Below are 72,089 nucleotides of genomic sequence, written 5' to 3' on the forward strand. Positions count from 1 at the left end.
ATTAATATGCTTGAGGTCAAATGGATGCAAAAAAAAAAAAAAAAGATAAATAGATAGATAGATAGATAGATGATAAAACATTTAGATATTGTTTAATATTGCATAAAACAGTACAATTGCATTTAATTATAATAATTCAGCAAATTGAATTAGTTTTATTTATATTTTTAAATTAAAATATTTCTAGATTATGAATATGCTTTATATTTAAAAAAACACATAGCTATAGGTTGCTCTTATTATCAAATTGAGCATTATCAAATAACTAAGGGTGGGGGAATTCAAGGACGAATTAATGGGAACCACTGCTCTGTAACAGTAATTTACACAAGAAAAATGACACTGGTTTAATGCCCGTTGGAGAATGTTTTTTTTTTTAGATCCTGCTTACCAGACCAATTAATGAAAACATCCGGACCTCTAAACAACGCCCATTTTGTAACATTTTATTCTGCTTATTATAATATTATCGCCCTTGTAAATTGTTGATAGCAAGGGCTGATAATAAAGACTTGGTACCAAGCATTTTGTTGCAGAACATTAATCCGTATAAAAAATTTTCCTCTCTGAACGTGGCTTCGTGGAACGCTAGTAGTTCCGGGTTCGTCACAATGACGTATGCGCCTGCGTCAGACGCAGCGTCCAGATTCAAACTGTTCGGCGGTTTCCACAAAACGGCAGCAAGCGAGGAGAGCGCAAGACATAACGTTACAGAAACTAACCAAAATTAAACTAAATACAAGATGTCTAAGACACTGAAAGGAATCACGCTGAAGGGGAGCGCAGAGCTCGTTGCTGAGTTTTTCTGTAAGTAACGTTAACGTTAATGGTTTTTGGGCAGATGAATGAGTTTCGTGGCGTCGTTGTTTAACGTTGGATAACGTTAGTCATCTATTTTTTTTTCTTTGTTCAAGACTGGTCAAAACCTTTTAAAATTCAGTTTTGAAAAGGTAGATTGGTCTTACTTGTATTGGAAAAGTAAGACTGAATAACGTTACCCCTTGGCAAAGCTAGTTTTTGAGACAGACTGAACACATGGTGGCCCCGGGTTACAATACAAATGCTGTTGGAATCGACAGGAGTCGTAAAATGTCTGAAGTTTCGCTTAAAAGACTCGGACCTTTTGTTAAAGTTTATTTATTATAACAACGCTTTGCTATTTTAATCTCAAATGCAAATGCTTTTTTTCTGATTATGATCTCTAGCCATGTAACGTAAAGCCAAATATATGGGTCAGGAGAAAAAAAAAATCAATCTATATATATATATATATATAACACACACACACACACGTTGCCATTAACAAAAATTATATATATATACACATATACACACAGTAGGATTCTGTAGCTCATGCTAAACCTTTTTGATGCAGACAAACTCAATGTCAGTAGAATTTTAAGATGAGCACTTACTGCAAGTGTTCATCTTGAAATATTGCTAACGATATAAGTTGTTCTTACGTTTACTTTATAAAAATCAGTAAAGATTTCACAGAAAAAGGGTACATCAATCATATGACAGAAGACATGTAATAGTGAACAACAGGTTTTTCATCAAAGTTATGATCATGTTAATAAGTATAGGCCTTTATGTGGAGAATATAATACAGAAGTACAATTTTTGGTTACAATTAGCCTATTAGCATCATCAATTGTTAGCTCCTCCAATCGTTCTTACAGAGCAGTTCATTTGGAAAATGAAATACATTTTGGTATGCAGTGGTGTGCTGTGCCTTTTTGTTTCAGAAAACAAAAATGAAACGGGTCTTTTGTTTGTTGTCTGTAGCGTTCGGTATCAACAGTATCTTGTACCAGCGAGGAATCTACCCAGCAGAAACCTTCACCAGAGTTACACAATATGACATGAGCCTTCAACTGACCACAGATGCAAAGCTGAAGAACTACCTCACCAATGTCATCTCACAACTCAAAGGTGGTTTTTCAATAAAAGTACCAAACCTCATGGAACAGTTAGTTTGTTTCATTAACATTGGTGATGCAGTGTAGTAATAGCAGGTGCATTCAGAATGAACTTAAATGTATAGAAATGGCAAACTAATGCTAAATATGTTGCTCAATTGCCATTTTGATCAAGGTGCCACAAGACTTAATGTGCCTGTAGCATTAATGATAGTCCCACCTTACAGTTAAAAGAGCCAATTTTCATTTATTCAGTTGCCTTGTTAAAGAGAGAGTTCACCCAGAAATTACAATTTGCTGAAAATGCCATAAGATGTAGATTAATTTTTTTAATCAGAACAGATTTGGAGAAATGTAGCATTGCATCACTTGCTTACCGATGGATACTCTGCAATGAATGGGTGCCGTCAAAATGAGAATTCAAATGGCTGGTAAAACATTACAATAATCTACAAGGAATCTGCATGACTCCAAGTCCATCAATTAAAATCTGTTCTGCGAGTAAATTTTCAGCCAATCTCAGCAAAAAACTATTACTTTAACAGTAGAGCACTCATGCATGTTAGCTGGACCAGCCCAAAAAAATATTGTTTTTGTGAGCTTTGAGCTGAAGAAGCACAATTGAATGGGCTGAGATTCCAGTTTGTCTCTATTTAAGTGGAAAAGAGCTATATAGTCATGCCTAGAAATGGAAACCTGTTTAGTTCTTTAGCATTGTTTATCCTCTTTGTTGCAGAATGGTTGTTTGATTGCACAGTTCAGAAGCTGGTGGTGGTCATCACGTGCCTGGAGACTAATGAGGTGCTGGAGCGATGGCAGTTTGATATTGATTGTGACAAGATGGCAAAGGAGAGCAGGTACGTAATCAAACTCAATCTGTGAGGAAGGATTAATATTTTCATATTCGATCACATCCGGTGATAAAATGATGAGAAGCTAAAAAGTGATTTAATTTTTACCTGACCAATGCAAATATGACTGCATAAAGAACTGTATACCTTGGCTCTTCCAGCGCACCCAGGGAGAAGTCCATAAAAGCTATCCAAGAGGAAATCCGTTCTGTTATCAGACAGATCACTGCCACGGTCACCTTCTTGCCTTTGTTAGAAACTGCCTGTAAGTAAACTACACTTGAGATCATTAGATCCATGTACAGTCACGCCGCACGGTCATCCTGTGCTATATATTTTGTATGAAATAATTTTGTAGTTGCTATAACATTAGATTTCAGACAAACAAGCTTTCAAGAATTTTTTTCCCACAGAAATATTGCATATGCCGTTGATTAAATAGGATTACAAATCTATATTAGCCTTTAGCCACTTAGGTCTCTTGGAGAGCATCACAATTAAACCTAAAAATAAAAATAGTATTTAATATGACAAAATCTTCTACAGAACTGCATACACCGTTCTAGTGTGACTGCCCGTCCCGCGTCTTGCAAATCACAGTAGTGTCCTGAATTAATTTTGTCTGTATTTTATTTTTACTTAATTACACAATACCACAAAAACATTAATGATTTGCAGCCTGGGATTATTGGGGTTTAAAAATGGCAAAATTGCATTTCAATTTTTTCAATCTTTGTATAGTCTAGTCAAGTAGCATAACTTAGTCACTGCTTTAGGACCTTTAAATTCAGTTGATTATATTTAGTATTATTAAACTATGTCTACTAAGTTATTGTGCTCCCATGTGTTCCACAAAATCAGATTAACAGCTATAACTACTTGGTCACCCTACTCAGTACTCATGTAAAGCTGAATTCTAGCAAACTAAACAACTTTATAAAGCTGGTATGTTGCAGGGTACATATTTTTATTGCCTTTTTTTTTTTTCGTTTACATGTGACTTGACTATTTTGTCTCTATAACGCAGGTGCTTTCGACCTTCTGATCTACACAGACAAAGATCTTGAGGTACCTGAGCAATGGGAGGAATCTGGGCCTCAACTTATTGACCAATCGGAAGAGGTCCGCTTGCGTTCCTTTACTACTACTATTCATAAAGTGAACAGTATGGTGGCCTACAAGAGGACAAACTCCACGTGATTCTTTTTTTGTGTGTGTTCTATTCTCTTTTGTTCTTTTTTGTGATTTGTGTTGTTCAACTCTTCAGCCTTATGTATATATCTATATAAAGCTCATTTCTTATTTGTTGTAATTTTAAAGAATGTATTTCCTAATACAGAAAATAAATTTCTTGTTTCCAAGATTGTATTGATTTTTTTCTTTGATGTTTTGCAGTAGTTAGACTCTAGATGGCGACAAAATCTAGGTTTACATTTCCTTTCTTATGTGAATTGCACAGGGCCTGTCAAGAACGCATCTGGGTCTCCATTTCAACCCAAGTTCAAAAGACTTTGTTTCCTCTAATATTTTGCATAAATAGTTTTACCACTGCATTATTAGTACCGCATTGATGTTATGGCAATATTGGTTCTACCTTCTTTAAAAAAAAAAAGAAAATGCACTTAAAAAAAACTAACTACATGATGATTCTCATTACTGTATGTGGAATTATTGATAATTACAAATAAAGGCATGCATGCTATGTAATATTTTAAAATAAGCCTTGTATGAGGACTGATTTACTCAAACCACATGCTTAGTGTAGCTCTTGTATTTAGTGAAGATTTATTTATTTTGTAAAGCAGTGTTGCATTAATTACCTACATTGAAAAGAGTGTAGAATTGAGCCACAAATAAAGGGGAGTAGCAGCTCAATTATGAAAATTTGGAGCAGAATAAAGGATGTAAATGTGTTTCATCTGAAGCAGGGTGGCACATTCTGCTTTGAACCGGTCATTCTTTGGACATCAAAGTATTCTATTGCTGATTGCTCTGTTGAAGACACATCAGAGAAATACCTGCTGGGCTCATTAGCGTGAGAAGAGGTGGAAAGACCGTCTTTCCCATTTATAGCAAGAAATGTAGATAGAGAATGGGATAAGTATGTGTTATATGCTATGCTTATATACAAATCTTTTTTTTAAGTTTTTTTCTGATTCTTTCCTAATTGTGCATTCAGTTTTTATGACCATATATTCTACATGGAATATTTGTGTTTATAAGAAATATTATTTGGGCCAAGCACCTAATTGGGTTGTTTAGACCCAGCGGTTGGGTTACTGCCCGGGAAGGTTGGGTTAAACATTTAACCAAACCGTTGGTTGAAAACAACCCAGCATGTGTTCTGTCCAATATTTACCCAGTGCTGGGTTGTATTTAACCCAGCATTTGTTTAGAGTGCAGATAGAGGATGGTCTCAGTATTAACCATAGCATATATGGAGTATCGATCTCAAACTCTCTAGCACCACCAATGCACTCATATTTCTGCTAATAACTTTTGAACCATGAAGTCTAAAGGCAAGATTCCTTGGCTCATATCAAGTCAAATGCATATCAAAAAATGACATTTCTATGGGTCAAGATTTTTTGCAATTTATCTGCTTTTCTCATCTTAGAATGTTTGTCAAACATTGGCGCACATCTTCAGACAATTCTGCCAAAAATGTATCAAAAGATTTCTGATAGACCAAACTGCAAGACCTGAGGGCCCATGAGTAGTTTCGGCACCTACTGGTCAAAAGATATAAAAATAATTTTAAAAATGTATGTTTTTGTTTATAATTTTTGAACAGTTTGACCAAAAATTAAAAGATTGACCAGGTTAGATTCGGGGCGGCATACCAAATTGAAACTATACCTAAATCTCAACCATTTTGAGTTTTGTTGTAAAATGCTACCTTACTGCAGCAGAGTTCAGCTTTAACCCTAATCAAACACAACTGAACCAGCTAATCAATGTGTTCAGGGCTACTTAATTGCAGACAGGTGTGTTGGAGCAAGGGTTGGAACTTAAATCTGCGGGAAGGGTTTGAGATCCCTGGGGTGCTTCTCAATATCCCTCCTCGCTTCCTCACTCCTCCTTCCTCCATCCTATGACCCGGAAACCGATCGAGCTTAGCCATCTTGAAGGACATCTCAATTCTCTAATTGCACCGTGAGGAGGCGAGGAGTGAGGAGTCTTCCAAAGGAGCTATGAGCGAGGATACACAGGTGTATCCTATGCGGAAGTCTTTTTCATCGAAAAACCTGACGCACGTGTAAATTCTCCTCCCCCTTCTCATCTGTTGTAGTAATTTTTAATTTATATTTTACCTTTGCAATTTAAATAAACCATACATGTCATATATTTCAACAGGGCATCTTGCTTTATTAATGTTTATTTTGAAAGTCTTAAAAAACAAACTTTAACAACATAAGGGCAGATCCATTTTGCGCAGCTGATGACGCTCTAAAGTGATGCTAAAGGGAGCGAGGATATATCATTTCACTTGATTCAATTCCTCCATCCTCGCGTCTTTTATGTGCATCCTTCCCTCGTATCCTGAAAGGACGCAAGGAAAGGAAACGAGGATGCACAAATAAGAATTGAGAAGCACCCCAGGTCTTTACTGAGTAATTAAAGGCAGCTCCATAGCTCTTCATTTTTAGCTCCCTGTTGTGCTTGGCCCTTTCATTGCTACTTGCAGCATTTTATTATTGTTAATGTATAATGTTTTATTATTGTACACTCCAGTAGTATTTAAGTGAAATGCAAAAATGAATGAAGGGTAAAAGAATGACCAGCTACAGCACCTAAAAATGTACACTTTTCCATCCAATTTGTTAACTGGTCAACTATAAATTCCTTTTAATAGACAGAAAAAAGGTGCATCCTTGATTGTATATAATTTGTTAAAAAATGATAAAATAACTTTAAAAGATAGTAGATCCATCAACATGTCAGGTGTGGAACAGGTTTCTTTTTGAACATGCCAAATGGGCACACAGTGACAGCATTCTGAAATTTACAGATATTTCTACAGACATCTTATTTCCATTACACTCCAAAACAAATATTTGTGATTGTCAAAGAATTTAACACATTTGTGTAACAGATGACAAATAAGTTCACATATCAAAGGCTATTGATTTCTTTAAATATATGCAATGTACGTGAAAAAAAAGTACAACATGGTATAATGGTGTAATACAAAGTGACGTGGGATGAGGTTAAACAGTGAAAAATGACTGTCTTTGATGCGTTCCTTTTATGTCCGCTTACTTCAGCAGTGCAATATAGCAAAATAAGGTTTTGTATATGTGCGTATTTCAGTAATTCAGTGAGTGAGCTGCACAAAAACTAACAGACAACAGGAATAAATAAGGAATGCTCTGGGCTCAATACATGCTGATATGCTAATGTAACAGTTTTGCAATGTTATAAAAACAAGACAGAATCATGCTTGGAGTAAAACAGGTAGATTGGAATTAGGAAATCTGTGAGGGAAGGCACTGCACCAGGATAAATGTTAAAATTCATGCTTTTCAAAAGTATAGCTACAACAAGATAAACATTACACACGGTACACATTAAACTAAAACGCTAGAACTGCAAGTTAAGCATATCTGTGAAATCTTATATCTAATATTTCAACTCCAGCCATGTTTATGGTTACCAGAAATCAGAAAGAGTTCTAACTACAAAGGATTGTTTACACGGAGCAACTCCACCGACAGGAATTACATTAGTAACGCAGAAATGAATCCGTCTAGAACAGTAGTTCGACTGCTAAAAGGAAGATTTATTATTTAGACAACTCTACAGTTTTACAACTTTTTACAACTTTATAATTACTTACAAAAATACAACCTGCTTCTGCCTTTGGAATGTTTTACTCCTTTGATTGTGAGTTTGTTACTGTAGCCTAAATGCCATTTTTGTTTTTACAAACTAAGAAACGAGTTGAAATGATTTTCTTGCTTAACAGCATGTCACAAATGCTTTGGAAAGAACTTGTATTGAATCTGGAACATTCCTTTAATGAGTCAAGATAATTTAGTCACAGTTTTAAAACATTTCTACCTCAGCTGGGTTACCTGCACGGGTAAATATCCATCAAACCTTCTTTTCTTCATCAAGTCTTTTATAGTACAGCAGTCTCAATTAAAAATTGACTATTCTGAATGAATCTATAACCCTTGCACTTTTAACCTGCTCCAGTGTGCTTTGTGAAATGGCTAGAGCAGTCATGTGAATATCATCAAACCAGGTTCTTGTAGTCCTTATGTCTCTGGGAAAGGGGCAGGGAAAGATGTGAATAGTCCAAGGATGTCTGTATTCCAAGAGAAAAGTTACAGTCCTCCATTTACCAAAGCTTCCTCTCCTTGCTCAGCAAGCAGCTTCCAATTCTGTCTATTCTTACTACAACCTTCCAGCAGTGGGGAGCAGTACTCTGAGAAACCTGTCAGTGCCTGCTCACACAAACACATGGCAAGAGAGCAGAAGGACAATCAATAAAACCTGAAGAATGTTGTGGTCCAAACAAAATTTCATCAGTTATTTTTTTTTTTCAAAATATAAGAGACGAATACAAGTTTAGAATGATATTAAGATGAGTACAGATGATAGAATTTTCAGTTAAAGGGGTCATATGATGCGATTTCAAGTTTTTCTTTCTCTTTGGAGTGTTACAAGCTGTTTGTGCATAGATAAGATCCCTAAAGTTGCAAAGTCTCAAACCCAAAGAGATATTCTTTATAAAAGTTGAGACTCGTCCACACCCTCCTAAAATGGCTCATTTAAACACGCCCCCACATGTCTACATCATGGTGTGGGACGATTTGCATAACACCGCCCAAATGTATACGCAAAGAAAGAGGGCGTGATTTTTATTCTCGCTGCAGTATTGTTGCTGCTGCTGCCATGTCCTGGAGATGCTGTGTTTCGTTGTGAAAGCGAAACTACTTTGTTTGGGCTTCCAATAGAGAGCTAGACATCAGTGGTTAAGTTGCATTTGGACCATTTGGACCATTCCTGAACCTGGGAGATTAGCCTACAATGCCAGCTGTGCACAAAGGCTGTTTCTATAGAGTGGGGCAATTCCAACTGCAAGGACAGTCTGGTGCTTCTGACTCACAGCCTGTAAGTATTTCATATTTAAAGAATTTGCCGATGACTATTCAAACGTGAGCTTTGATCAGTGTTGAGTAGCGCTTGTTGTTTATCATTTCTCCAAACACAAATGCAGACATGGTAATAAAAAGACAGTATAAGTCATTATAATCAGTAATTATGTCCCCACTGGATGCAACAAATGCCTCGTTTATAATGGGTTTTTATTGTTTTTGTCTCATCGCGCTGGGACACAGCATCACAATACAGTGAGGAGCATAACATTTCCGTCACACGCTTGAGGTATTCGGCCAATCACAACGCACTGGATAGCTGGCCAATCAGAGCACACCTCGCTTCTCAGAATGATGAGCTTTGTAAAAATCGACACGTTTCAGAAAGGCGGAGCATAGAGGAGTAACAATAATGCACAGTATGTGGAAAATAATGTGTTTTTTAACCTTAAACCACATAAATACATTGCATTACACCAAATACACAAAATAATGTTATTTTTTGTTTTATCATATGACCCCTTTAATAAGTGAAAGAAATGGTGAGGGCTTGCTTTATCCTAAATCATCAAGTTAACCCTGTAAAGCCTGACATGATACAGTAGGCTTTATAGAGTTCAAACACCCACACAGGTTGAGGTGTTCTAATACGCATCTCCAATCCATGATGATCCACAAAAAAGCAGTTCATGATATAATGATTCTATAAATGTATCAAAACAATAAAACAAAATATCCACTAAAACTCAAAGTTGTGTGATTTGCATTTCACATCAGACACCAAACAGGTGAGGCCGCACTAAACTTGCACCATTAGTTAAGCCAAGCTGTTTTTTAGCTTAAAATTAACAATGATATTAAATATAAAATGACAAAAGAAAATATGATTTACCTCATATAACTGTGTACAAATGGCATCAATGAAAGACACTTGCATGCTGGGAATTTTATCCTGTTTCTCCCTGTTCATCAGATCCTTGGAAAGAATCAAGTCACATGGTTACTTTCATTTTCCCCATCCTCCAGAGAGGTACTGACCTGGTTCTGAACTACTCCAGTCTTATAAAAAATAAAATAAACTTTGTTTCATAGAGTAAGTAAAGAGCTTACAATAGGTTCAATGTTTAGCTCTCTCCGCTCCTTATCACCTTGTTCAAAGAACTCTGTGGCAACCAGTTCTGCAATCTGTTGAAACATGAATAAATGGTAATTACTGAATTGGTACTTTCTTTGGTGAAGAAAATTGTCAATATTGCACATCAAATCCTGATCAACCCTGAAAATATGACAACACTGTTTTCAGTTGGCTGTCTCCACCACACTCTTACAGGTTTGGCATTATTTAGGGTTAGGGATTTGATAGATATGATACTAAGGAGTTATGTGAAACCTGTGTTTAAAATGGAATACTGGGAATTCTCAATATGTTCTGTATGTTTTATCTATAGTATGCAAATCAAAGCATATCAATGATAAACAAGTGGTGTCCATCTATCTTATCTCTGAAAAGATTCATAGTAATAAAGTACTTCATTTTTACCATATCTTCATCTCCATAAAGTAAATAATAAGTCTGTCTATAGGTCACGAGTTTGCATAATTCTCAATGATGATGTGTTCTTGGTTATGTTTTATGAGAGTGTGAAGTTTAAATTATGGTTATTTAGGTTGCACTGAGTAGGACTGCAGCTGCACCTCCACCCTCTGCTAATTAGCAAACAAGCTGGTTAATTACTGAAGAGAGGGAAAATTAATGGAAGAGAGGAGGTGGTGATGATGTCATCAACTATGAAATGAAGAGTAGAGGAATAGGAGTGCATATAATGTGCCTTTAATTTCGAAAACAATTGGATGGAGTGCGTTAAACCGGGCAGTCATGGCCTAATGGATAGAGAGTGGGTCTTGTAACCTGAAGGTCGTGGGTTCAAGTCTCAGGTCCGGCAGGGATTGTAAGTGGGGGAGTGAATAACCAACACTCTCTCCACCCTCAATACCACGACTGAGGTGAGACCCTTGAGCAAGGCACCAAACCCCCAACTGCTCCCTGGGCGCTGCAGCATTGGCTGCCCACTGCTCCGGGTGTATGTTCACTACTGTATGTACACTTGGATGGGTTAAATGCAGAGCACAAATTCCGAGTATGGGTCACCATACTTGACCACACACCACTTCCCTTTCCTTTCCCTTAAACCAATTTAAGGTTCGTAGGACTGTAAATACTTTAAATTCATAAAAGCTATAAAATGTCAAAGTATCTAAACTGCTTTTCACCGATGGAAATAAAGCTTAGCCTTCATTATGGATAAACATTTCACAAGCAATTTTAAGGCCTTATGTTTCTCTGCTGATTTTATATGAGTGAGCTTTGAAAGTGGGCTGTTATTGTAAATGTAATGTATACTTGCATGTTTACCTTCTTCTGTACTGGCCAGGGTTTTGTAATAGCAGAGATATCACATGCTGTCATCAGCATCGACCTACAGAAGACAATAACATCATAAAGAAATATATACGACTGACCCATACATATTCTTCTTTCCTGAATGCTTGACACTCACCTTAGCAGATCTCTGTGGTAATCATCCTCCCATACAAACTGACTGTTTTTAGCCAGCTCAAAGAATTCTGTTCTTTTGCTGCAAAAACAAAGACAGCATTATGAACAAACAGCAAGAAACCGATAGAAATTGGCTACTGTATGCTCAAATACAAGTCAAATGAATAATCATTTTGTATGTTTCTAAAAGCACCTTCGACTCAGCTGTATATGACATCTGGTACCTACTTCATGTAGAGAGCCAGGTCAGTGGCCAAAATAGCCTTCTCAATCATCTTCAATGTCGCCTTGTACTCATCCAGAGAAAGACTGCTCAGAATCTGATTACCCTGAGAGACAGAGACAGTAGGAATGAAAGAAAGCAAGCTTCTGTCTATATTATTATGTCAAGATGTATGGAAGCGGATGAATGCAGTTACATTGTGGCCACATAAAAAACATTATATGGCTATTTATTTGAGGGTATTTATGTAAAATGTGGGGTTTGTTATTTATAAAAAGATTAATCTGGTTGTGTATGCTTTTTAATGTGTTCTTTAAATATACAATATGCACTTAAAAATAAAGGGGGGCTTTGCATTTGGGGTTCCCCAAAGATTCTTAAACAGTTTTTAAAAGAAACATTTTTTATTAGAGTGAAGACATTAATGTGAATCTTCTGTGCAATGGAAAGGTCCCATGAATGTAAAAATTCATAAATGCCAAAAAAGAACCATTATTTTAAACAGTGTGCTGAGATATGGTGGGTAGTTGTTATGTGATTTTCTAGGTGGTTGCTTTAATTGCCAGAAGAGCCTATTATCTTCTCTATAGTATTTGTCTAGAGTACCTCCTTCAAAGAATTTCACACATTTCGTCATTTGACAGTATATAAGTAACAGCACATCTGATCAAAAATATATATAATTTGAGGTATCATATATCTATACCGCAAATGGTGTGGACATGTTGTATGCCAAATTTTATACATTTTTATTTTTTTGAGTAAAAAGATTGTTTAAATCACCAGCCTTAAGTATGGGCTAGAGAAGCTTTATTTCAACAAATGCTACATTGCAGGTCAAGTCAGACAACCATGGTATAATGTCAGCATGTTGCTATAACAACATCAAGCCCCTGGACAATGAGACAAGCATGGTCCTATGCTTTCTTATTGAGTTTGCTGAATGTGAATGAGAGTAATTATTCCCTGTGTGTAAATGCGATCTGAACAGCTAATTGTTTTCTAAGATGCAGATTGTTATTTCCTGTAAAATAAGACATTACTTTTAAAAGCTTCTCTGGATTTACAATGCAGGAGTGAATTACTCTTATCAGCAGATAGGAGGGAAGAGAGGTCAATAAACAGAAACTCAAAACAGTGTTTACACTTAATATGTTTACAGCACACTGGAAATGTTCCAACATGCTGCTAATGCTGTTTAAGTTTTGGGTCACTGGACTTCAGAGTAGCATTTATGTTAGTTTACATGTTTATATTACAGTACACAATTATTATTATTATTATTTTTAAGTTGACCCCTTTTTGTATAGGTGGTAATGAAATTGAAAGACTAACACCTGTATAGTTAGTCTACCTTGCATTTATAAAAAACAATAATAGTTGGTCCTGGTACATTTTCTTTCAGAATTTGACTGCAGAAAGAAATAGAATGTACGTTAAATAAAGTTATTTTTTATACGTTTATACATTTTTAAAGACCTATTAATGGCTATTTAAAACCCATTAATCTCATAGCATTATTTATGCAATTCTAACTGCTATAAATGCAATTATGCCACCTAAACATTTATGGTACTTATGAAAACAATATATTCTTTACAGGGATATTCTTTTATGTAATGTCTATTCAATGCTTTTCTTATCTAACACAATAATGGCATATTATTTATACTCACTGGACTGTTGAGTATCATAAGACACTGGTCAAAATGGTGGTGCTCCATTGTGGAGTGGCAGTACAGCTGGGCCAGTGGATGGTCACTTCTGTGAAAACAGTCAAATATGCTGCATCATTCTCATTTTTACTTATCCATCTTGTTGCTAATAACACAAGCTGATACACCAAATTAAAGTCAGCACAAACCTTTTGATGTAGGAGTTGTTGACACCTCGGTGGTCCAAATCATGGCTCAATGTTGCAATCATCAAAGCTAAAACCTCCAAATCACTCAGATTACTCTGTAAAGTGAAAAAACTGCTTTACAAAAATATCAATTTGCTGTGGGATTGGTTAATGCATTGAAAAGCACTGCAAAATATAGCCATACTATCCAAAAACAAACACTGTAAATCTGAATAACTGTAATTACTTTCCGGTAAACAGGCAAACTAAATCCAAATAGACTTTAGCTGGCATGTCAAAACAAGACTTAACAGTTCTTAATTCATAATTCATAAAATATCAGTAATTTGTGAATGTGAATAATTGTAACAAGTTGACTCAACACACTGTTCCTGGTAGACTTTACTACTATTCAAAGAATGCATGCCTTTTCCATCAGTCTAAAACAAGTATATAAATGCAAATGATTAACTACCACTGTAAACAATAGAAGACATTTATAGTGGAACGCATAATAAAAATGTTCTGCTAGCTTCATTTTTGCTTATAACTATAAACTGGCTACTCCATTTTAAAAGAGCAATTACTACAAAACAAAAAGGATAAATAAAATGGTATACAATAATCTTTTTAATAATTGTTTTTAATCATAACTACTCTATATACTATACTTGTGCTAGCAGTCTTGAATCCAGAAGTGTAAACCATAATATAAAGATCAGCAAGCTTATATCCTAGTTACTGTTTAGTTACAAGACAGACACGCTATGTGTAAATAGGTTTTAGTATGGTTACTGATTTATGCTATGCTAGACTGAACTCAAGTTGTATGCCAGACGTCACAATGCTGATGTGACCCTTGCCTGTGCTGTGTTTGTTATCAGAGTCACTGACCTGAAACCGCCCAGACTTCAGCACAGCAAACATGCACTGGGAGGTGTTGAAGGCATGTCGCCAGTTGTGGTAGACCACATTCTTCCTGTAGTTCTTCTTTACGCTTAAAATCCACTGACACAAACTCTGAAACAAGGATAATAGTTATTTTTATATGTATACAGATTATCCTGAATAAAACAGAGTGCTGCAGGGATTACTTTTTTGTAGGCTAAAACCCAGAAATGAGTTTGAATTTTTGCACTTTCATTTCCGTTGTCAAGGTTTTTGGTTAAATGCCCCAAATAAGGTCTGCGGTTAACACAAGCTCAAGATATTTTCAAGTTGCATTCTCTATAAAATAAATGCATCAGTGATACCACTATTATAATTTTTTTAAAGCCTTGGGATTACAGAGGTTGTTCTGGACATTAAATATCATCACAGCGAACAGGAAAGCTCATCTACTCAATGGTCTGCTTTCACATCCTTTATAAACACACTCATGCAAACTATTCTAATGCCAATTTTCTGGGAAAATATAGACTGAAAGTATTGTCAAAAGCTTAGTGGTGTTGATGTTAAAGTCATAAAAGCAAGGTGTAGTTCGTTCGTTACTTCTGGAGAAGCATGAGCCTATTTCTAATCCAAAAGGCAATGGAAAAGTCCTGCAAGCCAGATCTCACGGCAATTCGTACATATTTTACGAGGTGGCTAATTCGTACGATCTCACTCGTACAAATTCATAAGATTTTTGCTAAATCGTACGTATTTTACGAGTTGCCAATTCGTATGAATTTGTACAAATGACCTACACCTAACCCCACCCCTAAACCTACCCGTCACTGGGGTTTAGACAAATCGTAATAAATCGTACGACTGAGGTCGTACGAATTAGCCACCTCGTAAAATATGTACGAATTGCCGTGAGATAGCGTTGGTCCTGCCAAGGAAACCAGGGTAATGCTAACTTTTGGGCTGGCCAACAAAAAATATCATCACTGCAGCGCTCTATAGATAGAAGCAAGGCAAAATGACAGTGTTGTAGAATTTGTGAAATCTTGTCAAGTCCTTAAACATGCTGATAAGGTAATTACTTCGCTATTATTATTGAATTAAATGAAATCACTCTGAATGAAACAGGATGTTGAGGTGGGATTTGAACTAAAACTCACATTTTTATTTAATGTGGCATCTGAAGTCATGAAGAATTAAGAATTATCCCAATTTACTTTTTAAATACACATATATATCTATAGCTATATCTAAATAGCTATTTATCTCTTTTACCAAACTCACATTTAAGTGTTGCTTCATTCTGGTATGTAACACCAACATTTCACATTTCAAATTAATTACTAAACATTTTACCATTTTTTTCTTGTTGGATATTTAGTCACATTGAAATGTATATATTTTGAATATTAAAGTTGCCATTTCATGTTCATTTGAATCCCAATATTTTAAGCATTTTTTAATATTAATATTAAGTTTTTTTTTTTGTTTGTTTTTTACACTCTGTTATTTCATGTTTGTTTTATTTTGTTGATGTATTTGTTGTTGGGCATCATCATGGAAAAATTATTCTTGCCAGAGTCAATGCTTTTTGATAATTAAGTTATAATTATTTTCATGCAGGCCATCCATTCTCCAAACCGCTTGGCCTCTGTAGGGTCATGGGGATGCTGAAGCCTATCCCAGCATCTCTGGCCACAGAAGAAGGACACCCTAGACAGATGGCTAGCCCATCACAGGGCTTTTATTTATTATTTCTAAAAATATTCTATTCACAAAGGTATTTGAAAACCAAGATTAATTTATCCTGGAACCGAAAGCATCCAAAAATATGAGGGTTACCCTGATAAATTTAGGTGATCATGTGATCTCAAAAAAACAGCTTTTTCTAGGCCACTGATGACTGGTGACTTCATATCATGTGAGTGTACACACAGTGTCACTGACATTCTTGGTCAAAAGTGCCATTTAATTTATTTAGGTTTAAAACTTGTGAAGTGGTTTACGTTTAAAGGCCAATTCACACCGCACAGACAAACGCCAACAAACTCCAGCAAACAAGTTGGCTCAAGTTGGCTGTTGGATTTAGAATCTTATGAAAAATAACTGTCATGTTCACACTGCACCAACAGACCAACTCTATATCAATAAGCATGTTCAGTCGGGTGAAAACAAACTCCAGCCAACTCCAACCAATGCCAACCAACGCCAACAGGGGTAACACACTGATCCAACAAACTCCAACAGACTAGTTTGTTGGCGTTTGTCTGTGCGGTGTGAATTGGCCTTTAAATGTGTAAAGTTTGACTAGACTAGACACTTTTAAGACACTAATTCTTTACACAGTCCTGAAACACTAAGTAAACTTCCCCCCCGTTCTTGTGATTAATTTCTCCAATAAAATGTCAGTCTGGTGGAATGCTATGCTCTGTTGTCAAGTGATATGTATATTATCAGAGCAGCCTGTGATTGATCAGGGCTTTGTACTGTGGTGGACTCTATTAGTTTCATTCACTCAGTCAGGGGTAAGTCACACCCAGAAAACCAATAAAAAAGGGAGACTTCGTGTCCTGCCAGGAAGATACCTTGCTTAACACTGAAGGCCATAAAAGGAGCTTGTTGCAGCCGGTCAAACACACAGTGAAGCCTGATGTTTTGCTTTAATCTTCAGCTGAACCTGATCTGGCAATTATAGTTCAAACTGCAGGAGAAAGAGGACTGCCCTTCATTTTCTTCTTTGTGAGGGTTTATAGAATGGATTCCACAGTTATTTGCAACATTTATTTATAGTTGAGCGAACAGATTACTTTTGCTCAACTTTTGGCTGCAAAGTAGCAAAACACTTCAGATATAGTGTTATCAAACAGTTTTGGTTCCCATTGACTTCCATTGTATTTTTTGTCCATACAATATAAGTCAGTGGCAACCAAAACTATTTGCTTCTTCAAAATGTTGCCTTTTACATTCCACAAAAGAAAGAAAGATTAAAATTAAATGATTTTCATTTCTGGGTGGATTATCCCTTTAAGTACAGAAGAAACCTCAGGTGTTGTAGGTAGTTGCCAGAGTATGGAGGCTATGTATTGTTATTACTTGTTGCTTAGGCATCATGGCTTAATCAGTGGTTTGCAGTGATTTTAGAACAGCTAAGGGGCATTGTTAGGGCACAAGGTGGAGCGGGGTTAAGTGTTCTAAAACACAGTTATTACATACATTTAAAAAACTGATTTTTTTAAAGTTGAAAATAAAGCAAAGATTACAAGAGTACATTTTTACAAGAAATAGAGTTTCAGACTTTACACTTCAAAATCTTATGTTTAATTCATTGTGTTTCTTGCTTAGCTAGCAGTGTGAGTTAAATAAAAAAAAAGTAAATCTGGCAAGGGTGTTTAAAATAAAACACAATGCAACATTAATACTAATGTAATGAGTTCACAGGTGTGTTTTGTTTTTTATTTTCTGTAGAAATGCACCATAACATAATGCTTTTGTCAGTGGTTGCCAAGTTGTAATGGTGTTCAGATGGGCTATTTAGTCCATAATGCAGTTGTAATGCAGAGTGTAATGGGTGCTTGCTAGGTGCTTTCTACTTGACCCAGGTCAAATAAGCTCATCCCCAACGCCCAAGCCTCTTTGATATTTGGGTCCCAACATATGGATGTTCATATTCAGTATGTCTGTTTATCTGTTTTTCATCCATTTTACCATCAGAAGAAATACCTCCCCACATTAAAACATGACTTGAGGTATTATTCAAGACAAACAATTAGGACGAGTTAAGAGCTTTAGTTCAGTAATGAGGCTTATGGGTCTGTACAGATACCTAACCCCAGGAATGAGAAACAATATATAACACTATTACTAATAATAAAATAAAGTCTAAGCAGGTACCTTGTACTTCATCTGAAAATTCTGTACAAGCTTGAGGTCCACAAACATGCGGATGGTTGCTTGGGTCGTCTCTGCATCCGTCAGGTCAAAATCACTGAAGCTGAAGTCCAGCAGTCTGAGAGATTGAGCAGACGGAATCGTAGCCGCCTGTGAATTAGTACAGGCAGATATTTACATTACACCCTGAGCATCAAAAAAAAAATGTTTTCCTCACTAACAATCATTTGCTGTGTTAATCTGTAAACATGCACACACATCTGGACAATCACACTACACTCAACAGACACCCAAACTAAAAGGAAAGAGATCACTGACTGTCAGGTATAAATAATCAATGAGCTGCGATCAGCATAGTTTGCAGTGCACAGGATGCACTTGATTTGTCTTCTCTTGCTGAAAATGGTTCATCGGATAATGCAGAGCACATAAATAATGTCTCTCTCTTCCTTGTTTTTATGTGCTTAAGTAGGGAAACAGAAACCACAACCACCTGCAGAGATAACATCATTTTCATATAGATTCATCTGTTTATTATTAACTACAATTCAGGTATTAGTGGCTAATGTCCTATTCCATCATACACAAAATGAATCATATGTTCAGGTGTTTTTACATGCCTTATGAATTACGCAAACAGTGGTAAATCTGCATGCTGACCTTTGCTTCATAAGAGTAATTGGTGTAATTAACAAACAAATAACTGTCAATTGAAGCAGAAATTCTGCCTCTGTCCAAGTCTTAATTGTCTGATTACTCTCACAGGCCTAATCAGAGCAGGTTTTCCATATCGACAGCTGAAAGTGCTGTATCCAAGCAACCTGTGTGCTCTCTGGGAAATTCCCTGAGGGTATCCGAAGAAAGGAAATTCCTGTTTTTTTTTACAAACGCTATGTAGAATAAGACTCAAACGAAACAATAAGCTATGAAAGACAGCAATTTTAGCATGGATACGAGGTTTTCGTCAACAACACAAAGCGTTTTTTAAAAGTGATATGATACAAGACACAAACATTAAAAAATAAAGCCATTGAGTTTGGGAATTGATAGGCACAGCCATTTCAAACTACTTTGAAAATGCAGCTTGCCAAGCTACAAGATACACATTACTCCGTTAAGTACTCATATGTTATATCTTACATTTACATTAAGTCATTTAGCAGACGCTTTTATCCAAAGCGAATTACAAATGAGGACATTAGAAGCAATCAAAACCAACAAAAGAGCAACAACATGCAAGTGCTATGACAAGTCTTGGTATAGCTTAGTATATTTGTATATCTGAAATTCTGTCAGGACCACTATTGTCAATACAACTTACGATTATCATACATTTTAGGTTGGGGGAATGGTTTTATTCTGGGCAAACACTCCCTGCCCATCCACGCAGCCTAGCATGGATAGGAGTAGGGAAAGCAGAACACCGTACCAACACTGTTGGAACACCGTATTGACCATCCAACACTTGAAGGTGTATTGTTATCTTTTTAGATTAGTAAAACTTTTACTACATAATCAAGATTTTAAGGACACAAGTATTCATTAAAGCATTCGTTTACTCATCAAGAGAATGTTAATATACAACAATTTGCTATGTGTATATCAGCTATTTAACAATGGCTTTAAACATGTCTCATCCATTTAGATTTCAGATTTGAAATATCTTTTTCGTAAATTGATATTTATTACCACATCGTGGTTTGAATGACACATTCAAGTTGATGATGGCACATTTCGATAAGATATGATGAGAAATTGTAATTTACCGCAGTTACCTGGAGCGCCCGCGTCTCTTCCTCTGCAGCCGAGGCATGATAAGAGAGGACCTGCATAATATTCACACACAGCCCACATTATATTAATGGGTTTGCAGAAAGTTTCTGTTCTGAATGGCATACTATGTTTAGCTTGTAGAATGTTTACTGCAAAGAATGCACATTTGAAGTATGCATTTGGGACCACATTTGCCAGAACATACTATATACAACCAGAACATGATTTGATTTGATCAAACTGACACAAAAAAAGGCAAGGACCAAAAATTTCAAAATAACCGTTTTTCCGAGAAAATACTGGATGCAGAATAAAACATACTCAAGTGAGATCAGGTGACAAAGGTGCATACTGTTTAACTGTGTACTGTTTTTCTATTTTGAACACAGCTACCTGTGTCTTTTTTTTATTTTAATAGTGCTGGGTGATGGAGCATGTGAAGTGAGGATTATGACAAAGGAGAACGCCTGATGTGGAGTGCAGCCATTGTGTCAGCTGCAGGAGACAGCATGCCACCAGCGCTTCTGACTGTGACAGCTCCAGAATGGTGGGATGAAAGAAAATAGAGGAGTGGGAGGATTTCAGCCATGAGCACAAGACTATGTGTAGCAGCAGATTAAAGGGGATAAAAAATCTTTTAAAATATTAGTTTAAAATACTATAAAAACTAAAACTCAAAATGTGTTTTCCAGTCCAAAAAGAGCATTTATTAAAAATAAGCTCAAAAACTGCCCTATTTCCAGAGATATTTTAATGTCACAATCTTGAATATATTAATACCACCCACAAAGTAAGGACATCCCTTGATGCCAAACCTGTCATAATGAAATAATAATGAGACTGGATGCAAACAATGTCCCTGATTATTTCAGTCCAATCTGATTTTCTCACAAGGGGAAAAATGAAATAAAACATAGATTTGACAGAGTATGCTGATGTTAGCTGCCATAATTCATTTTACTATAGCATTTTTTTTTTTATTTGGAAATGTATGAAATCTCACTCACCTCAAGTGTGACCTCTTGCTTAGCCATTGCTCTTTCCACTGCTTCGTACATCTGTGTGTTCTGGATTCCCAGCCCGCAAAAGATCGCAAAGGCCTCTAGAAACTGCTCATCGTTCCTATTAAAGGCTTTTACCTCCCCTGAAGCTTCATCCATCTTATTGACCAACTGGCAGACACCTGCATTCAGAGGCCATAAAAAATGATTTAGCACAAGGGTGTTCATATTTTTGTGGACACATTATAAAAATGATTTCACTATGTGAATATTTTGCCCAAAAAATTAAAAATAAAATAATAAAATTACATTCCTGTCACTATTTACTTTTCAGACAATTCTTCATTGACGGATAACAATTTAGTCTAGGGATTAATTCTCACTATTAACTAACTACCCAATTTCTAAACTTAACAACTTCCTTACTATTAATAAGCAGCAAATTAGGAGTTTATTGAGGCAAAAGTTGTAGTCAGTGCTTTGTTAATAGCAAGAATTAGAACTTAAAATAAAGTGTGACTTTATTACATGGAAAAAGGGTCCAGGAGCTTCTTTATAAATTCACTTCTCATGCTCCATGAAAGAAATCAATAAATTCAGATGGGTTTGGGATAAATGAGGGTGAATAGGTTTGAGATCATTACATGGTTTATCAACTTAGTCTATCAACTAAGTCTCAACTTAATTTGTATTCAGTGTAATTTGTATTGACTATTGCTCCTAGCAAGCACCACTAATAATTACTTTTTAAAATGTTAAAAGTTATTCATAAAATACTTTTTGGACAACAATTTTGACTGATAGCTCAGATTGTGGAAAATGAAATATAGAAAACACACATACCTATCACTTTGTCTTTCTTCCCATTCCTTATTGGTGTGCACAGTAGACTTTTGATTTGACAGTTTGAGGATTGTAGATTTTCACTCTTTAAAAAACAAATAAAAGAAAGAAAAAAAAAAACGCAATGAAGAAATGGTCAAATAAATTCAGTTTAAAGCAGCTTTGGGAAAAGGGGCAGTTCATGACGCAAAATGGGGGAGGTGAATATCTGAATGAATAAGAGCTCTGTGAAATCCCAGAAACATTAGGATCCCAGAGCGGGATGACCCTAAGCCAATTGACTTTCCTGTCCATCTTTCCCCTGAGTACTTACTGTCCATGGAAAACGCTGGTCTTTGGTGACATCTGCAATGTTCAGTGGCTCCATAGTGTTCTTGACATACTGGGCATACATATAGTTAATCTTATTGACATCACATTCTCTGTAAAAGACAGGGGAAAAAGTTTAAGCACTCCTGCTGATAACTTTACAACACTAATACTACACAACTTTACTACTAAATAGAAACCATGTTAAAGGAATAGCTCCCCCAAAATAAAATTTCTTTCTTAGTTTACTTATTCTAATGAAAATAATTCTTACCAATACCCAAGAATAATAAGGTTCCCAGCAGGCATTCCAATCTGACTATTCTCAAAATGACTCAAATACTTAAGTTACATGCTTTCTTAAACTTGGCACGCTAGTCAATAACTCATAAAGCAAAATGCACTTAGATTAAATATTTAAAATACCACAATGTCTTTTTAATGACAACAATAAAAGCACTTGACTTAAAAATCCAAAAGAAATATATGGAAATTGGCATGTACGTATAAAGCTAATGTGGTGAGGGAAAAAAATAAAAACACTGGGAAAAAAGTCAAGGCTATGTTCTACAAATGTCCTGTTCTATTTGTCATATTACCACAATCCATTCTCAAGTAGCTGCAGCTATATACATTTATGTTATGTCAATGCGATGCACAGATGAATGTGAGTTTGCATACACAACTGACACCTGAGGCCTGCTGCAAGAAGCCGGTTTCCATTTTTACCCAGGTAAGTTTGGGTTTCAAGGGTTTCATTGCCATGGTAACTTGTATTACACAGCTACCCTGCTCTGGAATTTTTTAGAATTGCGTGGAAAAACAGTATGTCCAGCTAAAGTCGCTAAAGGGGAAGTCGTGGACTTGTAATCCAAAGGTTGTGGGTTCCAGTCTCCGGCCGGCAGGAATTGAAGGTGGGGGGAGTGAATGTCCAGCGCTCTCTCCACCCTCAATACCACGACTGAGGTGCCCTTGAGCAAGGCACCGAACCCCCAACTGCTCCCCGGGCGCTGCAGCATAAAATGGCTGCCCACTGCTCCGGGTGTGTGTTCACGGTGTGTGTGTGTTCACTGCTGTGTGTGTGCACGTTGGATGGGTTAAATGCAGAGCACGAATTCCGAGTATGGGTCACCATACTTGGCTGAATGTCACTTCACTAAAGACAGGCTCTAAAAGCTGCCAGGACTGAATATATCCACAAACTCATAGATAGACCTGTCTGATCACCAGTGGTGGAGGAAGTACTTAAGTTTAGTACTTAAGTAAAAGTACAACTACCCTGCAAAATATATACTTAAGTAAAAGTATAATTACTACATCAACATCTTACTTAAGTAAAAGTCCTAAGTACATACTTTTAAATTTACTTTAAAGTATTTTTTTAAGTAAAAGTACACAATCGGTTGTCTCAATGTCTGGGCTGTTCAATTGTAATAATCACAAACAATTTCTATTGTGTATTGGAAAGGGTAGTTGAGCAAGCTCTCTGCAATACTGACACACTGTAAAAATCTGGTTATTTACTTATTATTACTCATTAAATAATAATTAAGCTAATCCAATTATGACATACAATTTATTTTATTTTTAAAATTGGTTTGATATTCGCATATACTTCGCGCTAAATTGCTAAATATATATATATATATATATATATATATATATATATATAATATATATATATTTGCAAATTCAAAAAAATGTCATGATATTGACGAAAAACAACTGTCATAGTGCAAAATTGTTCACAATCGAATCAAACCTAGATATAGTTTTAACTGCATGCTTACTTGCGAATGTCAACTAAATACCCAATGTTGAATGGTAAAGAAGCTAGGGGCCGTATAAAAAGTTTGAAAAATTTTTAATCGAGTCAAAACAAACAGCTATTTTAGCCAACTACGAATGTACAGATATAGCAGTAGTTTGCTCATCTCCAAAAATGTAACGTACTAGCAAGCTATCGTCCCTGCTGTGCTAATAACCAGCTAATGAAGTTGCCCTGTTAGGGTACCACTAACTTACGTCAAACAAATATTATACTGGTGTGATATTTTTGTTATGTTGACATCCGTTTTTCTATAACAGTCATAGCACCATGTCATAGCAAGTTAGTAACTTAAATATGAATAGCTACCATTGCATGTCTTACCTCTATATGTTTCTTCAAATTTGAAGGGGAGTTTTTAAACGCCAACAGTTCTTTGCGTTGAGGTAGGCACTTGACACATTGAAAACGCCAGGAGTCATTCTTTGAACCTTTAAATTCAAATAACTTGCTTAAATAAGGCCAGGGGTGTCTCTCAGAATCAGAGCTGCAGGGCACAGGCTCAAGCTCAGTCGACGTTGTTGGCTCTTCGTCCATGTTTGATATTTGGTGTCCTTTTCTTCGATTTACATCAGTTCTGCTTGTGTTGTTTCAAAACGTGCGCTCACTATTTTCGGCGTGAGTTCTTTGACCAATCAGATCTCCGATCTGTTTCAACGTGCATTGGGCAGCAACGCCAAAACGTCAGTCGACCAAAAAAATTTTATGCAAGATTTGGAAGGATGTAACGACACGCATTTTAATAATGTAGTGGAGTACAAAGTACAGATAATTGCTGAAAAATCTACTTGAGTAAAAGTATAAGTATGCATTATTTTTTTTACTTAAGTAAAGTATAGATACGTAAAAATTTACTTAAGTACAGTAACGAAGTACAAATACTTCGTTACATTCCACCACTGCTGATCACTACCACTTTGTTTATTTAAATGGGGAGTCATCTCAATTATCACCAGTAAAATATGGAGTGCCACAAGGATCTGTTGTAGGTCCTCTGCTATTTTCAGTATACATGTTGCCCAGGGGTGTAATGATACACATATTCGTATTGAACCGTTCGGCATGGGGCTTTCGGTTCGGTACGCATTACAAACTGAACAATTCGATTCGTTGGACTAATCTTATTACATTTGAAAAATAAAACAGCTTAAATATGAGAAATATAATGTTCTCCGTGCAATTGCGCTCAACAAGGCAGCCCAAACAAAGTAACAGACAACATGCTGTCTGCCCAGTGGCGTAACTTTAGCGGACAGGCACACACTGCAAAAGGCCCTGTGATAATCTCCCCTTGATGGGTTGCATCGAAAGACGATGATCTCGTATCAACGATGGCCAAAGACATTGTCAAAAACATCAATTGTTGGCAATATTAAGATATTTGGGCATTTCCAATTAATATAGGCCTGTTACATTCTTATTTTTATTAGGCCTATTATTATTATTATTATTATTATTATGAAGTTACTTTTATTATTAAATTAAAATTACAATTAATTTCCCCCGCAATAATTACCAAATAACTGACTTGCTGCAAGGATAACAAAAGATTAGGCTAGCCTATATATTTACTCCTCAATTAAAATGTTTTAAAAAAAAAAAGTATTTTAAAACAGGTCTATTATACAATGAATTATAGGCCTATGATTAAAATATTAACACTTCACTCAAGCACCGACTTTCAAAAACAACCTGTTTAACAAAAAATATGTTTCTTTTTTTTTTTTTTTTTTTTTACTGTGTATTATTAGAAATATTAAGGGAATAAATTAAAACAGTTAGCTACACCGTTATCAGCATATGTTTAAGTAGATTTGTCTCTCGTTGTCTCTATGCGGTGCCAGATGCCGAAAGCTCCGTCATTACTCCGTCATTCTGTTTTTACTTTCACTTTCTGCACAGTGAATTGACTGAAATTAAGACGTTCACTGGCATAACTCTTGCGCAAACTTTGCACGTTGCTTGTGTGTGATATCCATTGGCTCGCCTTTGTGGTTTAAAACAGAAATATTTACAACATTCCAACATATTTCCAATATTCCCAACATCAAACCTAATCGTGAATTTTGTGAACCGTTACACCCCTAATGTTGCCCCTTGGTAATATTATTAGAAAATATGGGATTAGTTTCCATTGTTATGCTGATGATACTCCACTAAACTATATATCTCAACAAGACAAGAAGAAACTTCAAAATTATCTAAGCTAACAGAGTGTGTTAAAAATGTAAAATATTGGATGACCAATAATTTTCTCTATTAAATTCGGATAAGAGAGAGATATTACTTATTGGACCAAAAAACAGTAAACAGAATCTCTTGGATTACAATTTTTAACTAGACGGAAGTACTGTTACTTCTACAGTCAAAAATCTGGGTGTTATACTAGACAGCAACTTGTCTTTTGAGAACCATATTTCCAATGTTACAAAAACAGCATTCTTCCATCTTAGAAACATTGCCAAGCTACGAAACATGTTCCCTTTTTCTGATACAGAAAAGCTAGTTCATGCATTCATGACCTCTAGACTGGACTATTGTAATGCACTGCTAGGTGGTTGTCCTGGTCGTCCTGCATCTTATTCACATAATGCATCTTATAATCTTGTACTGCAGTTATATCTGATCAAATGCACATTATTATTCTATTATTTCTGTACCTCAACTTGACATAGTCATCATTGATAAAATACTACAAAATATATTGTAGAAACTTTCATTTGTTATAAAGCTGCTTTGCAACGATTTGTATCGTGAATAGCGCTATACAAATAAACTTGAATTTAATTGAACTGAATCTGGAGCGGGTTTTATTCTAGATTAGGGATCACAAACCCGAATTGGACCAATCAGCTGTGAGCAAACTGACACATATCTGACGCAGTAAAGCCCCTCGCCCTGTAGATCTTGCTTCACTCTAAAGCAGTTTAGAGTGAAAGAAATTCACTATATAAATGATTAAATTCAGTTGATTAATTTGCATCATCCGATATTTTCTTTCTGCTGCCTTCTCAAACTTTTGCTGCAGTGTTTATTACTGCCTTGTAAAAGCATTTCAATTAATTTTATTTTTTATTACAATATCAGAGAAGTGAATTGTGCTAGCTCTCGCAAGAAGTAAATCAAACCTATGCTCTCCATGTTACGTGTGATTGGCTGTTTGCTGCATGTGTCACACTTGCAGGTACACACAAACTCTGAGTTGATACTCAGACACCCGCTGAACCTGATCTAAACCAGGTTGGATTTGTTTGGTTGTGCCACCTACTCTGAAACTCAGAGTTTATTAAGATTATGACTAAAAACATTGCTGAATTCTCAAATACAATTATGTTTAACCTAGTAAAATGCATATTATAATCTACAGTTTTTAAGGTTTTTTGCATACTACATAACCAGTCAATAACCTTATTCAACACAGTACTATTATTCAATTATCAAAAAAAATGTATTAGATGAACATAGTGAAGTGAAGTGACATACGGCCAAGTATAGTGACCCATACTCAGAATTCGTGCTCTGCATTTAACCCATCCATAGTGCACACACACACAGCAGTGAACACACACACACCGTGAACACACACCCGGAGCAGTGGGCAGCCATTTATGCTGCAGCGCCCGGGGAGCAGTTGGGGGTTCGGTGCCTTGCTCAAGGGCACCTCAGTCGTGGTATTGAGGGTGGAGAGAGCACTGGACATTCACTCCCCCCACCTACAATCCCTGCCGGCCCGAGACTCGAACCTGCAACCTTTGGATTACGAGTCCGACTCTCTAACCATTAGGCCACGACTTCCCCCATAACAGAACAGTAAGTGTAAGGTTCCACATTCAATACAACTTAATGTATTAATCCTATCAAACCTATCGCACCTATCAGCAGCAGAATGCCTTTGTAGAATGCCTTCAGTTACCACTGTGAACAATACTGAGCCATCCCTAAGTTTATAGAATTAAACAAAAATCACATTCACAGCAATGAAATTATTATATTAAATTTGGTAGATGCAACTTTCTTAGTGCATGTGTGAATTTCTAAGTAGAATGTGTGTTATTTTAGCTTTATACTTGTCTAAATCTTTCTTTAAGCATTTTTTGCACAGTTATGACAGTTATGTCACATTACTTTATTTTAATGCTATGAAAATGGTAATGACAGAAATCAGAAATGATGAAAATCATAAATTATAACTTTGCACAGACAGTGTTCATTTTTTGTTCTTTTAAAAAGTCTCATGTTAAGACTTGTGGTTTTGAAAGAGTGTATTTTAACATTTATTGTAGTGCAGCACCTTGTCCCATAGACTCCTATTGTAAATTCATTACTATAAACATATTTTTGTTTTTACAAACTAAGGGACTTTGTCTTGCATTATATTATCTTCATTTTTATGATAACCGCACCTGTTTGGGAAGTCCACGGATCCTGCAAGCTCCTCATATTCCATATGAAACACACTGGAGAATGTGTTCTGTAACATAAGCAGAACAGCAATTACTTACTCTGCAGTTTCACTCACAGAGGTAAACTTTGAGAAGGTTTAACACAGAGGTAAGCCAGTATTTCTGAGGCTTTTTAGTGCTATTAGTGTCTGGCTGCCTGTGTAAACCTAACATTGAATATCTGCAGTCACATAGTTTAATGTGCCTGTGTTTGTGCATTTCTGGAAGGGTTAGAATTTCCCACTCATGACAAGTAAATAGTTATGAAGCACGGTTCAGTATGAAAAGTATTCTGAAAGCAGTCAAAACAAAAAAAGTTCATAATGGATCTGTGCAATAGACAAGGAGAAATGCGATAAATTATGAGTTGATTCCAGATTTTATAACAGATGTCAAATATGGGTTTGTCGACAAACTTGTCTTTCCTTTGCAACAGCTGCTCTTTCCAAATTTGAAGACACTAGGAGGACAGTGTCTTAATAAATTAAGGTGCCATTCGAATGCACTTCAAACCTGCCTCGGTTAGGAAGACTAGGTGATCGTAGACCTCAGTCTTTCACAATGTTTAATCTCTTTCCATAACAATCACTATCACTGTGACCTGGAGAATGCATTCATAAAATTAACAAGCTGTCTTTCTACTTTATATCTGGACTATGGTGCAACTTCCAAAGACTATAAAAACTGTGTGTCAAGTTGAGGAAAACCACAGCTTTTTCTATGAACAGAGTAGGCAGAACTAGGTTTCTAGGTCAACAATGACCTCTGAATTATGATACACATCTCAAAAACAGAACTCTCTCTGAAGAGATCAAGACTTTCTTTATAATACCACCTTCACCACAACAGCTCACTTATCTAGACAACCTAAACATCTATATGTAGAATGCAGTTCCTTTGTATTTTAGAAGTATCGAGAACTATGGACATTCTCCATTAACACTAATAACTAGAAACCTTAACTTGGGCCACTGCATGGCCTAAATGTGGCCTATAATTTCAGACCTATTGCAATACGTGACGTAGATAAACTGGACAAGGCAACTGAAGGTAATGTTCCAGTATAAATGTTTAATTCTATGCCTCTGTCTGCTTTGACTGTAAACAAAGGTTTACCACATTCATATTAATGATTCTGCCTCAACATCATTGAAAATGGAATAATTGTAATTAATTCAGACAATTAGGCATGCATGGTGTTTTAAATTCACACATGAAGCGAAATACTTATAAACCAACCTAACAAATTACTTTGTGTTCTAGGTGCACCTTCGTAGTGCAGTTATTTTGGGTTGTTTGCAAAGCCGGAAATAGGGAACACTGCACATACAGTCAGTGCACCTTTCAAAATTGCTCAATGGGAAGGGAGGATTAAAAAAAAAAAATGTAGTACCATGATTCATCTACCCTTCTATGTGACACATTTCCCTTTGATCTTAACAGAAGTGCATATTGCTGGAATACATAATATTTTCCTTATTACAGTTTGTGCAAAGCGGCAATATATATTGAAATTCAGCAAGCACTGGTATTTCCTTTAGAAAATGTCATTTGAAATATCTGGTATTTTGGGTACATGAGGTGCATGTGTATTTGATGCCATATTTCTTTGGCAAATAAGGAGGCAATTTAAGTGAAGTTCTCTGCTAGTGAGTCTGCTATAAAGGAAGCAAGTGTTTCTTAACTCTCTCACTCAGCTATGGAAATAGCCTATACAGCCTCTCTTTTATAATGCCTAAATGCTGCACATTAGCATTGGTGAACTATTAACAAAAAAATCGTAATCGTATTGGGGTAAAATGTAAAAGAAAAGGTTGCTCTTTAGACACTAGTCAGGCCTACAGATATTCACCATTATGTTCTGGAATTAATCAAAATAAATGAATCTAAGAGATTTAATCTAAAATAATCTAAGAGATTTTAATCATGTTAAATAACTCAATATATGTTTTTCTAAATTAAACAAAAATATGTTGCATTATATGCATTATATGCAATATGGTCTTGGAACATTTAGTCTCAACTACAAGCAATTCTTTTTGCTTTACGCTAAAAATACAGATGTCAAAAAGGCATGCTGTTTGAAGCCCAAGCTTATTTTTTTTCAAGCATCCTAAAGGGATATTTTGGATAGCCAGTATCTTGGTGACACCAAAGAAATGCAAAACATGTTGATATTTCCATGTTTTATGATCATAATAACTATTTGAAAGCTTTTAGTGTTTTGGAAATAAATGTGATGTGTTATTTTGGTCTTACAGCTGTTTCCCTGTCAGAAATGAAGACAGTGCATTCTTGAGCCTGCATGAAAGACAAGATGGTAGCCACAGTTTTCCTCAGTAAGACCTCCAAAGACTGCTGCTCTTCAAAGATCAGACTAGCCAGATCCAACAACACCTACAAAACACCCCAAAGAATGATCACTGCTTATAGCCAAGTTACTGTTTAATCACACCTATACTAAATTAATTTGTAATAAATGTGGAAAAATACCTGGTTTCGTCTGTTCTCCAGCTGTGAAGTCTCATAGAGTTGTGCATTGTGTAGCACTATGCCAGAGAAAGCCAGGTACGAAGAAAAGTCCTGTCGAGATGAAAAATTAACAAAAGATTATAATAAAATGACAGAAGCTATAAAATAACTATAAAATTAAATGTGCAAATTGTTCACCCTCTCATCTTGTTCTGTGAAGGCACTGTTCTCTCCACACCTTTTATTGATTGCTTGCGCTACTCCAACAACCTTTAAGCATTAATAAGATGTAGCAGTCAAGTTTTAATAGTAAATGTTGCAAATATTGTATAACAGTTCAGACATTTTTTGTATAAACTCATCTCTCACCTCATCTCTGTGATTTTTGATGGGCAAACACAAAATGCTCTGCGTCTTATATCCTGTAATTTGGTCCACTTCTGCATTAAAACGTGGATCCTGAAGGAGAAAAAAAATCAACCACAATTCCCATTTATCCAGCATTCCTATTAATTATGACTTACAATAATATCACTATTTTAAAAATCAGCTGCCCATTTCATAAGACAATGTAGTTTTTTTAAATAGTTCAATTCAACAGTTTTTTTTTCTTCTTATGCACCCTAGAAATACAACCTAGTCATACATGTTAAAGGAATAGTTTACCCTAATTAAATAAATAATCAATCTATCATATACATTGCATTTGTTTATTCAGTGTTTAGCCACAGGGTAGGGTATGCCTGGTTAGTATGCCTTGGGACTTTGTGTCTGTTGTTGTGATACCACCAGCCTATCAGCACTGTCATGACGTCATTTTATTCTTAATTTCTTGGGGCTCAGAAACAAATGTGTCCCTGAGCACAGTTGGCAGATTTCCAGATTTCACCCGAGCAACTGTTTGGCACCGTTACTGACACAGAAACGACATACTTCAAGTAAACAAATATGTTTTTAAGACAGATGACATTTAATGGCACCATGAGGATCTAGTGTTCTTTCTTAATTTTACCCTGTTGTTATAGGCGAAAACATAATCATGATGTTTTAAATGGTGACTGCTGGATTATTCCTCAAATGTTTATATGAAACAGTGTCTCACAAGACCATTAAATGCTTAAATTTCATGCCAAACATGGTTAAGGGTTTATCTTAATCTTAATTTACCTTAATATTTGTATTTTAAGATACATCCTGTTAAAGATTAAGATCTTCATTTTAATCTATTATTCTTTCTCTTTCTCTTTACCTCTTTTTCCTTTCCCTCTCCCTGAAGAACTCAGGGAAACACAATTAAACTAAATTACAAAGAGCTAAAAATACCCGCCGTCATTATTCAAACTGTTGGCCAGCAACTGAATTGCATAACATTTAAATCGAATCAAAGGCCTTAAGAGATATAGCCTAAATTGCTTTTCTAAGGAAAGATTTTATTAGTGCTAGGAGGGTATTATAAAGCAGTAAATTGTATTTCAGCTTCTGAAACCAAAGTGTTTCCTATGCACATGACAAGGTAATACAGAGGAATCAGATAAGAGGAGAATGCCTGCTGTCAGAAATTCTGTCTAATTATTGAGATAAGCAGGTAAATCCAAACTTTTGTCTATTCAAAGTTTCATTATAAGATGTAAGGGCGATGATACAGTCTGAGGGAAGAAACACAAATTTCTCTTAATTGTTGTCTTATAACAACTAGCCCATCTCATGACCAATAATTTCTACTTATTTTTTTCAATTTGTATTTATTTTAATTTGATGTATTTAAAATGTCACAATTTTTAATTTCCCATGGTGGATGAATTATCAACAAATTTAGGCATTCTCATTTATAGTCTTTTTAAGTAATAAAACACTGAAATGGCAAACAGTAGGTGAAATGACAGAGCCTCACCTCATATGCATTCTTGATGTTCAGAGGCTGTCCAGTGGCTGCCACATATCCCACAATTCCTTTGTTCCATTCTAGGCGAATACCACTGTTGGAAGCCTCCTCAAGAGTGGACCCTTCTGCAACATCAAATAGCCGGCTAACCAGGAACTTCCTGTTTGAACTGTCCTCTCCAACCAAGAACAAGGAATAGCGATCCGCAGCTATCAACTCGTGAGTGTGTAAGAAGATCCTGTGGCAGAGGGCAGTAAGGTCCAAGTGACTTGAAACATCACGTACAAGCTCCAACAGACGAGCATAGCGGTCCCCATTTTCATGAACTCCTGAGTCCATAATACCTCCGCCCTCATCTATCCCATTGCCTGAGCCAGGTCGCTGGGGGGGAGGAAGTGGCATCTGCACCCTTTCTGTATCACTAAGAAAAGTAAGCGAACCCTCAGCGTCTTTCACAACAATGGGGCGAAGTGGCCTATCAAACTCAGATGCAGAGATCTTTCGTGTAGGGGTGGATGGAGCTGGACTTGGAGATGGTGCATCTGTTGGACACAGTGGATGGAGGACCGATAAAGGTTCTGGGGGAGCTTTTGATCCTTCCCTAGATGGCTGAATGGACTGGACACGTTCAGCAAACCAAGCGTTGACCATTTCCCTTAAAAAGAAATGTAACCAAAAACATTAGCTTGGCAGTCTCTTGACCTAAAAAAATTACAAACACAAAAATCTGATTTGATAAATTTGATTATACCTAGTCATAAAGACAGTTCACTTGGTAATGCAACCAGACAGGTATTTCATAGGTAGGTAACACTCATACAAGTTCAGCTTCTAAAATCTGTCCTCCTAAATTTTCCTATACCTTTCAGGCTGGTCACATTAATGTGCATGCATGTTATACAGTAAACAAACTCAATAATTCCATTCAAGAGCTGCCATATGGCTTCCTCTTATACCGTCTCTGCTACTCAGCTGGAAAATCTGTTTCAACTCATCTACGGACAGTTGACCCAGCAAGATAAAACAGCAATGTAGAGAATTTTCACAGTTCACCTCAGCTATTTTAAGGTTTTATGGGCAGTTTGCTGGACTGGACCGATCTATAAAATGAACTGTTACAAAGGTTCTACTTTACATTCTCAAAGTTTTCATTAAAAGTTGAATGGGACATTGAGTTTAGCAGCTCAAATGGAAAACATTGGAATATATAACAACCCACAATCATAACAGTTGCTGATAGATTATTTCCAAATCTGTCAAAATAACACTAATATAGTGGCTTTTCTTAAACTAACACTACAATGAAAGCATTAAAATAGACAGTAACAAATGTTTTCAATGAAATGTTTAGCCTATTATTCGGGTAGGATATTCAAACTTCACCATAGTCTAAGTGGACCCGACCTAAATTGTCCTTGGCTAGAATAGTTTAAATAAATAACATTCCCTTTGAAGAGACACCATCCAACCATTTGCTAAAATTAGTAACTTCTAAAGTTACTCATGTTAAGAAGTCTTAATTTATCCCGGCCAATCGAATAGTTAGGATTTACATGTTTTTTTTTTTGTTGTTGTTTTTTTTTTCAGTGGTAATGAACGAATAAATAAATAAATAAATTAAACAAGCAAACAAACAGCTGGCCAGATGTTAGAGTAAAATATAATTGATTAAAGACAAATAAAACCAAAAAATAAAATAAATTAATTAGTTTTGGGGATTCCCAAAGGGCATGTAGGTGCTACACACAGCCAGGAACATCATTTGGTAGAATTTGTAAAATTTTTCAACCGTCTGTCTAATTCTTAACTACTTTAGTGGTTTGGCAATATGGGTGGCAAAATTGTATGAATTCCTACGATCCATACGTTTTTGTATGATCTGCTTACACCCCACATTTGTTTTCTAAAACTCTTACACTTTTGTATAAATCAAATCACACATTCATATTTGCAGAATTGCAAAATAGTTATGTTTTCTTATGAAAGCGGGTTGCCTTTTTTTTTTATTATTTGTTATGTCTGTTCTTCTTCCTCATTATTTCACAAGTAGGCTACTGGACAATAGGCTAGTTGCCTGGACATGTATGCACTCAGAGCCGGCGCCAGGTCACTTCCGTCGGGGGGCATTTAAATTTCTCGGGGGGCAGAAATCACGCTGTCGCAATGTCTCTCCCGAAGTGTGTGTGTGTGTGTGGGGGGGGGGGGGGGGGGGGGGGGGGGGGGTCTATCTTCTGTGCGCTGTTTTATCGGTACTTTCGCTTTCAAAATCGATCGCGTTCAGAAAGGAGGAGGAAGGATGGAAAGTGGGGGGGCACATTAACTCGTTGAGGGGGGCCGCGGACCCCCCCCCCCCCTTGGCGCCGGCCCTGTATGCACTGCAGGTGTTTTAATTAATCTAATATCATAGTTAAGGCAACTTATTTGTTTAAGCTCTGCATTAAAGTGCATAAAGTACATCAAATCAATCTATATATCAATCATTTCAATATGTAAAAGTTCACATCTTTGTTTCTAGGTTGTTATTGATTAAACAGTGTAAATAAAATCACCCATACAATGTGAAATTGCAACACACAACCTCAGATTTGATTAATTTCTCTAATAAACGAGTTCCAAATTACGTTTACATCGGAGTTCACAAGAAAAAAAAATGCAGTAAATACTGACACTTTCCTTTACAATCAACAAAAAAATGTAAAACAGCTAAAGTTAAAATGAAGGCAAATATTTGGCGATGATGAGAACATGGAGCGCTGAGTTGCGTAGCTGCGGCAAGCGTGTATACATCTTCATTACAGGACTACATGTCTTTAAACTGAACTAGCAATCTGCGCCTTTGAACTTACCGAGAAGCCTTTCGCACAAAATAAGAATGTGCGAACTCTAGGTTATCGTCAAGCCAAGCCTCCATCATCCTCTCACTTTCGGGAGGATAAACCTCCATTCCGCCTGCACTGATCAGCCGGTGGATATCATCCGCCTGCTTTCTCCTGATGTTCAGTCACAAACACACTTCCACCACAACCAGCCACCGGCGTCTACACTGGCTGCACTATTACTCCCCCGCCCCCCCCGCCACACACACACACACACACACACACACACACACACACATGTTGGTTTTTGTGGTTTATGGGGACTCTTAATGTTTTTTTATACTGAACAAACTGTGTGTGCTATTGCCCTACACCTAAACTTAGCCCTCACAGGAGACTTTGTGCATTTTTAGATTTTCAAAAAAACACCATTTAATATGTTTTTTAAACCTTTTGAATTACGGGGACATAGGCAGTGTCCTCATAAACCACCTTCATATTGTAATACCTCTGTCATACCCATGTCATTATACAAATTTGTGTCCTCATAAACCACATAAACATGCACACACACACACACACACACACACACACTTAACGCTGTTTTACTTACGTTAAAAGAAAGTCTATCACAAGGCAATGTTAAACACAACTCTTAAAGCTTGTTACCCTTTTGGAAGGAAACCTTCATATTAAACCTCAATTTAGGTGATTATGCTAAGTAACAATTGCAGCTATTTTGGTACATTATTAGTAGCCTTTTTTTATGTAAAATGTATAATTTATATACTTTTTTACTGCCATTTGATATTAGGAAATGAACTCCTCACAACCACTTCATCAAGTAAATCAATATCCCAAGGATACCATATGGTAGTTGGCATGACATGTCAGTTCGTGATTGTAGCATGATTAAAGCTACATTTAAAAGAATGTAAATCAACATTTTACATATTTCATTTTTATCATTTACAATTGTTATACATTCAACGCTTTTATAAGCTTGGACAATTAAAAGACAGCATGGATTTAGAGCAACTGAAAAAAAAAAAAAATACCTTGTAATGCCCATTGAATGTTGTTCACTATATTACCTAAAATGCACTTTGCTTTATGGACATGCAGTATATACAGTCAAACACAAATATTTAAAAAACACAAATGTCAATACCATTGGATTTTATTAAAATAACAAAATTCAGAAAATTCCTTACCAGACATTTGTCCCTTTGAACTTTTTTTGCTAACCTATTGCCTAACATTGAATAGCCCTGACCCACCCCTAAGCACTACCCCATCTCTGTACACAATGGTGTAGCCTTACTAGCAGATGGTGCCTCCTTCTCTCCTGGGAGAGGGAGATACCGCTGAAGACATATGTGCTCTCTTGGGTACAAATGTGATTCCACTGTATACATGGTGGCCTGGCTGAGCTAGAGCTCTGGAGAGACTATATGTCAGCGAGAGTGAACGGTATTGGAAAATGTTTCAATAAAGCATTTTTATATTGTATGTCTATAGGCTATACATATATATATATATATATATATATATATATATATATATATATATATATTTTTTTTTTTTTTTTATTTTTTTTTATTTTTTTTTTATATACATTTATCATCGGCAGCCACTTCCTACTATCTTTCCACAGAAGATGCAACTTAGGAATCATGTCAGGACATACTGGGCTTATGGTGGGATTCCTGTGGCTCCCATCCATGGCACCACATGCAACTTTCACAAACTTCAAGCAACCATTTGTTATGGTGTCCCCAACTATATGTGCATGAACACACAAAGTCAGCTAGTTGGGCTGAAACACTGTCCAGATGTGGTCACTCAAGTCACTCTAAACTAAACTACTCGGTTCGCTTTTCAGTCATAAGTCAAACAACACTCTATTCCTTCACATAATTCCATGCACTACATTAAACAGCTCAGCCGCTATTGTAAACCCTAAAGTCAGTGCTATGGAGGATAGCGTTGGATGGAGAGAAGTCCTATTCAGTCCTCCAATGGAAACAATTTTGAGTGCTTAGTTTGTCCTGTGTAGCGCTCAACAAGACAAATATGGCAGTAAAATAATTTATTAACAGCAGGTTTAATGGAGACAGAGAGAATGGGGTTGAAACCGGGGTCAAAACAATGGAATAGGCCTACTGCAGAAACACAAGTGATTGTGCCACTGCTTGCAGGAAATGAAAGTAACTTGAAAAATCCCATTAAACACATTGTCTGAAATGTACTTGCCTTTGCCTGTCTTTGGATGATACCATGAGAAAATAATTATTTTGTTCAGATGCTTGTGTCTTATCAAGCCTTTCACTGAAGAGTTAATTGTTTTTCATGATATCCTGATGATAAAGATGCTAGTAACATTAACACAAGAAGAAGACGGTGATACATTTTTATGTACTTTAATATATTAATTGGAAAATTAACCAAATTGGGTGAAAATTATGGGGGCATTATCAAACTCCTGAGTCCCCATAGGAAGTCAAAACAAAAGGTTGGGGAGTTTATGTATTCAATTGCAATTGTATTTTTTAAAGATATCTCAGTGACCACACACGTGAGATTATGATAGTTTAGTCAAGCTTAGTTAAGTAAGCCAAGGTGTGTATTTTCTCCTGGCTGCAACAGCCAGCTCCTCAAGCCCTTTTTGTAAAGATTGTTATCAGACAAATCAAAGCTATGGTTAATATTTATCCTTTTATTGTAGATACCAATATGACAGATATATCACAAACAGTTAAAATGTTTTGTCAAAATGTTAAAATCTAAAAATCTTTTAAAATAACAGACCCTTGAAAGTTATTTTAAAAGGTAATTTGAACATTGAATGTACCACCTATTTCCCTTTTGATTCAATACATGTGACTAATGATCCATAGCCTATATCTTGACAGTTACAGGGATAGTTTACCCAAAAATGGAAATGTCAAATGTTTCTTTTGTGTAACATAAGGCAAATTTAAAATAAAATTTTGAACATTGTTTTAAACTGTTTTTTTTTTTTATCATACAATGAAAGTCAATGAAAAAATGTATACAGGTTTAAAACAACACGAGGGAAAATGGTTTTGGGTGAACTATTCCTTTAACAATTCTTATTATAAATACATGCACTGTTCACTGTTTTCAAGTTTTTATGCCATGGCATGCACATCAAGACCTTAGGTATGCTCTGCAGGCATAGTTACCTCCAGCATGCACAGAATTCTCCTTTATATCACATCTCCTCTAGGACCATGAAGGGGTCACAAGCAGGGTATTTCGGAAAAAATCTGCTGCAGTAGAAAACGTCCCCAGTGAACAGTTCTGAGCTCCGGTTGAATATTGTTAAATATTTTGCGAGGTAGTGGAGGGGGTTTCAGGGGGTTGAGTCTTTCTTTCTGAGCTTGACAAACCACAGAGCTATCCCTGGTAAACATCACGAAGGTCTAGCAAGATCTGGAATAAACACAAAGGAAAGTGTGCAAGGGGGAGGGCTCACCCTTACATCCAGGTTGTTTTATGAGATATATAACAGGATGTTAGGAGAGCCTGAGCTGAGTTGAGCTGTGGTCTGCCTGTTGCAGAAAGCTTCTTAAATTAGTAACAATTAAACTGGTCAAGCAAATCTCTTATGCTAACTTAACTGGAATACATTTGCATCGACAATTAACATTCAAAAATACATTATGTAAATTACCACTGCATATTGAGCTCATTTGTAATGACATTGGAGTGAATGTCTCTATTTGCTGGCACACCATCAAGAATATAAAATGTCTCTTTATATATTGGAAGTCACATGCATGCATATGTTAAATCTGAATTGCAAATATATTTGTTTCCCATGAGCGATGCATGTTGTTGCAAAATCTGCTGTCATATCTCTATCACAAGTTTTTAAGAAAAAGATATGGTTTAGTAGTACATACACCACTAAAATATTTCAAATGTCTTTGAGATTTTGCTGTCTGCTATGTCTGGAAATACGTTAAACATCCAATCCATCTTGATGCTTGTCAAATCCACAATTATTGTTATGATTTATAACTCAGTTTAAACAGCTGTAAAATAGGGTGAAAAGTAGGTCTTTGCTAACAATAGAAGTACATCTGGAACACATTTTCTGGACCAAACACACTATTGGTTACCTCTATGTGAACTTCATTTTTTAAACTTTGGTCATATGTTGATTTTGAATAAAATGCAGATTTGATGGATTGATGGGGTTTGTCTCAATAGATTAGAGAGCCAAAGTACACTAACGTGTAAATCCTTGTGTGAAAATGTTCACAGAAAAATGAAAGACTGTTTTTGTTACAGACATGCTCAAATCAAACATAGACATCAAGTTTGATATTAAATATATTATTAAATTATACCTGTGCAACTGGTGACAGGAAAGCTACAGGTTTAGAGTCTTGTGAATAATGACCTTAACATTAGTTTGCTTCTTCACAGAACATTGCATGGTTTCAGAAGACTTGGAATACAGAACATGAGTTATATGGACTATTTAATTATTTTTTTATTTTTTTTCCTGACCATGTCCTTCACCTGTAATGCCAATTTCTACTGGCGAATGACACTTCTTGACATTAGCAGGTTGTCACAATAAAAACCATGTAGACAGAATAGATACAAATATTTAAGGAGGTTGAGGTTTACTTTGTTTTTCCACTCTTATGATGTACTGTGCAAGCTGTTAATTCAGTGGAAATTGTTGATGGAAAGAACAGAGGAGCTCATTTCAGTGTGTGAAAACACTCTTGATTTCCCTGAGGAAGTGTCCAAGATTTTGCCACGCTTCTTTCCACACACAAACAAAGGCTGCAAATGAGTGTTGTTTAATGCTGCTTTTTTATATTTTTAGTTGTGTTGTGAAGTTTGTACAAGTGTAATCATAGACAGGCAAACACATTACAAAACTATATTAGGCTAATTTAATAAAAGTATGTCTATTTGTTATTCACACAATGATTGACTGAAATTAGACAGTGATTAGGAACATCAGCAATCTTATCTGGAAACATTGAATAATAATTATAGATACTGCATTTTTCTTGCACTTGAAGCCCATTGCTTCTAACTGTGATGTGCCATAGCACAGTTTGGCTGATAACCGTGTGCACTTGATCGGTCAATGGAAGAGTCAGTCTGTCAGTCTAATCTTTGTCAAAGGATAATGAGTAGCCTATACTTGTGTAAAAAGTTCACAGTTTTTTTCAACTGCTTACAAACTAAATTTTTACTTGACCCTCAAACACCAAACACTAATTCTCGGCGTTTGACTCTGTTTTCAGTTTCATAAAACACTTTTTGCAAAACATAACAGATCCACAATCTGGAAGGAATTACAGTAATATTAATGGCAAAGGTGTTTGCAAATGTTTGCATTTGAGATGTGTTTGTGATATTTTGAATGCAGTGCTTCATTTTGCAAGAGATGTGAGGCATTTTGTGTGCAATTCTAGGATTTGTGTTTAAAGTTTTGAAAAAAAGAGGTAAAGTTTTGAAAATATGTGTAAGCAGTTGAAAAAAAACTGTTATATCAAAATTGTGTTAGCCTTTACTATATATATATATACTGACATGACATTCACATTAATTTAGGAATAATTGAGGAAAAGTATGGAAAAGTCACATTTGAGCAGGCTAGGTTTTCCAAAATAAATTAATTAATTAATTAATAAAAAAAAAAAATATATATATATATATATAGACAAATCAGGGGACGTTGCCAGATAGGATGTGTGCAAAGAGAGATAAGAGGAGATTCACTGTGACAGCTGTGCCATTTTCTTGCTTTATTATTTCAGTTGATACGAGAAGCAGATAAACCCATCAACTTTCCATCATGTGGAACATCCCGCTTTAAGTGATTAAATTGTGAAGTGGCAATGTACAAGAATGCATTGTTTCAAGTGTTCAATATTATGCTACAATTCATTTGAATGAATTTTTAAAGGTCAAAGCAGTAAAATGTAAGACAAAATACATGGCTGGCAGTTGATCAAGTGGTTAATGAGTTTGGCGAGTGGATGACTTGTTAAAGAGAGAGCCTCTCTAGATTGTTCTTTTCAAGGGCCATAATAGATTCATACCTTCAAAACGCAAGAGCACACATATGTTAAAATAAATAATGTTGAACCTTTGGCCTATTTTTAAATGTAATCAGGTTCCACTGTATTGATTCCACCATATATATAGATAGATAGATAGATAGATAGATAGATAGATAGATAGATAGATAGATAGATAGATAGATAGATAGATAGATAGATAGATAGATAGCTGGATAGATAGATAGATAGATAGATAGATAGATAGATAGATAGATAGATAGATAGATAGATAGATAGATAGATAGATAGATAGATAGATAGATAGATAGATAGATAGATAGATAGATAGATAGATAGATAAGATAAGATAAAATGTAAAAAGATACATTAATACCACACACAATTCATATGAAATTTAAATATTTGGAAGTTCAGAATTCAATCATTTTCTGACTTCCATCAACAAATCTGCTCTCAGCAAAGAGAGTTTGCTCATCCCTTCAGAGTTATTTTTAGTAAGAGGGCTTTGGAATAACTCTTGCCTAGAAATGGAAATTTAAGATCAACACAATGAGAACTTGGCTCTGCAGCTCTATCCCCTGTGGAATTTGTGACTTATACGAGTAGTCCAAAAAACAAATTAATAAATAAATAAAATTCTTAAACATCTACCATACCACAAGGGGATCTCCAAATACTAACAGAGGAAACTGGATTTCCTCGGAAGGGATCTGAGATACGCATGATCTTTTTCCTGACAGTTTTGTTTATCACAATTTTTTTAAGGACTCAAAGCAAATAATTGGCCTGTTGCATGAGAAGACACACATGCCATTTGGAAAGTCTCTGTATGTCTCAAATCAAACATGTACTGTAACCACCTAGTAGAATTCACATTCAAATGGCCATAGAGAATTCTTATAAAGCTCTAACTTGAGTTAACCAGATTGAGTGAATATTTCTTTAACACCATTGCCTTAAGCCCTAAACACACTGCATGATTTTAGGCTGTCCCAGATGAAAAATTGGCATCGTGAAACAGTTGTGGCAAATCAGAAATCGCTGCGATTGCTTCACGATGCCAGTCTTTCGTCTGGGACAGCCGAAAATCGTGCAGTGTGTTTAGGGCTTTAGCATATCAACTATTTCCCAGTTAGCTAATCAAACATGTATAGCACATATTTAAGAATAGTTCACATATAAGAGTAGTTTTCACATCCGCAGATACTGTAACTATGATCTGTTGTATGTTAAGAAAAACCTAAACCCATACAGTTTGAAATGATGTGAGTAAATATAGATATAATAAATAGTAACTGAATATTCACTTCCAAACTAGTCCAGTAGACTGGAAGAGCTGTTTTATGTCGGCTAAAATTATTGACCCAGTTCTTCAAAAGTGATGTCAGGGCAGTTTTGTTTTGTTTTGTTTTGTGAGTTGCTTTGAACTTGTCTGAAAATTTTTTTACAAAAAAATAGACTATACTAAAAAATAGCTTTTGAGTTTGACAAACACTGTTAGTGAAATATATGAGCTCAATACAACTGAACCAACTAACGCATGAATATCCAAACACTATTATGACACAACATACGGTGAGCATAAATCAAAAGAACATAAATCTGTTGTGTTGACAAAAAGGACTGACAGTTTCCATATCCTTCATATGATTCTAAGAAAGTCATTTATATATTTGTTTCATAACCTACAGCTTTTATTGAAGGCCTAGTGAACTAAAGGGAGTAAAAGCACACACCCACTCAAACACACTACATCCTGATGTCAAGAGTTATATCAATCACCTCAGTTCTAGGACCTCCTCCATGCTGATATATAACTGACATTAACTTGATCCATTGCATATACATGACTTTCTTCTGTCACAGTAAGGTTAGTACGCAATCTCACATTTTCAACTCACCCCATGTTGAATCCTTAGATGAAATGTCTCAAATGAAAACAGTATCCTTTTTTCTTCTTCCTTTTCCTCGCTCTCCCTCTTTCTCCTCTTCAAACTTTCCCTCTTTAACAGAGGCTTCTAGTAGACTGGCTTTTATTTATGTCCTTTTTTGGGATTGGAGTAGACAGAGAGAGCTTGCAGACCATCACATTACTCCTTTGCTGTTATACCCGAGAAACTTTGCCTGCCCTCTCTCTCTCTCTCTCTCTCTCTCTCTCTATCTCTGTCTGTCTGTCTGTCTGTCTCTGTTTCTCTCTCTGTTTTATGAATCCCACTACAACTGAAATATCCGAGATATAACCAGTCACACAAGATCACATTCAGGTGTGTTTGCATGTACAGTGCGCACCAAAAGTATTGGAACAGTAAAGACAAAATTGCTCAAGACATTTACAAATATGATTAAAAGATGAATATGAGACAAAACTACAGAATGTCACATTTTGTTATTGGGTGATTCAACACATAGATGTTTTACCAGCTAAGAAGTTCAGCACTTTTAGAGTTTCATCCCTCTATCTGATGTGAGCATAATTATTGGAACAGTTGCCTCACAGGTCTTTCTAAGTGATCAGCTGTGTCCTGTTGCATTAATTCTTCGGATATTAAAAGCAAGGAATGTGTCGTATCAGTTATATCCATTACTTCTGTATTCTGAATCCTGCAATCAATGATGACACACACAAACCAGGATGAAGATGAGGGAGCTGACTTTGAGAGAAAAACAAGCAATTTGGATGCTAAAAGAAAAGAGGAAGTCAATTAGAGCTATAGCAAAAACAAAGGGCATGGAGAAATCAAGAGTTTGGAAACCACCAGCATCCAACAACGACCTGATCGACTGAGAAAACAACAGTAGTTGATGACAGACAAATCATAAAAGCTGTGAAAATGAACCCTAAAAGACGGGTCTGTAAAATCACCAACTTCCAGAAAGCTGGGGTGATGCTCTGACAATCTACTGTCCTCAGGAGACTTTGACACAGAATTACAGATGCTACACAGCAAGATGCAAACCTCTGACCAGCACCAAAAATAGAAAGGCAAGATTAGAGTTTGCAAAAAAGCACAAAGGTGAGACAGAAGAGTTCTGGAACTGTTTATGGACCGATGTGACAAAGATGAACCTTTATCTAAGTGATGGGAAAGCAAAAATGTGGAGAAAAAAGGGAACTGCAATGATCCCGAACATACAGCCTCATCTGTAAAGCATGGTGGAGGTGTTGTCATGGCATGGGCATGTATGGCTGTCTCTGGAACAGGCCCTCTAAACTTTACTGATGACTTAATATATGATGACAGTAGCAGAATGAATTTGGAAGGGTACAAAACCATCTTGCCTACCAATATTCAAGAAAATGCCACCAGATTCATTGGGAAGTGCATTGGGATTGAACATGAATTTCACCAGCTGAAGAGGAGAGTAAAGGCAGAAACTACCCGAAACAAGCAACAATTGGAATTGGCTGCATTAAAGGCTGGGGAAAGTATTTCAAAGGATGGGACCAAGAGTCTGGTGATGTCTATGGGTCACAGACTCACTGCTGTGATTGTGCGCAAGGGATCTGCAACTAAATAATAGCTTTTAATCTTTTATATCTGCCTTATGTTCAACTGTCCCAATACTTATGCTCACATCAATGAGTGGGATGAACTCTAAAAGTGCTGTTCTTTTTATTTGGTAAAACACGTGCGTTGAAACGGCTAATAATAGAATGTGACATTCTGTAGTTTTGTCTCATATTCATCTTTTAATCATATTTGCAAATGTCTTGACTCCACAGCCAACAGAGCAATTTTGTCTTTACTGTTCCAATACTTATGGAGGGCACTGTATGTTTCCAGCCTATGTTTGAGAAATTCACTGGCATTGATTTAATATGTTTATGTAAAAGCATTGCTAAACTATTGCGGTTTGTGTATGGCTCTCTGTTTGTCTTATGCCATTACACTCTGGTGAAATATGGCAGGGAAAGGGTTCAAGTTCACTTGTCTGAGACACAAAAACATACCTGGTCATTAAGTGCTCTCAAGGGCTTAAAGCAACTGGGATCCAGCAGGGAACTACTTGTAGCACTGAGTTTAACAAACCTAGGTAACTAGGCTCTGGGGTACAGCCCTTGTAAACATGTAGGGAGAAAAGGCCACAGTCTCTGGAGAGTAGCAGATCTACCTAGCAGGCCTCCTCATTATAAAGAGGCGCCTTCTGATTTGGACACTGAAACTCATTTTCATTAATTTTCTCTGGAACAGTTAATTATGTAGGATAAACTACACACAGATAACATGCACTCTTAAAAATAAAGGTGCTTCACAATGCCATAGAAGAACCTTTTTTTGTCTAAATGGTTTCATAAAGAACCTTTAACATCTGAAGAACCTTTCTGTTTCACAAAAGGTTCTTTGTGGCGAAAGAAAATTCTTCAGATTATAAAAAGCTAAGAAAGAGATGGTTCTTTAAAGAACCTTTGACTGAATGGTTCTTTGAGGAACCAAAAAATGGTTCTTCTAATCTATGGCATCGCTGTGAAGAACCTTTTAAGCACCTATATTTTTAAGAGTGTACAAATTTTTCATACAGTGTGGCATACCCAGGTGTGTTACTATTTTTGTATTAAATTTTTTTTTTTACAACCACAAGGACCCATTTCTTAAGTCACTTTTTCAAAACTCTTCACACAGTGAGCAAAATGTGGGCTAAACTGTAGATAATTTTCCATTCCCTTGGCACAAAATATATTTAATGCATTCACACTACTTCAAATTACATGAATTATTTTCTCATTTAGACAGAATCACAGCCAAACACTATGGCCAACCTGCACGTTACATACCGTTTTCAAACATTTTACATAAAGCATAATACTAAACTGAATAAGAACAATTTACTAGATTTCTACAGTAATATGATATTGAAATATATATACTAAATCTATAAATTAAATACTACCAAAACAATTAGACATAGCTGAAGTCTTACACAGTTATCATTCATTTTCATGTTTTTTTTTTAGCTACTTACACACAGAATCTTTACTTGTCTCGCAATTTCTGAAACCGGACACTCAAACACCAGAACCACCCACCAAATCTGCAAAACCATACACTAATTCTCGGCCTTTGACTTAGTTTTCAATTTCATAAAACACTTTTTACAAAACACAACACACTATTCTCCCCTCAAAGATGTGTTTTCTATCCAGTTTTAGTTATATTATAAACATGCATTTTTTCTGCTCATTTAATCCAAATGTGCTTTCAATCCGGAGAGAAAAATTATTATAAATCCCAGTTATCACATTTACTTTCACCTGGTGATTAGAAATAGATGCCATATAAGAACTGTGTATGAAAATTTGTAAAGTGCAAACATGGAGCAGAACAGACTTGAAGAGAGAGGAAATCTTCATAACGATCAATGAGGTAGACATGGACCCCGTCAAAGATGTGACCATGGGTCTAAGCAAAGAGTCATCAGAAGAATGTATGCAAAATGCAACATACTCTGTAATTTCAAATTACGTCCAGGCCATCATAGTTGACCATGTGGTTAACAGAGGCCTTCCTATGGCAGAGGCTGACAGGTTAGTTCAGCTAGGCTCACACTACAGGAGTTTTAGGTAAGTTTATCCCAGATTTTCCCCTCCCAAGAATTCGAGGACCTTGGTCGGTTCCAATGTTCGGCGTGGATTATCTGGTAATGTGAGGCTACAGATCGAATCTTGCATGTCCGATTTACTCGGGGCATGACCAATCATATCCAACATGTTTTATATTTAGGATTTAAATTGGGATGATCATGGCTATGATTACACGAGTACTTTCACAGTAACCAATGCATGACCACAAAACAAGCTGCTGTACGGATCTATTGGATAGACTAGTGGAGATGAAGGAAATTGCTTGTGGAAGTTTTGCAATAACACAACTGTCTTTTTAATGTGTTGAAAACGTAGATCAACCGTAAGGACAAAGAAAAGCGCTGGGTTGAAATCACCTCAGTTTTGAACGTACCGGGTGAATGTAGAAAGCTGCTAGCATGCTAGCTAACATATGTATAATATGCATAATATTAGTTGCTGAAATGTCATTGATGATCTGCTGCATGAGATCACGTGAGGCGCTCCGTCTGGCATGATAATGTTAATAATATCTAGTAGTGTGTGATGCGCCACACTTTTCAAATCTTGTAGTGTGTGCCAGTTTAAGATTTGAGGGAAGAAAATCTGCTAAATTCTCCTTATGTGTGTGCTGCAACCAGATTTCATAATTGGTTAGGATTTTAAAACTCCTGTAGTCTAAACCTGGCTTTACAAAGTTCAACTTTCAACTCCATCATCAGAATATTTAGAAGAAACCCATTAAGTCTGCTACAGTTCAATATACTTTTACAGTTCGATATACTTTAACGTATATAATATCCAGAATTGACAGGAGACAATCTGTTGGTGGTGGCTCACTTTTATTGACTGACCAGTAGGAGATGGCTGTGGTGGAAATGGTCAGGGCAAGAAATTACATATGGCTATCTGAAATGAAGTATTACAGTATTACAGACTAACAATGTCAACTATTCTTGGTAAAAGAATTAACTGAACCATTAGGATGATGGAGATGGATGCTGCTGTGCATCATAACAAGTATATATTTATTTACGTGGCAAGTTTCCATTTGGCAAAAACCAGACACTGTGGACGTTACCTTATTGACCAATGGACAACCATCGAAGTGACTGGACAATGTAGGCCAAACATCTCAATGTGTGCGGCTATATGTGAAAGGCATAGCGTGGTAGGCAATAGACCAGTTTTAGGATCATACAATACTAAACACCTGATAGCTTTTCTACAGTTTTTATACTGTTTTAATAAGTAATTTGCACATTTCAAAATTCAAACTGATCACAAATGTAACACTCTTTCAAAACCTGATCTCGTGCTTTAATTAGTTGTACATATTTCAAAACATATCATTGTAATATGTAATGAGAATATTTTGTTTAATCACCTGAACAAAACATTGTTTTTTTAGTTTAGTATTTTTAAGAATCATTTAGCAAATAATGCAAGATACATGCTTGAAATCAGCCTTGCTGCTGAATTAAAGATGTTACGGTAATATAGGGTATAGTTGCCACATTAGAAAATACACTTTCATTGCCTGGCTTATGTCCAGTATCTGAAATAAAAATCCATAAAGTTTGTAATAGTATCTAACCAGTGTGACAAAGGTGTGAAGATACGAGACACGCATCCATGAAGTTTTGTGCTAAACAGTTTGCTGCCATACAGTACATGTTCTCACTGTACCATTTGACTGAATCTATACTGTAGTAGACTTAGTTAGAGGAATCTGTCTGTCTCTACAATGGTAAAGCCTCCGTTTACAGTGTCATTTTGTAATATAAAATGTTTTTTGAAGTTATCTGCCATATGTGAACACTGAGGTTATCGTCAGGGCTAAATTGCTTATACTGTACATTATACTTTGTAATCTGTTTCAGAAACGGCAAACCACTTCTATAGAATCATTATCTATAGAATCTATGTCTATATAAATCCCTAATATAATCCCTAATAATTTATTAACCATTAAAATCAGTTAAATTAAATTATAGAAATGTATTAATTTGATTGTGAAGTGATGCAAATGAAAAGTTTGACAGTAATACTATTTTGAAAGGCAGTTATATACAGTAGATTAAATATTTATTATCTGCAGTGAAAAAAAAATACTTAGTGATGTTCTATATTGTACAAACATTTTTGAAAATATGCTGACATATTTGAAAAAAATACTTTTTGATGATCTGCTGTGAGATTAATAAATCACAAAAGCTCTATCTTGGAAACTACAAGGTTTGCATCCAAAAATCCAAATATATTTTATTTTCCTCTGGGCTATGGTGGTGCATTTTTAAGTCTTTAAAAATATATGCCTATACAGACTTAATAATAACCTGCCATGTGAAATATCAATTGGAGTAAAAAAGTGTCTATTATTTAGGCAATAGATGTATTTTTACAGACACTACTGGGCATTGTCTCCGAAGTCATGTCTGCCCTCTTCTGTTGGTTTTCTAGAATTACACACACACACACACACGCACACACATATGTGTATATATATATAAATATATATGTTTACATAGTTATTTGTATTATCAAGGTTTGTTCAAACTGAGGTTCATTATGACTGTCATCAGTAACAGTAGGGTGACCATACCTGCCATTTTTCCCGGACGCATCCTGGCCAGGATTTCTATATTGCCTAAAATATCTAGGATTTGGCTTTGTTTGCTTGTGAAAACCGATCGGTGTATGACATCGGTTCCTTATGTTTTCGAAACGCTCTCGAGGTACTTAGAATCAAAGCAATATAGAAATCCTGGCCAGGACGTGACCAGGAAAAATGGCACGTATGGTCACCCTAAGTAACAGCAATCACAACTGTGCCAGTGGCTGCCAAACCCTTTCCTTTCATGTCAGCAGCCACAATTAACAAAGTATATCGGGGCCATTGCTGGAAAGAAAGATAACTGATGAGCTTGCTTACATTAAGTTACTTTAAGATGAACCAAATCACACTTATCACCTCTTTTTCCATGTCTGGTTCATGCATACGAATGGTTCTAATTGAAGCGCTGATATCAAACATGTTTGGTTTTGGATATTGCGGCTCTTGGCTGACAATTGCGTAGTTATACCGTTGTACGTTTCTGGATCATCTGCATCAGTGGCTATGGCTGTCATAAACTCATAATCTTCGGTAAGAGAATAAAGACTGATTAGGTGGTACAAGCTTAAGAGCGGGGTGGTTCAACACCCTATTTTGGTGGGCTTTAGCCCCCCTGACTGTCATCTAAGCACCTCTAAAACTGTTTGAATGATCGGACCAGTGCTGCTTCCCCAAGAACTTCTCGACCCCTATGAACATTTTCACTTGGGATTAAGATCTCTAATGTTCGACTAATAGCCTACCTGCTGTGCAGCAATAACCAGAGAAACTCCAGATAATGCCTTTGAATATGCTTTAATCATGGCTGGGAGGATATCATTCCAATCACAGAGAATCCCCTCAACCAAAAGAATACAAGAGTTTATATAGCAAAGGTGCATAACAAAAGTAACATTATGTCACATTACATCATTCTCCTGTAATATGATTGGTTCATTTATATGTCAAATCAGCAACCCACCTCTGTTACTGATTACTTCGTCTTGTTCCCCCAATCATAAGATCATATGGTTATTATTTTCAGACAGACGTCGAGCCGTCTTGACGTTGTCTTTAAGTGTTTACTATTGCAACACTACTAAAGGTTAGAAAATTTATGTTCCCTTCCAGGAACATCGAGCTGCGTCCAGAGACGCTATGGGAACGCCATCAGCGTAACCGGCGCTCTGAATATTTTATACAATAGTCTAATGGATGGGCAAGGCGTCACGGGCGGGGTGACGTCACGACCAGGAAGTATATAAGCACGTGCGGCGGAGCCCGCGTCAGCTTTCTGTCATTCAGCAAGCGCTCTGTGTGTTGTCAGTCTGATTCTTTGTCTTGTGAGTCTTATTTGGTGTTGTCTGTCTCAGAAACTTAGGAGAACATGCCTAAAGCTAAGGCAAAGACTAGGGGCGATCCCAGATCGCGTTTCAGGTTGTGTGTTAGTCCCTGCCCTCGTTACATCACGAGTGGGGACACACACAGCCTGTGCGTGGTCTGTTTGGGTGCGGAGCATGCGGCATCAGCTCTCGAGGGAGCTGATTGCCTGCACTGTGAGCAGCACCCGCTGCGCACACTCCGCACCCGGAAGGCTCTCTTCAAGAAGGGAGCCTTCGCGAGCCTCCCACTTGGTGCTGGCCCCGCTGCTGCCGAGGCAGAGCGGCTGCTACACTCGTGGGGCTCGCAGGCTGATCTGGCTGGCGGGAGTGAGACGGGCATGTCTCTATCTCCTCCCGTATCCGCCAGATCTGATGTCCCGTCTCTCGGGGAAGTGGTTACTTCCCCCCGAGATGAAGACTCAGCGCTTCGTCTATCTTCCTCCGAGGAGGTTGATGTGACGAGCGTTGAAGGGGTTGCGCCACCTCTTTCGCCCCAATACGAGGAGCTTTTAGAGGTGGTAACTCGGGCAGCGGCCAAGCTTGACATCAGTTGGCCCCCCGAGAAAACAGCTGTGCCGCAGTCCAGCCTGCTGGACGAGCGTTTCCTGCGCTCGCGGCCGCCACCTCTACGCAGGAGCCTTCCTTTTTTCCCCGATCTCCACACCGAGGTGTCGAGATCCTGGGTGAAACCATATACATCCCGCCCTTTTGTTCCCGCGTCAGATTATTACGGTAATGTGCGGGAATTGGACGGGCGTGGATACAGGGCGATGCCCCGGATTGAGCAGACGCTTGCGGGCTATCTGTCTCCTTCCACGGCGTCGTCCTTGAAGGCTCCTACCCTGCCCACTAGGCCTCTGCGCACCACATCATCCCTAGTGGGCAGGGGGTATGCGGAAGCAGGACAGGTTGGTGCGTGTCTGCACACGATGTCTGCACACGATGGCTCTGCTCCCGGGAGTTTTGGCGAGAGTGCGCCGGGACGCAGTCAGCCTACTGTTAGTAGCACCGTTCTGGCCGGGCCGAGTATGGTTCTCGGATCTGATTTCCCTCCTCGACGGCACCCCGTGGCCGGTACCGATCAGGAGCGATCTCCTCTCACAGGCCGGGGGCACCCTTGTGCACCCCCGCCCGGAGTGCTGGAGGCTGTGGGTGTGGCCCCTGAGGGGGCACAACTAATAGCTTCCGGTCTGTCAACCGAGGTTGTCGAGACCATCCTCCAATCCAGAGCTCCCTCTACGAGGAAACTGTACGCCTTGAAGTGGAAACTCTTCACTTCATGGTGCGGGGACCGCCAGCTCGACCCAGTCAACTGCCCGATCCGCGCAGTTCTGGAGTTCCTGCAGGCCCGCTTCTCCGCAGGGTTAACCCACTCCACTATTAAGGTCTACGTGGCAGCTATCTCGTCGTACCACGCCCTTATCGGTGGCCAGTCAGTGGGCAGACACCCCCTGGTTACACGTTTCCTCCGCGGTGCGCTGAGGCTGAGGCCGCCTGTACGACCCCGTGTCCCCACGTGGGACCTGGCTGTGGTACTAGAGGCTATGGGCAGAGCACCCTTTGAGCCTCTCAGGGAGATAACTGATAGACTCCTCACGATCAAGACCGTCTTTCTACTGGCTATCACCTCTCTGAGGAGGGTGAGTGACATCCAGGCCCTATCTGTGGCCCCTTCGCATATCGACTTTGCGCCCGGTTCGGCGAAAGTCTTCCTCTACCCCCGTGCGGGGTACATACCGAAGGTTCTGACGGTCGTACCACAGCCGGTCGTACTCCAAGCCTTCTGTCCTCCTCCCTTCAGGGAGCCCGACCAGGAAAGGCACAACTGTGTGTGTCCAGTGTGAGCACTGGACGCATACATCCACAGAGCTGCCCTGTGGAGAAAGACGGACCAATTTCTCGTGTGCTTTGGTCCGCCTAAGAGGGGTCTTCCAGCTTCGAAGCCCACTCTTAGCAGGTGGATAGTGGATGCCATCAATCTGGCGTACGAGACCTCTGACCTTCCCCCGCCACTGGGAGTCAGAGCGCACTCGACCCGAGGTGTGGCGGCCTCCAAGGTCTTCTGGGCAGGTGTCTCCATGCAAGACATCTGCAACGCTGCTGGGTGGTCCACGCCCCTCACATTCGCCAGGTTTTACAACCTCGACATCAGAGCCACTCCAGGCTCCTCCGTCCTTTCAGCCTGACACCAGGCAGGGACTTGTCAGTCTGGCGGCGTTGGTATAGCGTTCCCATAGCGTCTCCGGACGCAGCTCGATGTTCCTGGAAGGGAATGTACCAGGTTACGTATGTTACCCAGGTTCCCTGAAGGGAACGAGAGCTGCGTCTCGGGCCACACTTCCGGCATCGCTGCCAGCGCTTGCTTCATGACTTGAAGCTGATGCGGGCTCCGCCGCACGTGCTTATATACTTCCTGGTCGTGACGTCACCCCGCCCGTGACGCCTCGCCCATCCATTAGACTGTTGTATAAAATATTCAGAGCGCCGGTTACGCTGATGGCGTTCCCATAGCGTCTCCGGACGCAGCTCTCGTTCCCTTCAGGGAACCTGGGTTCCCTATCAGTCGGTCACTCCGAGTCACGTCGGTGACCGACGAATTGGGATCTCGCTTAGAGAGACCAATCCCCTACGAGAGTATCTAAACAAGCCAATGGATATTGGCATGCGATTATTGCATCCAGCTGCCGCTAATCACAATGTGAGTATAAGTAGGCAGCGGGTGCAGCGCATATTCAGCTTTTCGCTTCGGAGCCGAGCGTTCTTCGTTCTGCTCCTGACCAACTCTGCATAGGTGTCTGCAAGTCAGTGTGTTGGTGTGACGGCGCGTCAGCGGCGGTGGTCCCCTTCTGTCGAGTGGGTTGCACACATCGGATTGCACTACCCTCTGATCGTGTTGCAAGCGGCCATCTCCCCTGTGCGCTTCAGCACACTAAAAGAGTACTTTTTTCTGAAAGAGCATTCACGGGTGGAACGTCTTTTTAAAGACGCGTCTTTTTCAAGATGCCTTTCCACCCGTGCGTTTCTGGATGCGGTCGCTACCTGGCGCCGGGTGATGGTCACGATCGTTGCCTCTCGTGTCTGGGCTTTGATCACGCTGAGGCAGCTTTCGTGGACGAGTCATGCTCTCACTGCGGGAGGATGACCGTCGCGGAGTTGCGGACCAGGCTCCGTTTCCTGCAAAGGGGCGGAGTGCCCGTGCCCCTGCCTAGATCTAGGGCTCCTCCTGGCGGCAGCCGGGGGACCACTACCTCTGACAGTGGCCGGACTGGTCTGACGGTGACAGTGAGGAATTCCCCTCAGGGGGGGGTCCTTCCTGCCACCGGCACTTCGCAGCCTGTGGAGCTGCCAAGGGAGCATGCTGGACCCTCTCATGGAGTACCAGCTGTATCCTTTGGTGCTCCCCTCAGTGACCAGATGTCAATCGCTGCGTCGGAGGGTGAGTCTGCCCTCTCTGGAGATGATGATTCGGCACCGTTGCCACCCTCTGGGCGGTCAGCGGTTCCGGATTCGGATCCAGAGATGGTGGCTATGCTTGCCCGGGCCGCCGAAAGGGTCGGGCTCGAGTGGAATCCTCCACCGCGTCCCGAACCCTCTAGGTTGGACGATTGGTTTCTCGGGGTGGCTCGCGCTGGTTCTCAGGGCCCCACCCCGGTGCCTTTCTTCCCGGAGGTGCATGATGAGCTCACTAGATCATGGAAGGCACCTTTTACTGCCCGAAACCGGTCTGGTGGTTCGTCCTCCCTCACCACCCTTGATGGTGGGGTAGCGCGGGGGTATACGGGCATCCCGCCGGTGGAGCGGTCAGTTGCGATGCAATTGTGTCCGACTACTGCTACCACTTGGCGTGGGGTTCCGTTGCTCCCCTCCCAGGCCTGTAGGCACTCGTCGGCCCTGACCGGCAGTGCGTATACGGCTTGTGGCGAAGCTGCTTCCGCCTTACACGCTATGGCGTTGTTGCAGGTTCATCAGGCTAAGGCACTGAGAGACCTGCACGAGGGTGGTCACGACCCAGAAGTTCTCAGAGAACTTCGTACCGCCACGGACCTCGCGCTACGGGCGACGAAGGTTACGGCGCGGTCTCTGGGCCGTGCGATGTCCACTATGGTGGTCCAGGAGCGCCATCTCTGGCTGTGTCTGGCGGACATGAGGGATGCGGAAAAGAGACAGTTCTTGAACGCCCCTGTGTCCCAGGCCGGCCTTTTCGGCGACACAGTGGAGAACTTTGCCCAGCAGTTCTCCGCTACACAGAGACAGACTGAGGCCATCAGGCACATCCTGCCCCGGCGTGCAGCTGCTGCCTCCACCCGGCCACCGGTGGCAGCGCCTCAGCCTGCTCGTCGCCGAGGGCGGCCGCCTGCCGCCGCCCCCGCTCAGCAAACGCAGCAGCCTCCAGCTAAGCAGCGCCGTGGAGCCGGCCGCAGGGCAGCCGCCCCGCCCGTCCAGGCCCCCGCCAAACCTGGTGGCAAGCGTAAGAGCAAGCGGCCCTGAGACGGGCGACCCAGAGATGGGGGGGGATGCTCTTCGGGAGATGGTGAACGCACCACTCCCTCCCCCGGAGGAGGGCCGGGCGGAGAATCTTTTGTTTCTTTTTTCCCCGCCACTGACCTCTCGGTCAGTGGCACCCAAAAACTCGACAAAAGAGCAGTTTCCTCTATCTCTGGGTCCCCCGAGGGGACGGGGAGTTGTGGACGAGTCAGTCTTGATCCACACTACCCCACCTCTCTCGCCAGTGAGCAGCTGCGGGCATACCCACGCACCCTCTGCCAAAACGCAGGTTGGTGTTCCACACACGCTGACCATGCTTCGGACCGGCAAAGAGACGCCCGAGCACGGTCCCTGCGTTTCTCCTCGCTGCCCCGCCGTGGGTACGTCAGTGGTTCCGCTGGTGCCACTTGTACGGTTTTCCGATCTTGGATCTGCGTCTCTTGAACCGGGCTCTTCACAAGCTTCCGTTCAAGATGCTCACGCAGAAACGCATCTTCGGGTGCGTCCGTCCCCGAGATTGGTTTGCAGCGATCGACCTGAAGGACGCGTACTTCCATGTGTCGATCCTTCCGCGCCACAGGCCATTCCTGTGGTTTGCGTTCGAAGGACGGGCATATCAGTACAAGGTCCTGCCCTTCGGGCTGTCCCTGTCGCCCCGTGTCTTCACGAAAGTTGCGGAGGCAGCCCTAGTTCCCATGAGAGAACAGGGCATTCGTATTCTCAACTACCTCGACGACTGGCTCATACTGGCTCAGTCTCAGCCAGTTGGGCCTTCGGGTCAACTGGGAAAAGAGCAAACTCTCCCCGACGCAGAGGATCTCTTTTCTCGGTATGGAGTTGGATTCGGTCAGTCAGACAGCACGCCTCACGCAGGAACGTGCTCAGTCGGTGTTGAACTGCTTGAATGCGTTCAAGAGCAGGACAGCGGCCCCACTGAAACAATTTCAGAGGCTCCTGGGGCATATGGCAGCTGCAGCGGCAGTCACGCCGCTGGGGCTGCTTCATATGAGGCCGCTTCAACACTGGCTCCATGGCCGAGTCCCGAGGTGGGCGTGGCAACGCGGCACTCACCGGGTCCAAGTCACACCGGCCTGCCGCCGAACCCTCACCCCGTGGTCAGACCTTTCGTTTCTGCGGGCAGGAATGCCCCTGGAACAGGTCTCCAGGCATGCTGTGATTTTCACGGATGCCTCCACCACCGGCTGGGGTGCCACGTTCGACGGGCTTGCGGTGTCGGGGGTTTGGACGGGCCCCCAACTGCACTGGCACATCAATTGCCTAGAGTTGCTAGCGGTACGTCTGGCCTTGATCCGTCTCAGAAGGCGGTTACGAGGCAAACACGTACTGGTCCGCACGGACAACACTGCGACCGTTGCGTACATCAACCGACAAGGTGGTCTGCGCTCCCGTCGCATGTCGCAACTCGCCCGCCACCTCCTCCTCTGGAGTCAGAAGCATCTGAGGTCGCTTCGTGCCATTCATATTCCGGGCTTGCTCAACCGGGCAGCCGACGAGCTGTCACGAGCTGCACTCCCCGGAGAGTGGAGACTCCATCCCCAGACGGTCCAGCTGATTTGGAGACGTTTCGGACCCGCTCAGGTAGACCTGTTTGCGTCTCTAGAAACCTCTCATTGCCAGATGTTTTACTCCCTGACCGAGGGAACACTCGGCACGGATGCACTGGCACACAGCTGGCCGCGGGGCCTTCGCAAGTATGCATTTCCCCCAGTGAGCCTTCTCGCACAAACAATATGCAAGATCAGGGAGGACGAGGAGCAGGTCCTGCTCGTGGCGCCGTACTGGCCCACTCGGACTTGGTTCTCAGAACTAATGCTCCTCGTGACAGCCCCTCCTTGGCAGATTCCTCTGAGGAAGGATCTACTGACTCAGAGACGGGGCACCTTATGGCACCCGCGTCCAGACCTCTGGAAGCTACATGTCTGGTCCCTGGACGGGACGCGGAGGTTCTAGGTGACCTACCCCAAGGGGTAGTTGACACCATCACTTCGGCTAGAGCGCCGTCCACGAGACAGGCCTACGCCTTGAAATGGAACCTGTTCGTCGAGTGGTGTTCTTCTCACCGAGAAGACCCCCGAAACTGCCCGATCAGAGTCGTGCTTTCCTTTTTGCAGCAGGGGTTGGAGCGAAGGCTGTCTCCCTCCACCCTTAAAGTCTATGTGGCTGCGATTGCTGCCAACCATGACCCCGTGGAAGGGAAGTCGGTGGGTAAGCATGACTTGGTCATCAGGTTCCTTAGGGGGGCGAGAAGGTTAAATCCTCCACGGCCCCCCTCTATACCCTCTTGGGACCTGTCTCTGGTGCTCAAAGCACTACAGCAGGCCCCATTTGAGCCTTTGCAGTCAGTTGAGCTGCAGTTTCTTTCAATGAAGACTCTGCTCCTGCTTGCATTGGCCTCCATCAAGAGGGTAGGGGACCTGCACGCATTTTCGGTCGATGATTCGTGCCTAGAGTTTGGGCCGGCTGACTCCCAGGTAATCCTGAGGCCCCGGCCTGGCTACGTGCCCAAGGTTCCCACTACTCCCTTCAGGGACCAGGTGGTGAGCCTGCGAGCGCTGCCCTCGGAGGAGGCAGACCCAGCCCTTGCTTTGCTTTGTCCCATCCGAGCGCTAAGATGCTACGTTGACAGGACACAAAGCTTCAGGACCTCAGACCAGCTCTTTGTCTGTCACGGAGGTCGGCAGAAGGGGAAGGCCGTCTCCAAGCAGAGGATGGCCCACTGGATAGTGGACGCCATCACCCTGGCTTATCAGGTACAGGGTGTGCCCTGCCCGTTCAGGTTGAGAGCTCACTCTACTAGAGCTGTTGCATCCTCCTGGGCGTTGGCTCGTGGCGCCTCGCTGGCAGATATTTGTAGAGCTGCGGGCTGGGCGACCCCTAACACGTTCGCTAGGTTCTATAGCCTTCGTGTGGAACCGGTTTCCTCCTGTGTTCTCACCTCAAACGGGTAGAAGCACTGAGAGGTTCCGTTTTCGGGTCGGCTTGCTAAAACTGCTCCAGAGAGTCCGTACTGTAGACCCTGTCGAGTTCCTCCGTCCCCTCGACAGTCAGATGTGGCGGAGCATCTGACGCCAGGCCCTCACTCGCTGAATCCATGAGAACCGGTAGAGGGCTGGGTTCCATATGAAAGGCCTTTTTGGACCCCATATGTGTATAGTCCACGGTATAGCCTGAGAGCCCGTGTTTCCCCGGCAGGTCTTCTGCCAATCTCCATGAGGTACAATTTCCTCTAATTCTAAGGTTGATCATATGCGTAATTGCTCCGAACCTCCTACGGGAAGGGCGAGCTTCCGTAGCGTCCGGTTCCAACTAGAACGGGTACGTTTTCCCAGTGTTATCCAGTCTTACTGAGTGGGTAGTGCCATGGCAGCAGTAGCTGGTCTTCTGCGGTAGCCCTGACCTGCGCCAAAAAATAGGGGCTCAGGAGGCTTCCACAGGACACTGGAAGGGGCAGTACCCGTGGCCTTTTGGTAGGGATCCCAATTCGTCGGTCACCGACGTGACTCGGAGTGACCGACTGATAGGGAACGTCTCGGTTACGTATGTAACCCTCGTTCCCTGAAGAAGGGAACGGAGACGTCACGTCCCGTCGCCACGGCTGCTGTACCATCGCTGAGCGGCCTGGTCACCGGCTCGGCTCCTCAGCGAAAACCTGAATATGCGCTGCACCCGCTGCCTACTTATACTCACATTGTGATTAGCGGCAGCTGGATGCAATAATCGCATGCCAATATCCATTGGCTTGTTTAGATACTCTCGTAGGGGATTGGTCTCTCTAAGCGAGATCCCAATTCGTCGGTCACCGACGTGACGTCTCCGTTCCCTTCTTCAGGGAACGAGGGTTACATACGTAACCGAGACGTTACATACGTAACCTGGTACGTTCCCTAACACGCACTTAAAGTTTAGGCCCGCAGGAAAAAAGCCAATATTAGTCTTCATTTATGATCAACTGATTTTAAGATTAATTTGAAAATAATTTAATTTAAATTTTCCTGCACAATCCAGGTAAACACAGTTGGTTACATCTTGGTTACATCTATGTCAATATAACGGTTCTGTGCATTTCTTATGTTATTAATGTCAGCAAAAGAAAAATAAACTCACTCGCTACTCTTAACTAAGTATCTTTTGTAGCTTTAATTGGTATTTGTGTATATTTACTTAGTACAGTAATACAGTTTTTACAAGCACTGTACAAGTTTATTTAGGTAATTTGTATCTTTGTATCTAATGGTGTCTTTAAGAGCTAATCCCCCCTGAGGATGAAATCCTGGAAATACCCCTGCTGAAGAGGCAAATAAAAGGAAGAAAAAAAAAAAGGTTTGCTTAAAGCCATTTTACTGAAGAACTGCACCATATACAGGTCCTTCTCAAAAAATTAGCATATTGTGATAAAGTTCATTATTTTCTGTAATGTACTGATAAACATTAGACTTTCATATATTTTAGATTCATTACACACAACTGAAGTAGTTCAAGCCTTTTATTGTTTTAATATTGATGATTTTGGCATACAGCTCATGAAAACCCAAAATTCCTATCTCAAAAAATTTGCATATTTCATCCGACCAATAAAAGAAAAGTGTTTTTAATACAAAAAAAGTCAACCTTCAAATAATTATGTTCAGTTATGCACTCAATACTTGGTCGGGAATCCTTTTGCAGAAATGACTGCTTCAATGCGGCGTGGCATGGAGGCAATCAGCCTGTGGCACTGCTGAGGTGTTATGGAGGCCCAGGATGCTTCGATAGCGGCCTTAAGCTCATCCAGAGTGTTGGGTACATTACAGAAAATAATGAACTTTATCACAATATGCTAATTTTTTGAGAAGGACCTGTAGGTTACCTACCTTTTCCAGCAGATTTACGAAACCCTCCATTAAAAGGATTTTGAGTAAACACAGGCTTATTATTATTTTGGTCAATCACACAATGACAATTTCCATTGGTTTTCCATGTACTTTAATCATATCGCATGCTATCATGAGCTGTAACCTAAATATATGAATTACATGAGGCAAAGGTATGAGTTTCTTTAAAGTCCCAATTACTGTAAATCAAAATTAGAGTTGTCTATTACCTTTGAGAGAGTGATATTAAAGTGTAGTTCTAAAGAAAACGTATCAAGTTACTTATGTAACCCTGGTTCCCTGAGAAGGGAACGAGACACAGCGTCCTCTAGTGGTCGCTATGGGGAATGCCTTCAGCATGACCAGTGTCTGAAGCATACATCTAAACACGACAATAACATTGGATGTCATTACTGGCGCGACCACGGTAGAAAAGGGCACCGGGAGAACACATCATCCGCTTCTTCATCTGAAGCTCGCGTCCGAAGCATCGCAAGACATCTAGAGCAGTGGTTCTCAACCACATTCCTTGAGGACTCCCAACACTGCACATTTTGAATGTCTCTTTTGTCGGACTCACCCATTTCAAGTCTATGAGTCTCTACTAATAAGCAGGTGACCTGAATCAGGTGTGTTTTATTAAGCAGACATGCAAAATGTGCAGTGTTGGGGGTCCTCCAGGAATGTGGTTGAGAACCACTGATCTAGAGGACGCAGTGTCTCGTTCCCTTCTTTGGGAACCACGGTTACGTATGTAACCTGAGACATTCCCTTCCAAGGGAACATCCAGCTGCATCTTCTAGTGGTCACTATGGGGAACAATATACCCACGCCACCATGCTGAAGGGAGTGCATGCCAAGCACCACGGCGAGCACTAAGTACCAACTCTACAAAGCCATGGGAGTTACTCCTAGGACTCCTTGATGCCTTGACGCCAAAGGCCTGAGCTGCATACACTAAAAACTTACCTGTTAAGGGCTGGGCTGGAAAGCCTGAACCCCGGGCAGAGCTCGAAGGCTTGGAATCAGAAGAAAGAGATTCCTTTAAGGGGATACAGCCAGGTGTCTAGGACAATAAATCAGACCCTGGCCTGTCACCCAGGGGGCTACCGCCAGCTCTGAAGGAGCTTGCTCAAAGGAACTGACTCGGCAGATATTTAGTAGCAAACACCCTGCTCAGAAATGTATACATAAGTCGAGTGGGGCCCAAGGTGAAAAACAGGGGCCTGAACCAACTCAGAGAGAGGGAACGAGGCTGACAGCGCATAACCCATACCATGCAGAATTTTAGAAAGTGCACAGGATGCTTAGCATGCACATTTACCACAATGTGGATTTCAGAATTTGCGCAGAAGCTCAGCGTGTGCACTTACCATAATATGGATTCTAGAAACACTGTTCCTAAGGGGTAACCGAGGCCGATACTTAGACAGGCTTAGGAACGCTCAAGGGAGCAGTTACTTAATCCAGCGGGAGTCTACGTGCTCAGAGTGCATGTGAATTGAAAAAGGTGTATCTCATAGAAAAAACCCTCCATGTGAGGGGAGCACCGCCAACTCAACCATAGCAGTCACAGGACAGGGAAACACCAACGCTCGAATTGGAAGCAGTGTGCTCATAGATAATCCTCTAGAGTGAGGGGAGTACTGCAAGCTCAACCACAAGAGCAGCATATCAGGGAGGCAGAAAGATCTAACAACCTGGTGTTGCTGACTCACGGAGCTCTAGGGCGGAGAACTCGAATATCAGGCAGAGAGGAAACTCAGACACCCAGAAGGGAGCGGTGTGCTCACAGGTAACCCTTTAGGGTGAGGGGAGCACTGGTGAGCTCTCAAAGAGAGCAGCCTAAAGAGGAAGGCAGAGCTCTTGACATGGCTGTCTGGCAGAGTCCACAAAGCGAAGGATTCGACTCTCGAATGAGAGGGAAACACAGATGCTCAGAAGGGAGCGGCATGCTCACAAGTGACCCTCTATGGTGAGGGGAGCACTGCTAGCTCGACCAAAAAGCAGCCAGCCAGTGAGGCAAAAGGTGGCCTAGCAACCTGTCATGACTGCTGACCGGAGTTCAATGGAGCGGAGGCCCAGCTCTCAAAATAGGAGAGGAACTCAGACACTCAATTTGGGAGCAGCTTGCTCATAGTTGACCCACTAAGGTGAGGGGGCACTGCTAAGCTCAACCAATCAAGGAGAGCAGCCTAACAGGGAGGCAGAGAGAAAGGCCTAACAACCTAAGGTTGCTTGCTCAATGGAGGACGGAGGACCTGATAAGTGGAGACCTCAGACGCTCAATTGGGAATGGCGTGCTCAAAGGTAACCCTCTAAGGTGAGGGGAGCACTGCTAAGAGGTATTTCGTATTGCTTGGCAGGAAAGTACCCTATCCTACAGAAAAGCATTAAACAATGATAGATCTGCTTACTTTACGTCTCTTTTAGAAGAAAACAGAACCCCAAGTATTTATTTAATACAGTGGCTAAATTAACAAAAAATATAACATCAGCAGGTGCAGACATTACCCAGCAGCACAGTAATAATGACTTTATGAACTACTTTACTTTCAAGATCGAAACTATTAGAGATAAAATTGTAACCACGCAGCTACAGTATCGCATCATTTAGTGCACTATAGATGACCTGAGGAACAATTCCACTTATTTTCTTCTATTGGAAATGAAGAATTATATAAACTTGTTAAATCATCTAAACCAACAACCTGTATTTTAGACCCTGTTCCATGTAAGCTCCTAAAAGAGGTGCTTCCAGAAGTAATAGATCCTCCTCTGAATATTATTAACTCATCATTGTCATTAGGATATACCCCAAAAACCTTAAAACTGGCTGTAATTAAGCCTCTCATTAAAAAAACACAACTTGACCCCAAATAATTAATTAATTACAAACTAATCTTGAAACTCCCTTTTCTGCCAAAGACATTAGAAAAGGTAGTTTCATCACAACTTTTTTCCTTCTTAGAGAAAAAAATATATATGTGAAGATTTTCAGTCAGGTTTTAGACCATATCATAGTACTGAGACTGCTCTCATTAGAGTTACAAACGACCTGCTTTTATCATCTGATCGTGGTTGTATCTCTCTATTAGTGCTACTGGATCTTAGCGCCGCGTTTGACACTATCGACCACAACATTCTTTTAAATAGACTAGAAAATTATGTTGGCATTAGAGGAAGTGCACTGGCATGGTTCAAATCGTACTTATCTGACCGCCATCAATTTGTGGCAGTAAATGAAGAGGTATCATATCAATCACAAGTGCAGTATGGAGTACCTCAAGGCTCAGTACTGGGCCCCTTACTTTTCACGCTTTACATGTTACCCTTGGGAGATATCATTAGGAAACATGGTGTTAGCTTTCACTGTTATGCTGATGATACCCTGCTCTATTTTTCTTTGCGACCTGATGAAACTTACCAATTTGCAGAACTAATGGAATGTATAGTTGATATCAAAAACTGGATGACTAGCAATTTCTTACTGCTAAATTCTGAAAAAACAGATATGTTAATTATTGGACCAAAAACGTTTGCATGTAATAACCTAGATCACTGTCTAATACTTGACGGCTGCTCTGTAAATTCTTTGTCATCAGCTAGGTGTCACATGTTGGTTTCCTTTCAGTTCTGTTTTGCCCTTATTTGGTAGTTCCTGTCCTTGTTTAGTTAATGAGTCATCCTATTCACCTGTCTTGTGTTAATTATCTCGTTTACTCCTTTGTTCCTGTTCCTTTATAAGCATTCAGTTTTGTTCTAGCCTTCGTCGAGCTTAAAGTAAAGTTTTGTTAATGTTGTTTAATGGTCTATGTATGTTGATGCCCAATAAATACTCCTTTCGTCTACTCCTTCGTCTTCGTGCGCTTGATACAACCACAAACCGTAACAGAAGACTCGACCGACACGGAAGATGAGGAGGCAGCTGATACCCAGCTGATACCCCCTGATTTCCTGTCTCCTGTCCTCTCCCCAGAACCCGCTCCTCAACAGCGACCTCCTGTGCCCACTCCACGCCAGCACTTTCCAGTGCCCGCTCCTAGTCAGCATTCCTCAGTGCTCGCTTTTCCAGAGCCAGTCCCTCCAGTGCCCGCTTCTCCAGGGCCAGTCTCTCCAGTGCCCGATTCTCCAGGGCCAGTCCCTCCTGTACCTATGCTGACAGAGCGCCCCCAGGAATTAGCGCTGCCTGAGTGCCCCCAAGAGTCTGTGCCTCGCAAGTGCCCTCCAGTGCCGACTCCAGTGCCTGCTCCTCGCAAGTGCCCTCCAATGCCCGCTCCTCGCAAGTGCTCTCCTGAGTCTCTGCTGGTCCCGTCCAGCCCTCCTGCGTATCCGCTGGTCCCGTCCAGCCTTCCTACATCTCCCCTGGTCCCGTCCAGTCCTCCTGCGTCTCCTATGTCTCCGCTGGTCCCATCCAGCTCCACGCCTCCAGAGCGCCCTCAAGTGTCCGCGCTTCCAGAGCACCCTCCTGCGTCTCCGCTGGTCCCGTCCAGCCCTCCTGCGTCTCCGCTGGTCCCGTCCAGCCCTCCTATGTCCACGCTGGTCCCGTCCACCTCCGCGCTGCCCAAGCGCCCCCAAGTGTCCATGCTTCCAGAGCGCCCGCAAGTGACTGTCCTTGTTTAGTTAATGATTCATCCTATTCACCTGTCTTGTGTTAATTATCTCGTTTACTCCTTTGTTCCTGTTCCTTTATAAGCATTCAGTTTTGTTCTAGCCTTCGTCGAGTCTTAAAGTAAAGTAAAGTTTCGTTAATGTTGTTTAATGGTGTGTTGATGCCCAATAAATACTCCTTTTGTCTACTCCTTCGTCTTTGTGCGCTTGCTACAACCACAAACCGTAACACTAGGAACCTAGGTGTACTTTTTGATAGCAATCTTTCCTTCGAAAAACATGTTTCTAGCATTTGTAAAACTGCATTTTTCCATCTTAAAAATATATCTAAATTATGACCTATGCTCTCAATGTCAGTGCAGAAACATTAATTCATGCATTCATAATCTTGAGGCTAGACTATTGTAATGCTTTATTGGGTGATTGCTCTGCACGTTTAATAAACAAACTCCAGTTGGTTCAAAATGCAGCAGCTAGAGTTCTTAATAGAACCAGGAAGTATAACCACATTAGCCTGGTTTTCCTCGCTCAGTGTTGCTCTCAGATTGGCCCTGAATCACTTTTAAGCTAACACTCCTAGTTAGAAATTTTTAAGATAAATTAGGAGCTCTCTAAAAGGATTCTTAGAATCTTTAGGAATACGGGCCCTGTTCTTTTCAAAACCCTCAAGGGCAGTTTCTGGGCACTATATTCAGCCAGACACCTGATGAAATTAATGTTGAAGAACACTTATTTTATCAGCCATACGCATGCGCTAATTTGTGACTGCGTGTTTTGAATTTGAGCTCCATCAAGTTGATTCTTTATCGTCTATTTTCTATCTTAAAAACTATTTTATACTCTATCATTTTCATTTCTATAACGTGTGAATATATCCCCTATAGCATTCTAAAACAAAACCAATCAGAGCGCCTTGTCATCACTAGTTTTATTTTGATTTCTCGAGTCTGCTATTAGCTTATAGCCCGTTAGCATCGGCAGCGTGGCTGCCGCTAATCTCGCTTACATTGCTAATACTCTATTCACACACATTACCATTGTTTCACTGTTACTTCCTTAAATGGCAGATTTGTGTCTGCCTTTGAGTGCAGTTGAGGACACATTCGAGCTGCATTCGGTGCAGCTGGAGCTGGAGGCCGTGGAGAAGCAGACCGCGACCTGGTGGAGAAGCAGGCCCAGCTGAGAGAGCGGAGAGCCGCGCTGGAAACATCCCGGGCTGACAAGTCCGGGGTAAGTATACAACACTCCCACCACCTCTATTCCATGTGTTTCTCTGCACAGACCCTGTGCACCCAGGATGCGATCGGACGCCTCGGACCCTGGGTGCACCAGTAGTGGAAGACGCGAGCCAGGCGAGCCAGACCTCTCCCCCTCCGCCGCCTCCAGTCTTCGAGATCTCCACCGGAACCGCTTCGCTCCCCTCCGTGAGATGGAACGTGACACTGTGATCGTCGGAGACTCCATCTTCCGGCACATCCGTGCTACGTTAGCTGAAGGTAAAGTGCACACTCACTGTTTCCACGGTGCTCGTGTTCTCGATGTTTCTGCGCAGATACCCACGATCCTGATGGGCGATGAGTGCATCGGTGCTGTCGTGCTGCACGCGTGGGTTAACAACACCAAGCTGCGGCAGACGGAGACACTGAAGAGGGACTGCAGGAGCATGATCGAGACGGTACGCAGCACATCGCCCGCGACGACGATCATCGTGTCAGGACCGCTTCCCACATATCGACGAGGACACGAAAGGTTCAGTAGACTTTTTGCTTTAAACGAATGGTTATTGTCATGGTGTAAAGAACAGAAACTGCTCTTTGTTAATAATTGGAATCTTTTCTGGGAGTGTCCTAGGCGTTTCCGTGCTGATGGCCTGCATCCCAGCAGAGTCGGAGCGGAACTCCTGTCGGACAACATCTCCAGGACGCTACGCTTCATCTGACTAGTAAGCCAATTCTCAAATAACTGCTATGATGACTTTTGTTCTACTCACATAAAAGATAGAAGTACTTGCGTTGTCCAATCTATACAGACTGTGTCTGTTCCCCGAATAGCGAGGTCAAAATATAAATTTAATGCAGGATATAGAAAAAATCTGATCGTGATTAAACCAGAAAAATGCTAAATAAATGAACAAAAACCATTTTTAAAGCTTGGGATCCTAAATATTAGATCACTCGCACCCAAAGCAGTTATTAATAATAATAATAAATAATATATAAAATAACAGATAATAATTTTGATGTACTCTGTCTGATTGAAACCTGGCTTAAACCAAATGAATATTTTGGTCTAAATGAGTCTACTCCACCAAGCTACTGTTATAAACACGAGCCCCGTCAGACTGGTCGTGGCGGCGGTGTGGCAACAATATATAATGATATTCTCAATGTTACTCAGAAAACAGGATACAGGAGGTTTAACTCATTTGAAATAGTTCTGCTTAACGTTACACTGTTAGATATGCAAAATAAATCTCTCCTATCTCTTGCTCTGGCTACTGTGTATAGACCGCCAGTGCCATATACAGATTTCCTAAAAGAATTTGCAGATTTCCTCTCAGATCTATTAGTTAATTTTGATAAAGTACTAATTGTCGGAGATTTTAACATTCACGTTGATAATACAAATGATGCGTTAGGACTTGCGTTTACTGACCTAATAAACTGTTCTGGAGTCAAGCAAATCGTCACCGGGCCCACTCATCATTTTAATCATACGCTAGATTTAATTATATCGCATGGAAATGATCTTACCGATATAGATATCGTACCTCAAAGTGATGATGTTACTGATCATTTCCTTGTATCGTGCATGCTGCGTATTACTGATATTAATTATATGGCTCCGTGTTATCGTCCGGGCAGAACTATTGTTCCAGCCACCAAAGACAGATTCACAAATAACCTGCCTGATTTATCTCAACTGCTCTGTGTACCCATAAATACACATGAACTAGACGAAATGACTAGCAACATGGGCACTATCTTCTCTAATACATTAGAAGCTGTTGCCCCCCTCAAATTGAAAAAGGTTAGAGAAAAACTTACTGCGGGTACATAGTACAACAGTTATACCCATTCTCCCAAGAAAGAAACTCGTAATCTTGAGCACAAATGGAGAACAATTAACTTGGAAGTTTTTAGAATTGCGTGGAAAAAAGGTATGTCCAGCTATAGACAGGCTCAAAAAGCTGCCAGGGCAGAGCATATCCGCAAACTCATAGATAACCAAAACAATCCAAGGTTTTTATTTAGCAAAGTGGCTAGTTTAACGAATAAACAGACGCCACCCGATCTAAATGTTCCCTCACAGTTTAATAGTAATGGCTTTATGAATTTCTTTACTGATAAAATAGATAACATCAGAAATAAAATATCAAATGTAGATTCTACTGTCTAGTATTTCAGCTTCATTCATCGCACCCAAAGAAAAACTGCAGTGCTTTACAACTATAGGACAGGAAGAGCTAAATAAACTTATCAGTGCATCTAAACCAACAACATGTTTATTAGATCCTGTACCCACTAAACTACTGAAAGAGTTGTTACCTGTAGCGGAAGAACTGCTTCTCAATATTATTAACTCATCGTTATCTTTAGGTCACGTCCCAAAACCATTCAAGCTGGTGGTTATTAAGCCTCTTATTAAGAAACCACAACTAGATTCTAATGAACTGGCAAATTACAGACCCATTTCAATTCTTCAATTCCTGGTTGTCCTGCATCTTCAATAAACAAGCTACAGATAGTCCAAAATGCAGCGGCTAGAATTCTTACCAAGTCAAGAAAATATGATCATATTACCCCAATTTTACAGTCTCTGCACTAGCTACCTATTAAGTTCCGTATCATTTACAAAATATTATTACTTGCCTGTAAGGCCCTAAATGGTTTAGCTCCTGCGTACCTAACTTGTATTTTACCACGCTGCAATGCAACCCGCTCCCTAAGGTCGTAAAACTCTGGACTTTTGGTAGTACCTAGCATAGCAAAGTCCACTAAAGGAGGTAGAGCTTTTTCACATTTGGCTCCCAAACTCTGGAATAACCTTCCTGATAACGTCTGGGCTTCAGACACACTCTATCTTGTTTAAATCTAGATTAAAGACACATCTCTTTAGCCAAGCATTCACATAATGCATCTTATAATCTTGTACTGCAGTTATATCTGATCAAATGTACATTATTAATATTATTTAGCTTGGGTTGAACAAATCCTTTTTGCTTAGATGGAACAGCAGCTACGCTAATTATGTCTCTATTTGTTTCTCTGTTTCTGCCATGGGATTAACATCCCGTGGTAACTAGGAATTACAGAAGCTTCAGTCTGGATCCAACCCTTAAATGATCTGAGATGACCGAATATATACAAATAAACTTGAACTACAAATATTTCAGCAAAATATTTTATTGTCTTAAATAATGTTATGTTGTAATAATGGTTACAAAAAATATTCAATGCAACAATTGTCAAAAGAGGCAAAAAAATGTTATTGTTACGGAAGCAGACTTCACACAAAGGATTAATTAAATGCAGATGGATTTATTGAACAGCTGAGTAAGTGCAGATGAAAGATGGTAAGTATCAAGTTCAATGGACAGATTAACGGAGAGATGAGTTGGTAACGGGAATGTATTTGCTATGACAGGAACTCGTGGATGGTTGATCGGAGCACACACCTCACACATATGGATCCGTAGGACGTAGACGTAGGAGCACTCCTGAGGGCCAAGGACCCCGATGTCATGGTGGTCTACCTCTTCCTCTAGGAGCTGGACGATCTGGATGACTAGAATGGAAATCATCCTGCAGTGTGGGATCTAGGATGTCGTTTCTGGGAACTTTAGTAGCCCAGTGGAGGGTTGGCGCAGAGAGTTCTGAGCGTACTCGGCTCAGCCATTAAACTGGTTACAAGAGTCCTGGTGGCCATGGCAGAAGGTTCGTAGGAAGCGTCCTATTTCTTCGATCTTCCTTTCCGTCTGCCCGTTCGTCTGGGGATGTTATGCAGATGAAAGGCTTATGTTCACACCCAGGAGAGAGAAAAAGGCTTTCCATACCCTTGAAATAAATTGTGGTCCTCGATCTGAAACGATATCTTCAGGGATCCCATAGTAGCTGAAGACGTTATTAAACATCAGTTCAGCTGTTTCCATTCCCATGGGCAGACCTCTGAGGGGGAGAAGACGACAAGATTTGGAGAATCGATCAATGACCACTAAAATACAGGTGTTACCGTCAGAGGCAGGCAGATCCATGATAAAATCTACTCCTAGGTGTGACCAGGGACGGTTGGGAATGGGCAGCGGAAGGAGTTTGCCAGATGGTAAGTGGCGTGTGCTTTTGGAGATGGTGCAGTCAGCGCAGACCTGGATGAACCTTCTCACATCCCTGGCCATATTAGGCCACCAGAAGTGATCTTTCAGCAACGAGAGGGTGCTGTTGGCCCCTGGGTGGCCAGTGCCCAGAGATGAGTGAACGGAGTGAATGAGGGGTGTGCGTTGAGTTCTGGAGACATATTGCAAGCCGGGTGGACAGCCCGGTGGAGTGGCCGTGGAAGCATTGGAGGAGGTGACTGGGTTGGAATCCCATTGAATTGGACTTACTATGACCTTTTCTGGGATGATAGACTCTGGTTCCTCATTGGTTTCTTCTGGGGCATGAAGTTGAGATAGAGCATCTGCCTTTATATTCTTGGGACCTGGATGGTAGGAGATGGTAAAGTTAAAACGTGTGAAAAAGAGTGCCCGGTTTTTTTAAAAACGTTTTTTTTTACCGCACTCTCTGAACACCTAGATTGTGCACTTGTTCTTGGGGGAGACCTCAACTTTGGACTAAATACAGAAATGGACAGGCTAAGTACAGCTGGAACTCAGCGCAATTGGGAATCCACAAATATAGTTAAACAGTACATGAGCGACTATGGACTTTGCGATGCATGGCGTTCTTTTCACCCCAACGGTAGGGAATATACTTTCTTCTCACATGTCCATCACTCTTATTCTCGTCTGGATTATTTCCTAGTCAGCAGCTCACTGCTGAGTGACATTTCAGACACAAAGATAAACCCTATAGCTGTCAGCGATCATGCTGTTGTTTCTTTAACTCTAGTAAATAAGAAGGCCACTCCACCAAGTAATAACTGGAGATTCAATAAATCATTGCTTAAAGACGACGATTTTATTAAATATTTTAAAGAAGAGTGGGCTTTATATTTAGACTATAATGACCTGCCTGGAACATCAGCATCTGTTCTCTGGGAAGCAGGCAAAGCTGTGATGAGAGGTAGAATAATCTCATTCTCATCGCATAAAAAGAAAAGAGAAAATAAACATATTCAGGAAATAGAAGAAACCATAAAAATTTTAGAAGAAGCCTACGTATCCTCCCAGGAACAGGAAATGCTGAAAAAAATATGTAAAGCAAAACTAGAATTAAATGAAATTATTAATAAAAAACTCAATTCTTAGCACAAAGACTTCGCTGGCAAGAATTTGAATATGGTAACAAATCAGGTCAATTCCTAGCGAACCAGTTAAAAATAAATAAAGAAAAAACAACTATATGTGCTGTTAAATTTAACTGGGGATACAGTATATGACCCTGAAAGAATAAACAACACTTTCAGGGACTTTTACAAATCTTTATATTCTCCACAGATAAACCCATCTAAAGACGAAATTGACCAATTTCTTGACAATATAATTCTTCCGAAATTATCAGACAATCAGGCAATGGCATTGGATTCTCCACTGACATTAGATGAACTTCAGGAAACCTTGAACAGTATGCCTAATTAAAAGGCTCCAGGTCCAGATGGTTTTCCAGCAGAATTCTATAAAAAATTCTATAAAGAA

General features: G+C 39.9%; 2 protein-coding genes across 2 annotated transcripts; one reads left to right on the plus strand and one right to left on the minus strand.

Annotated features, from left to right (window-relative positions):
- The first annotated feature begins 631 nt into the window (after positions 1–631).
- On the plus strand, positions 632–4,486 carry LOC306878722 (mitotic spindle assembly checkpoint protein MAD2A-like). The gene is made up of 5 exons (XM_079431224.1): positions 632–807; positions 1,789–1,935; positions 2,659–2,779; positions 2,935–3,038; positions 3,801–4,486. Exons 1-5 carry the CDS (start codon positions 744–746, stop codon positions 3,971–3,973), a joined length of 609 nt encoding a protein of 202 aa, XP_079287350.1. The 5' UTR covers positions 632–743; the 3' UTR covers positions 3,974–4,486.
- Positions 4,487–6,599: 2,113 nt separating this feature from the next.
- Positions 6,600–35,890, minus strand: LOC306882922 (cGMP-specific 3',5'-cyclic phosphodiesterase-like). Its single transcript, XM_079437925.1, has 21 exons — positions 35,676–35,890; positions 32,839–33,484; positions 31,317–31,406; positions 31,146–31,217; positions 30,969–31,058; positions 30,735–30,872; positions 28,437–28,504; positions 22,210–22,318; positions 21,897–21,981; positions 21,060–21,235; positions 20,046–20,105; positions 18,283–18,429; positions 14,398–14,523; positions 13,525–13,619; positions 13,337–13,424; positions 11,666–11,766; positions 11,439–11,516; positions 11,294–11,357; positions 9,991–10,065; positions 9,773–9,856; positions 6,600–8,226 (listed from the first exon to the last, which is right to left on the minus strand). Exons 1-21 carry the CDS (start codon positions 35,771–35,773, stop codon positions 8,107–8,109), a joined length of 2,610 nt encoding a protein of 869 aa, XP_079294051.1. The 5' UTR covers positions 35,774–35,890; the 3' UTR covers positions 6,600–8,106.
- Positions 35,891–72,089: the final 36,199 nt, after the last annotated feature.

The sequence above is a fragment of the Barbus barbus genome, assembly GCF_936440315.1.
Source record: "Barbus barbus genome assembly, chromosome: 2".
NCBI classification, from domain to species: Eukaryota; Metazoa; Chordata; class Actinopteri; order Cypriniformes; family Cyprinidae; genus Barbus; species Barbus barbus.

Bases quoted from the DNA above. Each gene is read 5' to 3' on its own strand.
- LOC306878722 (XM_079431224.1), top strand. From the start codon at position 744: ATGTCTAAGACACTGAAAGGAATCACGCTGAAGGGGAGCGCAGAGCTC. The intron at 1,936-2,658 runs GTGGTTTTTCAA...TCTTTGTTGCAG, and splicing joins TGTCATCTCACAACTCAAAG to AATGGTTGTTTGATTGCACA. The intron at 2,780-2,934 runs GTACGTAATCAA...TGGCTCTTCCAG, and splicing joins AAGATGGCAAAGGAGAGCAG to CGCACCCAGGGAGAAGTCCA.
- LOC306882922 (XM_079437925.1), bottom strand. From the start codon at position 35,773: ATGGAGGTTTATCCTCCCGAAAGTGAGAGGATGATGGAGGCTTGGCTT. The intron at 22,319-28,436 runs GTGCGGTTATCA...TGTCTTTTACAG, and splicing joins TCCGTGGACTTCCCAAACAG to AGAATGTGATGTCAATAAGA. The intron at 18,430-20,045 runs GTAAATTACAAT...ACTAATTCACAG, and splicing joins GGGCGCTCCAGGTAACTGCG to GCGGCTACGATTCCGTCTGC.